Genomic DNA, 72,089 nt, shown 5'->3' with positions numbered 1-72,089 from the left:
CTGCTTTTCTGCAAAAGCTTTGAAATCCATGAATTTTTCCAACACTTCACTCTTCTCTTTCAGAAAGTATATCCATGTCATCGTGCTGAAATCATCTATGAATGTAACATAGTATAAACTGCCTTTGATAGATGGGTTTTGTGCAGGACCCCATACATCACTGTGTACTATCTCAAGTGGCCTGTTACTCATATTTCCTTCTCTAGGAAACCTCAACCTTGCCTGCTTCCCAAACTGACAGGCTTCACAAACATGCATATGTCCATCATATTTGAACCTAGGCAATCCATTGACAATGCCTCTTGTTTGCATGTTCTTTAATCTCTGTATATTGACATGTCCAATCCTCTTGTGCCACATATCAATGTCCTGTACCACATTCCTGCTCTTTGAGAACATGGCTGATTTTAGCTCAGGAATTCCAGCATCCAGCTTAAACAATCTTCCTTCTTTCTTGCCTTTAGCAATCACTCTACATCCATGTTTGAAATCTTCAACGAAGCATCCATGCTCATTGAAGCGAACCTGTAATCCCTGTTCCACCATTTGACCAACTGAGGCCAAGCTTTTAGTGATCGAAGGCACATACAGCACATCTGACATAGACTTTGTCTGACCATTATGCATGACCAATGGTACACTTCCAACATGTGTAATGACATGCTGGGTATCATCACTTATTTCCACATAGCCTTTTACATCCATTGGCTTCATATGCTCAAACCATTCTCCATGACATGTCATATGGTTTGATGCTCCTGAGTCCATATACCATGTATCATCATTCTCAGCATTTGTTGTCATAGAACCCACAACATGCTTCATGGCAAACAAATGATTTGCAGTTCCATCATTGTTGCTTGATGCATAGTTACCACCATGTTGTGCATAGTTTCCACCATAATGACCACCACGTTGTGCTCTTCCCCCTCTCAAATCATTCTGTTTGCGAAAACAATCTCTCGCCATATGACCATATTTGCCACAATAATGGCATTCCACATCTTGCATTGAATTTTGTTGGCCTTGCCAACGTCCTCGACCACGGGGGGTACCTCTGCCTCGCTGAGGTGCATATCCACGACCACCGCGAGCACCATAAGACGGCTGAAAATTCTGTTGTGGAGGTCTATCTTGCCATCCACGACCATTACCACCACGTCCACGTGATGCAAATCTCCCCCTGCCTCTAAAGCCTCTCCTGCGAATAGAAAGCCTGATTTCTGCCATCATCATGGCTAGTAGATGCATCCAGAAATGAATCACTGAGCTTGATTTCCTCAACCAACAAGAGTGAAACCAACTCATCGAAGTCGGGTAGACCTGTACTCCTCACTGAGATAGATGTATCAAAAGATTTGTATTCCTTGCCAAGACCATGCAAGGTAATATCCACCAAATCATCATCAGGCATGGGGGCATTTATTGTGGCCAATGCATCTGCAAACTTCTTGATTTCTTGCACATAATCATGTATGCTCCTTTTATTCCTTTTCACATTGTGTATCTGCTGTCGCAATTGAGACTTGCAAAGCACTCGTATCTGTATCAAACATCTTGACCAAAGTATCCCATGCATCTTTGGGATTCTCAGCATCCTGAATGTGTATGAGCATAGCATAAAAAATGCATATAGACAAATAATGCAGCACTTTGAACGCTCTCTCTGACCATTGCTTATGAGCAATAAGCTGCTGCTGTGTAGGTTGTCGAGGTAGCTCAGGCTCTGGCTCAGCACCTGTAATGAGATTCCAAAATCCTTTCCCTTTCAAGAAACTCTTTATCCTGTACTTCCATGCCTGGAAGTTCTTCCTATCCAGCTTTTCACCAACAATCTGAACTGGATTGTCCGACATGTTGCTCAATGCGTACATCTTCCGCACACTTCAAATCTGTAAATGAGCCTTCCTCAGCTCAACCACACTCCAATGAATGTGCCAGATACTCCAAGGTAGCCAACAAACTCCAAATTTGATGTAGAAAATCAACCTGTAATAACTGACTCACGCAGTGCGGAATACCCTGAATTGACACGCCTTCCAAGGCTCCAAATCACAATGTAATGGTGCAATCAAGTATGGGAAACTTTCATTGACACCTAATCAACCTCAATGTTGAGTATCAACACCATCTGGCATGTGTACATATCAATTTTTGAAAACCCCTTTTTCTGTTTTTGGAAAAACTAGAAAAACCAGTAATGATTTGGCTCTAATTTCTTCAATATTTCACCAAATTGAGCAACCAGGCATTCATTGGCTTAGCAATAGTGTCCATCAACTCCATGTAAGAGGAATTTGTCCAATTGTAAAACACCAAAGATTAATTGCTCAATTAAAAATGCTCTGTTTCTCTGCAACCAGTGGACAGCCTGTTTTAATCAGCTCATTCCCAGCTCAATTAAGCATCATTGACCAAACAAATCACATAGCCCTCTTCTCTCCAAAGTGTAAAGCATCCAATTGCTAAAGAAATTGTGGAAGATATCAAGCACCAAGTGAGAAATCAATCTCCTCGTAGTAAAAAAACCAGAAAACTGCCCTGTTTTCTCTGTATGGGCTGTGCCGCCTGCAAATCAGGGGTTTGGGAGTGGTTGTAAGGTTAATTGATGATGGATAATAGTCCCCAAGACACCTAGGCATATGTGTGACCCATCAATGCTTGGATTTTTGCAAAAAACTCACTCCAAATGCTTCAAATTTGGGCTTCTTTTCCACTGTTTTGTGAGAGCTCAAAAACCAGAGATTTCCATACATTTAAATGCTTCCAAAAATGCTCCAAAATTTGTTCAAGGCTTGTAAATGGGTTGCCAATACATCGCTCATTGTCAAATACATATGTCTTTTGCCAGAATCACTTGTATTTCCACCATACATCAATGTTCCCCAAGCTTTAATGGAAAGCTTCAAAAACCAGAATTTTTCTTTGCTTTGATTTGCTCTATTTTGCTTTGCTTTTGCCTGTATCACCTGCAATCCGCTCAAGGATGTTTAGAAGACCTTACCCGGTAGGCCAAGCTCTCAGATCTGATAGTATTTGGTGTGCTCCAAGCTTCACAGCTCCAATGGCCAGCTTCATAGCTTCTTTTCACAGCTTCTTCTTCTCCCTCTTCACTCACTCACTCATAAACCCTAATAAACAGCACAAGGCTCTGATACCATGTTGAAAGAACGGTAGAGAGGAGGAGACACACACACAGGAGCAAACCCTAATGTATATTGCAAACCCTAACCATAGAGGGAAGCCATGTCCCCTCTCACACAAAGCATAATGCACTAATCCATAATCCACACAACACACAATGAGTTGTGTCCACACTCTACTAACCCTAGCTAATGTCCACACACTATGACCAGCTGGACACGCGGTCATTTATGTCTCACACATGTTCCTACCTAATCTGCCAGCACATAGCATAGCTGGCTCACACTGACATCGAGCTTGAATCTCAACAATGTATGGATGTGAATGTGGATATGGATGTGGATGTATGGATGTGAATGTGGATGTGGATGTGGATGTATGGATGTGGATATGGATGTGAATATATGATATGTGATGTGAAGGAATCTGAAGTGAAGAGCTGGAAAATGATGTGATTGGATGAGTACACATATAAATGGAATGTGGAATAAGTAATGTGGATTAATGAAGGATAATGTGGAAAAATGAGAGTTAATATAGAAATTGTATTTGTAAACTGTTTGTAAATGGCTGTTTTATGTCAAGAATGTTGGGGAAGCATTTTGACCGTCTTGTGATTAAGGTCGTGGAGACCTAACTGATAAAGTTGCAACTGTTGATGGAGAGTCAATGGAGGACGTCTCGCATAGCAAGGTCGATCGAGGTCTTGACCAACCTCGGTTCGATTAAAATGGTGAGCTTCCGGTACGGTGGATGAGGGACCAAGGAAGCGGCCTATGAGTGAAGTGCTAGGTCACCTGCGAAGGATCCTAGAGGGTGCTGACCATATGGTGCTCGGGCTCTGGGTCGCCTAGGATACCCACGCGTGCGTCGAGGAAGATATTGGAACAAGGAGTAAGAGTTGTTTTCTGAAACCGAGCATGGATCTGGTTGATTGACCTTGCTGGTCTTCAATGGATGAGTCCATGGCTCTTTTTATGGCTCTGTTGGTTGATCTTGCTGATCTTCAACGAGAGTCCATCTTGATTTTTATAAGTGATTATATTGCCGAGTATTATGGGCTAGGAACTATTGAAAAGGCCCCTGAGTGGACAGGTGGTGAGCGTTCTAGTTGCCAATGATGCCATAGATACTCTGATGAAGGAATGATGGGAAATTATGAATCAACCGGATAAATTGGAAGATTGTGATCAGTGGTACTATGGTTTCATCAAAGGATTGTTTTAAAGTTAGCTGATGCTAAGAAAAAGGCAATTTCATATTGGGTGTGTAAGTGGTGTGGCTAGTTTTATGTTTGCATGAACTTCCGACTAGGGAGCCTTGGAACTCTTTTCCTTGGTACCCGGGACAAAACCTAACCAAATTCCAAATTGGATCCCATCACTACCATGGTTGGGTGGTTGGCTAATCCATGGGATTGGATGGGGTTAGGCTGGACTGATGGATCCATAAATCGAGACTCAACTTTTGTTATTACGATAGATAAAGTAAATCCCGGACAGTAATTGTTCTATGGATAGGAATCAACGGCTGTGCCTCTTGAATGGGGAAAAAAGCGTTGATCCCAATGATCCAAGTGCAAGTTTCTTCCTTGATCCGACCAAATATCTTATAGATGCAATTGGATCAGTTTGATCAGAAATGATCTTGACTACGTTAGAGTAAAAAGTTATCCTGGTGGAATCGCCCGTGCTTCCGGGTTCGGTTTTGGAACAACCGACGGATTAGTCTCTTATCTGGATATCCGTGGGTGAGGCCCCGAGTGTGGGACCCCTGTCCCGCGCGAGAAGTGCTACTTTCACTGCTAGTACCCCGAATCCGTTGCTCGGTGGGAACAGGGATCTCACAGAACTCTTGTAAAAGGAGTTGAAGTACCTCATTGATGAAGTGTGTTCCATTGTCGTTGACGAGCTTGAGGGGGCAGCCAAAGTGAGTGATGATTGATTCATAACAAATTTTATCAGGGTTGAGTGTATTTGGTTGCTAGACTAATGGGTCCAATAAAATCTATGCCCCATCTCTCAAATGGTTGTAAAGACACTATAGGGTGCAGGGGCATGTGGTCTTTGAAATGGGGAATTAGTGTACGTTGGCACTCATCACACCACTTGATGTATTTTACGGTGTCAGCCATTAGAGTGGGCCACCATAACCCAACCATGAGGACCTTTTGAGAAATGATATCTACTACAAAGTGCCCCCCAGCATAGGAAGAGTGAGCCTATTCAAGGAGGAGGACATACTCATCTTCCCGGACACAGCGTTGTAGGATTCTATTTTTCCTCTATTGATAAAGTTGACCTGTAAGAGTTAGTAGGGTGATTCTTATTTGATTAGGCGATAGGTGCAGTCCTTGTTGAGGATGGGATCTACAAGTAAGCCATTAGCTAAGAAATGTGCCACCTCCTCGCCCCATTCAGAAATCACGCATAGTTGGATATCTTAATTCACCCAAGTCTTTCATGTCAAACTGCCCACTCAATGCCTTCTTCACACATGCATCACATCTGTAGCTCCTGTGACAATCAAGTCATCCACATAGATGACAAGTAGGACAATCCCATGATCTATTTTCTTCACATAGAGTGAAGAATTTGCTATAGAAACCTGAAATCCAAGGGAGATAAGATATCTGCTCATCTTATCACTCGAAGCACGAGGTGCTTGCTTCAAACCATATAAAGCTTTCTTCAATCTGCATACATGAGTGGGATATCTTGGGTGTACATATCCTTTTGGCTGTGCCATATACACTTCTTCTTGTAGATCACCATTTAGAAATGCATTTTTCACATCCATTTGATGCATTTCCCACTGCAGCCATAGTTATGACTACTCTCACTGTTCCCATCTTTACAACTGGACTAAATGTTTCATCATAGTCCAAGCCTTGGATTTGTGCATAACCCTTAGCTACCAATCTCGCTTTATGGCGTTCAATGGAACCATCTGACTTGCATTTCACTTTGTAAACCCATTTGCAACCAATAACATTTTTGTCTTGTGGTAATGTAACCAAATCCCATGTTTCATTATGAACCAATGCGTTCATCTCAACATCCATTGCCTTCTCGCATACATGCTTCCCAATAGCTTATTTATAGCATCTAGGTTCCACATGCTTCACCAAAGAGGTCATATATGCATAATGCATAGCAAAATCTCGATATGTCAACCTGTCACAACTGGATACCTGACCCTTTGGGATCTCCGCAATGTATGCGGATCACTCTGAACCCCTCTAGCATGTGGTGGCACATATCTATCGTGCCTATCACCAAGTGTGCATAAAACTGGGATGCCAAGTTCCTCATCCAAACTCTTTGAACTTGACGACTCATAACCTATAATTCCAATTCCTTCAACTTTCTTTTTCCCTTTATCCACAGCACTACTCCCAGTGCTCACACTCTCATGCCTCAAGCGTCCTGACCATGGACGTACAATGCTACTCTCAGACTCTGCTGGCCCAGACATAGAAATAGAACTTGCTTGTGGCAAGTTCACATGCACATCAGCATCAAGAGAATTAATGACACCCTCATCCTTTGCTTTGTACCAACTAGCAAGTTCATCAAACACCACATCTTGTGAGATAACCACTTGCCTAGTTTGTGGATTGTAACATTTATATGCCTTGCGATCCTGTGTATAACAATCAAACACACACTTCTCTGCCTTAGGATCCAACTTCCTCCTTCTCTCGTCAGGCACATGTACATAAGCTATGCAACTAAACACTTTGAGGTGTCCAATGTCTGGCCTAAAACCTGTAAGCCGCATCTCTGGCGTACTTCCATGTATGGCTGCTGTGGGTGTCTTATTAAGTATATACACTGCAGTGGCACATGCTTCTACCCAATAATAGTATGGCATGCTCTTTTCATTGAGCATCGCCTGGGCCACTTCACAAATGACTCTATTCTTCCTCTCAGCAACACCATTTTGTTGAGGTGTGTACCTGCAAGTTAATTGTCTTCTTATGCCATGCTTTCTCAAGAAATGCTCAAAAGCATGTGAGGTGTATTCACCACCTCCATCTGTCCTCAAACATTTTATCCAAGAGCCATATTGCTTCTCTGCAAAAGCTTTGAAATCCATAAACTTTCCCAACACTTCACTTTTCTCTCTGAGAAAGTAAATCCAAGTCATTTTACTGAAATCATCAATGAATGTCACATAATATAAGCTGCCTTTAATGGATGGGTTTTGTGGAGGACCCCATACATCGCTATGAACTATTTCAAGTGGCCTGCTACTCATGTTGCCTTCTCTAGGAAACGGCAACCTCACCTGCTTTCCAAACTGATAGGCATCACAAACATGCATATTCCCATCATACTTGAATCTAGGTAGCCCACTAACAATGCCTCTTGCCTGCATGTTCTTTAACCTTTGTATATTCACATGTCCAATCCTTTTATGCCACATGTCAATGTCCTATAGCACATTTCGACTTTTAGAGAACATGGCTGATTTTAGCTCGGGAATCCCAGCATCCAACTTAAATAACCTGCCTTCTTTCTTGCCTTTGGCAATGACTCTACATCCATTTTTGAAATCCTCAACGAAGCAACCATGCTCATTGAAACGAACCTGTAATCCTTGTTCCACCATTTGACCAACTGAGGCCAAACTTTTTGTAATAGAAGGCACATAGATTTTGTTTCACCATTATGCATAACCAATGGTACACTTCCAACATGTGTGATAGCATGTTGAGTATCATCTCCTGTCTCCACATAGCCTTTCACATCTCCATAGGCTTCATATGCTCAAACCATTCACCATAGGCTTCATATGCTCAAACCATTCACCATGACAAGTCATATGGTTTGATGCTCTAGAGTCCATATACCACGTGTCATCATTTTCACCATTCCACATCATAGATCCTACAACATGTTTCATGGCAAACAAGTGATTTGCGCTGCCATCATTACTGCTGCTTGATGGCAAACAAGTGATTTGCGCTGCCATCTGTCAGGCTAAAATTTGAAAGGTGTTTTTGGTCAGTGTACATATGGTGCGTGTGGTGTGTGAATAAAATTTGCCCTGAATGCCCTGGCAAGTGTACACGCCGAGTGGTTTGGCAGAAAGTTGGTTTATGCACGTGTTTTTTTCGGAGCAGATGCTGGTGATCTGGGAGTTTTATTGCAACATATGGTGTGCGGGTGGTTACTAAAAAGAGGGCACCGACGACTGGAAATGGATGTGTTTGGAAATAATGATGTTGATGAAGACGGCGGGCAACTCTCGCATTTATTTGGAAATTATGGGCGCCGTATCTTCTGGAAAAAGTATAAGGAGAAAGAGAAGTCATTGAGGGTATGGACATTATTAAGCTTTTAAAAAAAATATATATATATATATATATATATAATCCACATGGCCACTTTATAAATAACCACATGGAAGAAGGGTTGGCCGCCAGCTTGAAGGTCTAGAGGATGTCGAAGGCGTGAAGGAAGGAGGTGGCCGTTTCGAAGAAGAGAGCGAAGGATCCAGTAACGGCTAACACTAGCGGAGGCGCTGTAGAGAGACGCCAGGAAGAGCCAGTGTGGGTTTGGTCGCCTTTGCTCAGGGCTGCAGCTACGGAAGGTGTGAAGAGCCGGGGGCCTCGTAGGTGTTGGTGTGGGAGGCGCTGCAGATAACGAGACAGAGGAAGACCTTTGCTGGAACGTTGTAGGTGCAGGCAGCGTGGGCTGCTTAGAGAGTCGGGGCTCTTGGGCGTGTGCTGCAAGTGAAGCAGGGCCTTGCTAGTGTGAGGCGACGTCACAGAGGTGAGACAAAGGTAGGGTAGCCACAGCAGCAGGTTAAGAGAAGGCACAGTTGTGTGAAGAAAAGGGAGCCGCCTGGGAGCTGCTGGCGTCAAGATGCAAGACAAGTGTGGGCCACCTTGTGACGATTGGTGGGGGACCAGTAGAGCGCAGACAAGGGATGCGCAGAGGAGTGGCAAAAGAAAATGATGAAGGCGTTGAGCTGGCCGTGTGAGAGCCAGTGAAAGCACTGGCGGGTCTGAAAGGAGACGACGCCAAGGGTACGAGGGGACAGGCACAGAGAGTGTGAGAGGCCTTGTTGGGTAACTGTGCAAAAGCCAGAGGCAAAGAGAGAGAGAGCCTGGTGATTGGCGCAGCAAAGAGCAGCAGAGAAGGCAGCTGCAGGTAACCGCGTGAGAAGGGAGCCGTGGTGGCAAGACTGAGAATAGTGTACGTGTGATGTGGCTTTGGCTGGTGGCTTTGGCTAGATGCAATGAGGAAGTGATGCTGCGTTGAGTAGTGGTTCGTGGTGCAAGGGATTGTGCAAGGCTCTGGTGGTTGGTGAAGCTGCTGGTCACGACATACAGAGAGTGGGAGCTGCTGAGAAGAAAGTTAGCTGGTGTGGGCGCTTTCTAGTGAGAGTAGCTGGTCTTGTGTGGGCGATGATTGCAGGCAGTGCGTGGATGCTGACCAGAGAGAGAGCCTTGGTTTTTTGAGCGTGTTGATGCAGAGGAGGTGCTGATGTGTGGGCTGGAGACAGTGGGACTCGCCTATGACATTGGCAGGTAGCAGCTGGGGACAGAGAGTAGCTGAGCTACAGAGAAAGTGAAGAAGGGTTGCTGGTGTGGGCGCCCTCTGGAGATTACAGAGATCGGGAGACAGAGGCTCGGTTGTCAGACGCAAGGGTGTATTCCCTTGGCAGTAAATCCTGGCCAGAGTCCTGGTCTTTGGTGTATTTGCTGAGTTTGTACATGGTTGGTGTTGTATATGTTTTTTGTTGAATAATCATCTTTTATTTGGGGTTTGAGCTGTCCTTATGGTGTGGGTGGGTGGTGAATGGTGAGAGAGTGTTCCAGCCGGTGGTGGCTGGTGGTCCCCCGTTCGGGTGAGTGTTTCCAAGTTTGCGAGGTGGAAGGGCTATAGAGGCAGGTTCTTTCTTCTTTTTTTCACCTCACATCCTTCTGGTGCCCCCATTGAGGAGTTGCTCAGGCATTGTTTGACTGAGGATAGCTCAGGGATTTCTCTTATGAGGGTGTATGCCCCAGAGTGAGAGATTGAAGGAAGGTGTTTTTGGGTTTTTTTGGGGTTTGGAAGTGAAGTTTTGGGATCAAGATGATGTCTTATCCAGAGTTTTATGGTGGTCCGAATGAGGATGTGGCAGATTTCTTGGAAATAATGGAGGTTGCATGTATAAGCAACCATATTAATGAGTCGATACAGGTGTTGCGGCTTCTGAGCATCTGTTCGAAAGGGGATGCAAGGACCTGGTACAGGGCTTATGAGGAGTCATTGAAGGATGCTGTTCCACGCATTGAGATGACTGAGGATGGATTAAAGACAGTACTTAGCAACAGGTTTGAGAAGGTAGAAGACCCCGACAAGGTTTGGCATGAGGTGCAAGCTCTGACACAAGGTGAGTTTGAATCAATAGATGATTATATGAAGAAATTTTCTTTGCTATGGGAGACTCTATGCAGGGCTTTAGGGAAGACCAGGTGCCGCCTGATATGATGAAGAAAAACAAGTTTGTAGCCGGGCTTAAGAGGAGTATTCGCTCTGGAAAGTGGAATTGAAGATACCCAGGTCTTATGAGGATGCGGTAGAAATTGCTAAGTCAAAAGATTGGAAACTGCAGCGGATGAATCAGCTGGGGATGATTCCAGTTGTAGCACAGCCGGAGATTCGTAGAGTGGAGGCTACACCCATGAGTGCAGTGATCGAGAGGATGAAGCCCACTGAAGCCCAAGCTATGCAGATGGTGCCTCTCAAGCTAGTCAGGGAGTACCTATGGTTCCTGCAGGTTCTGATGAGGGATTGCGACAGGATATGAAACAGATGGTTGATCTTATGAAAAATTTGAGCTTAAATTTAATGGGAAGTACAGGTGGTGGACGTGGTAGAGGCAGAGGTAATAATCCTGAGGGGGGAGATGGACAAGTAGGGTATGGACGTGGTCACGGTAGGGGCCGTCATTTCATCCCTACATGCTGGAACTGTGGTGAGCTTGGTCATCTGAGTACAGATCGTGATAAGCCTCAGCGAATGGGTGGTGATATGTACCCACTACCTTCACAGTTACCTGACAGGTCAAATGATTATGGTATTGATATTAGGGATCAAGCAGGTCCTAGTGGATTGACAGCTGAAGAGAAAGGTAAAACTAAGGTGATAGATGTGGTCACCCTTGAGAAGACGAAGGAAGCAGAAGCAGATGTGATGCCTTTGGGGAAACGGATGCCACAGGAAAGAGAAAGCAAGGATGCTGCAGGACCCAGCAAGAAGAAAGGTAAAGTGAAGGAAGGAGAAGATGTGAAGGTCAAGCAGAAGCGGAAGCCTTGTAGGAAGTTTCAGGTAACTGATTTTCCACTAGGGGGTGGGTAGGATAGCTACAATTTGCAAGAAGACATGGCTGAAAGGAAGGCTAACATTACTTTTGGGCAATTGATAGAGTTAGCTCCCAATTTGAAGCGTCAGTGGAAAAGACTTGTGAACCCGAGAGAGAAGGAGCTTGCCAAAGGGATAGTGACTGTTTTATCTGTTCAGGAGTTACCTGATATATGTCCTGTGGTGAATGTGTGGTACAAAGGGAAGAATCTGGGAGAGGCATACATAGATGGTGGAGCACAGATTTGTGTGATCACATTAGCAGCTGTGGAGAGGCTTGGTCTTGATTTCACTGAAGCGTCTGGATTTCGTATTCGGCTGGCCAATCACCAGAAGGTCAAATGCTTAGGTATGATCAAGGAATTAGAATTGGAAGCTTTTGATGTAAAGGTGCTTGTGGATTGTCATGTTATGCCTGCAGGAATGGGTGCATTCCCCATCATTTTGGGAAGACCATGGCTGAGAGCAGTGAAGGCTGTTCAGGATTGGAGGAAAGGGGTCATTACTCTGTAGTATGACAGAAGAGGGGATAAAAAGAAGTTTAATATGGATAACCAGAAGCCTGTTCGTGATGATGAAGATGAAAGTGAAGCTGATTCGAGTGATGATGATACGACTAGTAGCACCACTACTAGTGAGGGAACAGAGGATACTTCATCCACCAAGTGAGGAGGATGCAGAGATGGATGCTATGGTTATTGATGGGGAAGTGCTTGGTGATGAGGTTGTTGAACAGGAAGAAACCATACAGGAAGAATGTGAGGAGGTACAAATGAATCCTGAGCAAAGGTATGCATGTGATGTGAAAGAGCTTGCTTTTAAGTCTTTGGATAATGAACCTATGTGGGATGAGTGGGAAATAGATAGTCTACAGGATGATGAGCCTGAGTTGGAGCTGGATGACCAGATGTGTATTAATGTTAAAAAAGCCATGACCAGAATTGAGGCTATGAAGGAAGAGAAACACCAGAAGGCTTTGAATGATGCTGCTGCTATAGATGAGACTATGGATGCTGTAATAGATGAATTTCTTGGTGGCCTTGATGAAGATGAGGATACAGGAACTGAGGTGGATGCTTTGGCAGTGGTGCCTTTCGAAGGGGAGTTTGTTTTGCCTGTGGTAGCTGGCTTTGATGGTGAGGTTTCTTATGCTGATGGACAGGAAAGTGTTATGGTACAGCAGGTTTTTCTTGATGAAGCTTTCATCAATTTTTACCCTCAGCAGGAGTTGCTGCACTGGTTCTCCGATATTGGTGCTAACCATATCAGTGATTTTGGAGTTGAGATGAGGCAGGATGGTGTGTATGTCACGAGCTTTGTCTTGAGAAGTTCTGATGATATGTTGTGGGATGTGGGATGGAAAATTATGCCTATGGAAGATGACAGAATTTCTTGGATCACCTGGAATAGAGATGTGTTGGTTACACTGTATGATGCTCAAAGGATTGACGGAGGGAAACGTGGTCATATGCTTTCTGCTGATCATAAATGATTCAGCAGGCTAGGGGTTGGGCAAAGTATGTCAGGCTAAAATTTGAAAGGTGTTTTTGGTACATATGGTGCGTGTGGTGTGTGAATAAAATTTGCCCTGAATGCCCTGGCAAGTGTACAGGCCGAGTGGTTTGGCAGAAAGTTGGTTTATGCACGTGTTTTTTTCAGAGCAGATGCTGGTGATCTGGGAGTTTTATTGCAACATATGGTGTGCGGGTGGTTACTAAAAAGAGGGCACCGATTGGAAATGGATGTGTTTGGAAATAATGATGCTGATGAAGACGGCGGACAACTCTCGCATTTATTTGGAAATTATGGACGCCATATCTTCTGGAAAAAGTATAAGGAGAAGGAGAAGTCATTGAGGGTATGGCCATTATTAAGCTTTTAAAAAAATATATATATATGTATATATATAATCCACATGGCCACTTTATAAATAACCACATGGAAGAAGGGTTGGCCGCCAGCTCGAAGGTCTAGAGGATGTCGAAGGCGTGAAGGAAGGAGGTGGCCGTTTCGAAGAAGAGAGCGAAGGATCCAGTAACGGCTAACACTAGCGGAGGCGCTGTAGAGAGACGCCAGGAAGAGCCAGTGTGGGTATACACATATGTATATATACATATGTGTATATATATATATATATACATACATATGTATATATATGTATATATACATATGTGTATATATATATATATATATATATGTATATGTATATATACATATGTGTTTATATATATATGTATATATATACACATATGTATATATATACACATATGTATATATACATATGTGTATATATATATATATATACATACATATGTATATATATGTATATATACATATGTCTATATATATATATATATATATATATATATATATATATATATATATGTATATGTATATATACATATGTATGTATATATACATATGTATATATATGTATATATACATATGTGTTTAAAATGGTGTTGCTGAGAGGAAGAATAGAGTCATTTGTGAAGTGGCCAGGGCAATGCTCAATGAAAAGAGCATGCCAGATTATTATTGGGCAGAAGCATGTGCCACTGCAGTGTATATACTTAATAAGACACCCACAGTAGCCATACATGGAAGTATGCCAGAGATGCGGCTTATAGGTTTTAGGCCAGACATTGGACACCTCAAAGTGTTTGGTTGCATAGCTTATGTACATGTGCCTCACGAGAGCTTAGACAGCCAGTTTATGCAGGTTCGGCACAAACCACATCTTGACAGTGTGTGACGCACACTTGCAGATAACGAGACAGAGGAAGACCTTTGCTGGAACGCTGTAGGCGCAGGCAGCGTGGGCTGCTTAGAGAGTCGGGGATCTTGAGCATGTGCTGCCAGTGAAGCAGGGCCTTGCTAGTGTGAGGCAACGTCACAGAGGTGAGACAAAGGTAGGGTAGCCACAGCAGCAGGTTAAGAGAAGGCACAGTTGTGTGAAGAAAAGGGAGCCGCCTGGGAGCTGCTGGCGTCAAGATGCAAGACAAGTGTGGGCCACCTTGTGACGATTGGTGGGGGACCAGTAGAGCGCAGACAAGGGATGCGCAGAGGAGTGGCAAAAGAAAATGATGAAGGCGTTGAGCTGGCCGTGTGAGAGCCAGTGAAAGCACTGGCGGGTCTGAAAGGAGACGACGCCAAGGGTACGAGGGGACAGGCACAGAGAGTGTGAGAGGCCTTGTTGGGTAACTGTGCAAAAGCCAGAGGCAAAGAGAGAGAGAGCCTGGTGATTGGCGCAGCAAAGAGCAGCAGAGAAGGCAGCTGCAGGTAACCGCGTGAGAAGGGAGCCGTGGTGGCAAGACTGAGAATAGTGTACGTGTGATGTGGCTTTGGCTGGTGGCTTTGGCTAGATGCAATGAGGAAGTGATGCTGCGTTGAGTAGTGGTTCGTGGTGCAAGGGATTGTGCAAGGCTCTGGTGGTTGGTGAAGCTGCTGGTCACGACATACAGAGAGTGGGAGCTGCTGAGAAGAAAGTTAGCTGGTGTGGGCGCTTTCTAGTGAGAGTAGCTGGTCTTGTGTGGGCGATGATTGCAGGCAGTGCGTGGATGCTGACCAGAGAGAGAGCCTTGGTTTTTTGAGCGTGTTGGATGCAGAGGAGGTGCTGATGTGTGGGCTAGAGACAGTGGGACTCGCCTACGACATTGGCAGGTAGCAGCTGGGGACAGAGAGTAGCCGAGCTAGAGAGAAAGTGAAGAAGGGTTGCTGGTGTGGGCGCCCTCTGGAGATTACAGAGATCGGGAGACAGAGGCTCGGTTGTCAGATGCAAGGGTGTATTCCCTTGGCAGTAAATCCTGGCCAGAGTCCTGGTCTTTGGTGTATTTGCTGAGTTTGTACATGGTTGGTGCTGTATATGTTTTTTGTTGAATAATCATCTTTTATTTGGGGTTTGAGCTGTCCTTATGGTGTGGGTGGGTGGTGAATGGTGAGAGAGTGTTCCAGCCGGTGGCTGGTGGTCCCCCGTTTGGGTGAGTGTTTCCAAGTTTGCAAGGTGGAAGGGCTATAGAGGCAGGTTCTTTCTTCTTTCTTTCACCTCACACCATCATTACTGCTTGATGCATAATTTCCACCATGTTGTGCATAGTGCCCACCATGTTGTGCTCTACCCCCTCTCAAATCATTTTGTTTGCGGAAACAATCACGTGCCATATGACCAAATTTCCCACAGTAATGGCATTCCACATTTTGCATAGATGTTTGTTGGCCTTGCAACGTCCTCTACCACGAGGATTACCTTTGTCTCTTTGAGGTGTATATCCACGACCACCTCTAGCACCATATGTAGGCTGAAAATTCTGTTGTGGTGACCTGTCCTGCCATCCATGACCATTACCATGGCCACGTGATGCAAATCTCCCCCTGCCTCTAAATCCTCTTTGTGAATAGAAAGCCTGATTTCTGCCATTATCATCATGGTGGCTAGTAGATGCATCATGAAAAGAATCACTGAGTTTGATTTCCTCAACAATCAAGAGTGAAACCAACTCATCAAAATCTGGTAAACCTGTACTCCGAACCGAGATGGATGTATCCAAATGACTTATATTCCTCCTTGCCAAGACCATGCAAGGTAATGTCTACCAAATCATCATCAGGCATGGGGGCATTGATTGTTGCCAATGCATTTGCATACTTCTTTATCTCTTGTACATAATCATGGATGCTCCTTCTATTCCGTTTCACATTATGGATCTATTGTCTCGCAACTAAGACTTGCAAGCACTAGTGTCTGTAGTGTCAAACAGCTTTACCAATGTTGGGATTCTCAGCATCATGTATATGTATGAGTATAGCATCCGAGATACATATAGACTGATAATGCAAAACTTTGTATGCTCTTTCTGACCATTGCTTATGAGCTATAACGTGCTGCGTGCTGCTGTGTAGGTTGTCGGGGTAGTTTCGGCTCTAGCTCCACACCTGTAATAAGATTCCAAAAACCTTTTCCCTTCAGAAAACTTTTGATCCTGTACTTCCATGCCTGGAAGTTCTTCCTATCCAATTTTTCACCCACAATTTGTATTGGATTATCCAACATATTTGCTCAATGCAAATGTACCTTCCACACATGTCCAAATCTATAAACGAGCCTTCCTCAGCTCAACCAGACTCTAATAAGTGTTCCAGGTACTCCAAAGTACTCAACAAACTTCAATTTTGATGTAGAAAATCAAACTGATAGCATCCGCCGAAATGAACTGGCTTACACAGTCCAAGGTACCCTGTTTTGGCGTGCTTTCCAAGGCTTCAAATTGCAGTGTAGTGGTTCAATCAAGTGTGGATAACTTTCATTGACACCTAAACAAGCTCAATGTTGCATATCAACACCAACTGAGGTGCTTACATACCAATTTTGTCAAACCCCCTTCTCTGTTTTGAGAAAAACCAAAAAAACCCAGTAAAACCAGTAGTAGAATTGCTCTAATTTCTTTAATGCTTGTCCAAATTGAGAGACCAGGCATTCATTAGCTTAGCAATGATGTCCATTAACTCCATGTAAAAGGAATTAAGCCAATTATTTAAGATGAGAGAGTAATTAGTCGATTAATCACACTCTATTTCACTAATGACAGTAGACAGCCTGTTTAATCAGCTCATTTCCAGCTCCATAGATCATAATTACTCCAACCAATCATATAGCAACCTCCTTGAGTTTTTGTATTACCCAACTACTATGCCAATTTTGGATTTAATCAACCACACAAGTGGAATTTGGCCTCCACTTATCAAAAGTCAATGAAAAATACTCTGTTTCTGTTGTAGATCTGCGCCGCTTGCTCTTGAGGGAATTTGGGCTAATTGTATTGATAATTGATAGCATATATGATTGCCTAACACACCAAGGCATGTGTGTAACCCATCAATTGATTGAATTTTTCCCAAAACTTGGTTTAATTTCATCCACCAAGTGATTCTTTTTTTCTGTTTTGTGAGAGCTTCAAAACCAGTAATTTTCAATCACTCAAATGCATCATATTTGCTCCAAATTCAGTGTAGGGCTTGCACATGAGTTGCCAATACATTCAGCCTTGTCACATACATGTTTCTTTGCCAGATTTGCATCTATTTTTACCATACATCACCGCTTCCAAGCTCCAATGGAAAGCTTACAAAAAACCAAAATTTTCTTTTGCTTTGGGCAACCCTAATTTGCTTTGTTTGTGCTTGAATCACCTGCAATCTGCTCAAGGGTGTTTAGTAGTCCTTACCCAGTAGGCCAAGCTCTGAGATCTGATAGAAATTGGTGTGCTCCAAGATTCACAGCATCAATGGGCAAGCTTCACAGCTTCTTCTCCCTCTTCTCTCACTCACTCAACCCTAATAGAGAGAACCAGGCTCTTATAACATGATGAAAAACAAGTAGAGGGAGAGGGGACACACACAGGAGAAAACCCTAATGTATATTGCAAACCCTAACCATAGAGGGAAGCCATCTCCCTTCTCACACAATGCATAAAGCCATAATCCATAATACACAACTCACACTATGTGTTGTGTCCACACACTACTAACACTAGCTAATGTCCACACACTATGACCAGCTGGACGCGGTCATTTATGTCTCACACATGTTCCTAGCTAACATGCCAGCACATAGCACAGCTGGCACATGCTGACATCGAGCTTGAATCTCAACACTGCTGTGACTTGGAGCAGCAAGAAGCAGCCACCTACGGTTGCTCTATCCAGTACACAGAGGCCAAGTACAGAGGTGCTGCTATGGCAGCATGTGAGGTAGCTTGGTTGAGAAAGCTACTTGTTGCAGATTTGGGTCTATCAGTGGATAGACAAGTTGTCATTTTTGGTGACAACATTAGTAGTATACAATTGGCTAGGAACCCAATTTTTCATGCTCGCACAAAGAATATAGAGGTCCACTACCATTTTGTCAGAGAGAAGGTTTTGGCAGGAGACGTTGACCTTGTTTATGTTAGCACACAAGATCAGGTTGCTGACATCTTCACCAAAGCATTGGGTACACAGAAGCTCCGCAGATTCAGGGCTTTGCTAAGATGGAGTTGAGCTCGAGGGTGAGTGTTGAGATATCGAGCTCATCTAGTGAGGCGGTGGACACTAATGACTTGGTGAGATCATGGGTGATATGCAGCCAGTGGGATGACAGGCTATGTGACAGCCATTCTAGAGACTGGCATAGTTATAGCACCAACTCATTTAGTTGGGTTCACACTATAGAGAACCCTAGTATGTATTTGGTTGAGTATCTTTTCATATTGTGTGTACTCTTATCTTTGTATATGGTGTGTTGAGTGTCGTGTGAAGAAGAAGAAGATTTTCAGCCTCTCTTTTAGGGTTTTGTGAGTGTGTGTGTACTTGCAAGAGCTCAAGCTCTCTTCTCCCCTGCATCTTTTCAAGGACCAAGTGAACGATGTAAGGAAATCTTGCCCATTCAAAGCTTTGAAAGTACTCATCCCAATGCTTCGATGATAAGAAGCATTGTAAGCATATTCGACCAAATGCAAATGGCTTAACCACTTCTTGGGTTCCCTGTTGTTGTAGCATGACCGAAGGATATCTTCTATTACTTGGTTCACTCTTTCAGTCTCGCCATCTATTTTCGGGTGATAGGCTGTGTTGGGATCCAAGAAAGTTCCTACTACTTCGAAGAATGTAGTCCAGAATTTCGATGTGAATTTGGGATCTCTGTCACTTACTATCCTCCTGGGGGGTAAGCCATGCAATCTGAAGATCTCTTTAAGGAAAACTTAGGCAACATCCACTGCAGTGTATGTTTCTTTCACTAGAATCAGATGGACAACTACCACAAAAATGGACAACTTTGGTTAGCCTGTCAACTGCCACAAAAATGGACAGCTGCAGTGTATGTTTCTTTCACTAGAATCAGATGGACAACTTTGGTTAGCCTGTCAACTACCACAAAAATGGAGTTGTAACCTGATTGCATTGAAGGTAATCCAATGACAAAGTCCATACTGATACATTCCCACTTCATATGTGGAATGTCTAGAGGCTACAGTTTCCCTGGCATCTTGACTCTCTCTGCCTTGACTCTCTGACACATTAAGCATTTTCGCACATGATCAAGTACATCCTTTTTGAGTCGTGGCCAGAAGAAGCTTTTCTTCATAGACATATAGGTTTTTATAAACCCTGGGATGTCCAGCTACTATCAGGCTATCATGGGCTTCTCTCAAAATTTTTCCCTTTATTCCCTCATCATTGGGGATACATAGCCGATTATTATAATACATTGGGGATACATAGCTGATTATTATAATACATGCATCCTTCATCCAATTTGTACCCAAGAACTTGACTCATTTCCTGAGGAGTCTTGCTTTCCTGCATTAAAAGGGTAGCAATAGGGGCAAAGAATTTGTCCTGTGCATGATTTTCTCCTTTGCTTCATTGATCAATGGATTTGACACCATTGTAATTGCAAGTAAGGAGGCTTTTCTGCTGAGTGCATCTACCACCACATTTTCTTTCCCCGGCCGATACTTGCTTTCAAAATCAAATTCCTGCAGGGTCTGCATCCATCTTTTTTAACGCATGTTGAGATCCCTATGGGTGAAGATCCACTTCAGACTTTGATGATCTGTCATCAATGTGAACCTTTGTCCCAAGAGATAGTCTCCATAACTTCAAAGCATAAACTACTGAGAGTAACTCCAAGTCATGGATGGCATAATTTCTCTCATGTTTTTTGAGTTTTCTGGATTCATAGGTCACTGCATGACTTTCCTGCATAATAGCACCGCCTAAGGCAAACCCTTTGGCATCAGTAAAACTACCTCAAAGGGTTTGGTAAAATCTGGCAACTTAAGGACAGGGTTGGTTATTAAGGCTGTCTTCAGTTTATCAAAGGCACTCTAACACATTGCAGTCCACTGAAAAAGTGTACGATGCTATCTGAGCATACCTAGGTATAAAGATCCTATACTATCCATGTTGAGATTCAAGCTCGATGTCAGTGTGAGCCAGCTATGCTATGTGCTGGTCATAGTGTGTGGACATTAGCTAGGGTTAGATGTGTGTGGACACAACTCATAGTGTTGTGTGTATTATGGATTATGGCATTATGCTTTGTGTGAGAGTGGAGATGGCTTCCCTCTATGGTTAGGGTTTGTAATATACATTAGGGTTTGCTTTTGTGTGTGTGTCTCCTCCCCCTCTACCGTTCTTTCAACATGGTATCAGAGCCTTGTGCTGTTTATTAGGGTTTATGAGTGAGTGAGAGAAGAGGGAGAAGAAGCTGTGAAGAGAAGCTGTGAAGCTTGCCATTGGAGCTGTGAAGCTTGGAGCACACCAACTACTATCAGATCTGAGAGCTTGGCCTACCGGGTAAGGTCTTCTAAACATCCTTGAGCGGATTGCAGGTGATACAGGCAAAAACAAAGCAAGTTAGAGCAAATCAAAGCAAAGAAAAATTTGGTTTTTTGAAAGCTTTCCATTAAAGCTTGGCAACACTGATGTATGGTGGAAATACATGTAAATCTGGCAAAAGACACATGTATCTGACAATGAGAGATGTATTGGAAACTCCTATGCAAGCCCTAAACTCATTTTGGAGCAATTTGGATGCATATGAATGTATGGAAATTTTTGGTTTTTGAGCTCTCACAAAACAGAGAAAAGGAGGTGAAGATTTGATGCATTTGGAGCGTGTTTTTGGCTAAAATCCAACCATTGATTGGTTGCACACATACCTAGGTGTCTTGGGCACTTGTAGACATCATCAATTAATAGTATAACAACTCCCAAATCCCTCAAATGCAGGCGGCGCAGACTGCACAGAGAAAACAGAGAAAATTTTGACTATTTTGCAAAGTGGAGGATCAAATTTCACCTTGGTGCTTGATATATTCCACAATTGATTTAGCAATTGGTTGCTACACAAATAGAGAAGAGGGATATGTGATTGGTTTGATCAATTATCATCAATTGAGCTGGGAATGAGCTGATTAAACAGGCTGTCCACTGGTTGCAGAGAAACAGAGCAATTTTAATTGAGCAATTAATCTTTGGTCTTAAACAATTGGATAAATTCCTCTTACATGGAGTTGATGGACACTATTGCTAAACTAATGAATGCCTGGTTGCTCAATTTGGACAAATATTGAAGAAATAAGAGCCATTTTACTACTGGTTTTTTTGGTTTTTTTGGTTTTTCCCAAAACAAAGAAAGGGGTTTTCAAAAATTGATATGTACACATGTCAGATGGTGTTGATACTCTACATTGAGGTTGTTTAGGTGTCAATGCAAGTTGTCCATACTTGATTGCACCACTACATTGTGATTTGGAGCCATGGAAGCGTATCAAAGCAGGGTGTCTCGGACTGTGTGAGTCAGTTCATCTTGGATGCATACAGGTTGATTTTTGACATCAAATTTGAAGATTTGTGGTTACTTTGGAGTATCTGGAACACTCATTGGAGTGTGGTTGAGCTGAGGAAGGCTTGGTTACAGATTTGGACGAGTGCAGAAGGTGCACATTAAGCAAACATGTCGGATAATCCAGTATAGATTGTTGGTGAAAAGCTGGATAGGAAGAACTTCCAGGCATGGAAGTACAGGATAAAAAGTTTCTTGAAAGGAAAAGGGTTTTGGAATCTCATTACAGGTGCTGAGCCAGAGCCTGAGCTACCTCGACAACCTACACAGCAGCAGGTTATTGCTCATAAGCAATGGTCAGAGAGAGCATTCAAAGTGCTACATTATCTGTCTATATGTATTTCTGATGCTATGCTCATACACATACAGGATGCTGAGAATCCCAAAGATGCATGGGATACTTTGGTAAAGATGTTTGATACAGATACGAGTGCTCGCAAGTCTCAATTGCGACAGCAGATACATAATGTGAAAAGGAATAAAAGGAGCATACATGATTATGTGCAAGAAATCAAGAAGTTTGCAGATGCATTGGCCACAATAAATGCCCCCATGCCTGATGATGATTTGGTGGATATTACCTTGCGTGGTCTTGGCAAGGAATACAAATCTTTTGATACATCTATCTCAGTGAGGAGTACAGGTTTACCAGACTTTGATGAGTTGGTTTCCCTCTTGCTTGTTGAGGAAATCAAACTCAATGATTCATTTCTGGATGCATCTACTAGCCATGATGATAATGGCAGAAATCAGGCTTTCTATTCTCAGAGAGGTTTTAGAGGCAAGGGGAGATTCACATCACGTGGACGTGGTGGTAATGGTCGTGGATGGCAGGACAGGTCATCACAGCAGAATTTTCAGCCTTCATATGGTGCTAGAGGTGGTCGTGGATATACACCTCAGAGAGGCAGAGGTAACCCCCGTGGTAGAGGATGTTGGCAAGGCCAACAAAATTCTATGCAAGATGTGGAATGCCATTACTGTGGCAAATTTGGTCATATGGCGAGAGATTGTTTCCGCAAACAGAATGATTTGAGAGGGGGTAGAGCACAACGTGGTGGTCATTATGGTGGAAATTATGCACAACATGGTGGAAACTATGCATCAAGCAGTAATGATGGCACTGCAAATCATTTGTTTGCCATGAAACATATTGTGGGATCGATGATGACAAATGCTAAGAATGATGATACTTGGTATATGGACTCTGGAGCATCAAACCATATGACATGTCATTGTGAATGGTTTGAGCATATGAAGCCTATGGATGTGAAAGGCTATGTGGAGACAGGTGATGATACCCAGCATGTCATTACACATGTTGGAAGTGTACCATTGGTTATGCACAATGGTCAGACAAAGTCTATGTCAGATGTATTGTACATGCCTTCTATCACAAAGAGCTTGTCAGTTGGTCAAATGGTGGAACAGGGATTACAGGTTCGTTTCAATGAGCATGGTTGCTTCATTGAGGATTTTAAACATGGATGTAGAGTCATTGCTAAAGGCAAGAAAGAAGGTAGATTGTTTAAGCTGGATGCTGGAATTCCTGAGCTAAAATCAGCCATGTTCTCTAAAAGCAGGAATGTGGTACAGGACATTGATATGTGGCATAAGAGGATTGGACATGTCAATATACAAAGATTGAAGAACATGCAAACAAGAGGCATTGTTAGTGGATTGCCTAGATTCAAATATGATGGAAATATGCATGTTTGTGAAGCCTGTCAGTTTAGAAAGCAGGCAAGGTTGAGGTTTCTTAGAGAAGGAAATATGAGTAGCAGGCCACTTGAGATAGTACATAGTGATGTATGGGGTCCTGCACAAAACCCATCTATCAAAGGTAGTTTATACTATGTGACATTCATAGATGATTTCAGCAGGATGACATGGATATACTTTCTGAGAGAGAAGAGTGAAGTGTTGGAAAAGTTCATGGATTTCAAAGCTTTTGCAGAAAAGCAATATGGCTGTTGGATTAAATGTTTGAGGACAGATGGAGGTGGTGAATACACCTCAAGGCTTTTGAGCATTTCTTGAGGAAGCATGGAATAAGAAGACAATTGACTTGCAGGTATACACCTCAGCAGAATGGTGTGGCTGAGAGAAAGAATAGAGTCATATGTGAAGTGGCTAGGGTGATGCTCAATGAAAAGAGCATGCCAGATTACTATTGGGGCAGAAGCATGTACTATTGCAGTGTATATACTGAACAAAACACCTACAGCAGCCATTCATAGAAGCACGCCAGAGATGCGGCTTACAGGTTATAGGCCATACATTGGACACCTCAAAGTTTTTGGATGCATAGCTTATGTACATGTGCCTGATGAAAGAAGAAGGAAGTTGGATCCTAAGGCAGAGAAATGTGTATTTGTTGGATATGCACGGGATCGAAAGGCATACAAATGTTACAATCCACAAACTAGACAAGTGGTCATCTCACGAGATATGGTGTTTGATGAGCTTGCTAGTTGGTATAAAGCAAAAGATGAGGGTGTCATTGAGTCACTTGAGGCTGATGTGCCTGTGAACTTGCCACAAGCAAGTTCTAGTTCTACTTCTATGTCTGGGCCAGCAGAGCAGAGCAGAGGCTGAGAGTAGCAATGTACGTCCATGGTCAGGACGTTTGAGGCATGAGAGTGTGAGCACTGGGAGTAGTGCTATGGATAAAGTAAAGAAGAAGGTCGAAGGAATTGGAATCACAGGTTATGAGTCATCTAGTTCAGAGAGTTTGGATGAGGAGCTTGGCATACCTGTTTTATGCACAACTGGTGCTAGGCAGGATAGATATGTGCCACCACATGCTAGTGTTACAGGTGTACAGAGTGACCCGCATGCATTGCGGAGATCCCAGAGAGTCAGATATCCAGTTGATAGATTGACATATCAAGATTTTGCTATGCACTATGCATATATGACATCTATGGTGAAGCATGTGGAACCTACATGCTATACAGGGGCTATTGGAGAGCATGTATGGGAGAAAGCAATGGATGTAGAGATGGACGCATTGGTCCATAATGGCACATGGGACTTGGTTGCATTACCAAAGGACAAGAATGTTATTGGATGTAAATGGGTTTACAAAGTGAAGTGCAAATCTGATGGTTCTATTGAGAGACATAAAGCAAGATTGGTAGCAAAGGGTTATGCACAAACCCAAGGTTTGGACTATGATGAAACCTTTAGTCCAGTGGCTAAGATGGGCACAGTGAGAGCAGTCATTGCTATGGCTGCAGCTAATGGCTGGGAAATGCATCAGATGGATGTCAAGAATGCATTTTTGAATGGTGATTTACAAGAGGAAGTGTATACACCCAGAAGGGTATGTACACCCTAGATATCCCACTCATGTATGCAAATTGAAAAAGGCATTATATGGTTTGAAGCAAGCACCTCGTGCTTGGAGTGATAAGATGAGCAGATATCTTATCTCACTTGGTTTTCAGATTTCTACAGCAGATTCTTCACTCTATGTGAAGAAGACACAGCATGGGATTGTTTTACTCGTCATCTATGTGGATGACTTGATTATCATAGGTGATCATGGTGCAGATGTGATGCATGTCAAGAAAGCTTTGAGTGGGCAATTTGACATGAAAGACCTTGGTGAGTTTAGATACTTTCTTGGAATAGAAGTGGTCAAAGATCATGCAGGTACATGGTTAGTACAGCGCCAATATGCATTGGATATGTTGGCAAAGTATGGCATGACAGGGTGTAAGCCTATGAGTACACCTTTGGAGCAAAATGTGAAGTTATGGGCTGATTATGGTGAGGAGCTTGATGATCCATCTATGTACAGAAAGATGGTTGGTAGTCTCATTTACATGACTATCACACGCCCGGATTTGAGTTATGCTGTGGGGCTAGTAAGCCAGTTTATGCAGAGCCCCAGAAAACCACATTTGGATGTAGTAAGATGCATCATGAGATATGTGAAGACCACTGCACATTATGGTCTACTTTATGAGAGTGGTAAAAGCTTAGACATACATGGCTACACAGATGCTGATTGGGCAGGTAGCGCATATGACAGGAGGTCTTCTAGTGGATATGCTTTTACACTTGGAAGTGCCGTGGTGAGTTGGAGTATCAAGAAGCAACCTACAGTTGCTTTATCTAGTACAGAGGCTGAATACAGGGGTGCAGCCATTGCTACTTAGGCAGTATGGTTAAAGGGTCTCTTGGTAGATTTATGTGAGCCTATTGATGGCAAAGTTGTCATTCATTGTGACAACATGAGCAGTATACAGTTGGCCAAGAATCCAGTGTTTCATGCGAGGACCAAACACATAGAGGTCCATTATCATTTTGTCAGAGAGAAGGTGCTGGATGGTACAGTTGATCTTCAGTATGTGAAGACTGATGAGCAGGTGGCAGACATCTTTATGAAGCCACTTAGCAGGGAGAAATTTGAGTACTTTCGTACTATGTTGGGAGTACATGGGATGAGCTTGAGGGGGAGTGTTGAGAGTCTTGATATCCCAAGCTCATCTACATCTTCATCGTGTTGAAAGAATGGTAGAGGGGGAGGAGACACACACACAGGAGCAAACCCTAATGTATATTGCAAACCCTAACCATAGAGGGAAGCCATCTCCACTGTCACACAAAGCATAATGCCATAAACCATAATCCACACAACACACAATGAGTTGTGTCCACACTCATCTAACCCTAGCTAATGTCCACACACTATGACCAGCTGGACACGCGGTCATTTATGTCTCACACATGGTCCTACCTAATCTGCCAGCACATAGCATAGCTGGCTCACATTGACATCGAGCTTGAATCTCAACAGCCCCTCTCAAGCTCATGATGTACTTCCGATGAAGATGTAGATGAGCTTGGGATATCAAGACTCTCAACACTTCCCCTCAAGCTCATCCCATGTACTCCCAACATAGTCCGGAAGTACTCAAACTTCTCTCTGCTAAGTGGCTTTGTGAAGATATCAGCCACTTGCTCATCAGTCTTCACATACTGAAGATCAACTGTACCATCTAGCACCTTCTCTCTGAGAAAGTGATAATGGACCTCTATGTGTTTGGTCCTCACATGAAATACTGGATTCTTGGCCAACTGTATACTGCTCATGTTGTCACAATGAATGACAACTTTGCCATCAATAGGCTCACATAAATCTGCCAAGAGACCCTTTAACCATACTGCCTCACAAGTAGCAATGGCTGCACCCCTGTACTCAGCCTCTGTACTGGATAAAGCAAATGTAGGTTGCTTTTTGCTACTCCAACTCACCACGGCACTTCCAAGTGTAAAAGCATATCCACTAGTAGACCTCCTGTCATATGCTGCCCAATCAGCATCTGTGTAGCCATGTATGTCCAAGCGTTTACCACTCTCATAAAATAAACCAAAATGTGCTGTGGTCTTCACATATCTCATGATGCATCTCACTGCATCCAAATGTGGTTTTCTGGGGCTCTGCATAAACTGGCTTACTAGCCCCACAGCATAACTCAAATCCGGGCGTGTGATAGTCATATATATGAGACTACCAACCATCTTCCTGTACATAGAAGGATCATCCAATTCCTCGCCATAATCAGCCCGCAACTTCACATTTTGCTCCAATGGTGTACTCATAGGCTTACACCCTGTCGTCATGCCATACTTTGCCAACATATCCAATGCAAGTTCTTGGCTCTTGGGAGCAGTAGAGTAATAGTGCATAAAACACTATAAAGCTTCAACAAAGGGGGAGGCTTCTATTTAAAGGAAAAAGTGAGCTTCTAACCAAGCAAGCTGATTCTAGAATTTTCTAGATTAGTTTGGTCAATTTTTGACCATTTTTAGGTCAGTTTAGCTTACTTTTTGGAACTAGACTTGAACTAGGAGAGAGGAGAGATGAAATATCTCAATTTTTGATCATTTTAAACTCCACCACACATGTGAAGTAGGCGCCTCCTTCATGAGGGGGGAATTCCCATTGTGAGGTGTCAAAAATCCATTTTTTTAGTAAATCCTTTGGTCCTTAGTCCACTCTTCACCTTATGTGAGTATTTACTCATTCTTGCGGGGGGGATTTTCTTTATTTCTTCCATTTATCTTCTCCACACATTTGGATGAATCTGATTGGCCCCTCAAAACCTTAATTTAAAAATTTTCAAAAATTTGGATCCCTAGGATAAGGCCTCTTGAACAGATATACTTGATTTCTAATGCACCTTCTTTCTGAACTTCTGTTTCGGGGGAACTTATTTTAATAAGAAGAGATATTTTTCCATCCAAAAATATTCAAAATCTGAATAATCTCTCTCTAGAATATTTTCTCTCTCTAAGCCAAAATAGGTAGAAGCAAGATCTTTTATATTTCTGCAGAGGGGATTGATTACAGGGGAAGATACTGGACATCCTGAGAGATGGGGAGGAATCTTACATTCTACCCCACTTAAAACACGCGAGATGTCCTCATCTTGCAAAACTAGAGGAGAATTCTTTTCCTTAAGATCCAATTGATTCTAGGTTCCTTATAGTCTAGAGAACCCAACAGAATCCTGGGATAAAGATCCCTTATATAAAACTCATCATTAGATAACAATTCACTCAGATCATAACATTCAAATCCTTATCACAATAATGGTCCATTAGACCGAGATTTCTATCTGAAGAGTCCGCCATGGAAATTTTTAATTTTACAGATTTTTAATTTGACACCCCCTTAACTTAATCCGCTAGGTTAAGTGTTAACAGCAGTAATCTGCCAGCACAATCCGCTAATCTCATAGTGATTTGCTGAAGTCATTAACGTCATTCCAGCTCTACGAACATTATCACAGGGACTCGTCCCATTCATCCTTATTGTGGTTTTGCTTAGTTATTACAACCATTTGAATTCATCATTTAGATAGTATTAATGCTTACAATTTCAAGTCTTTGATTTACTCGTATATATTGCCAATTAAGTGGTACAGTTATACCCTCCGTGTATACGGGTAGTCATGGTCCTTGGAACTATAAGGTAAATACCATCATGTCTAGGTCTCAAGCAAGTCATGGATTCCATACAATTGCGGTACTTCCATCTGAAGACCCAATTACCAATTTACGAATTTCAGTTTTAATATCAATTTGTATGAATTTTATCACACAATTACAACCCTTTACTGCTTCTTCATAAATTTTTGACATTCTTGGCTTCTCGGTTGATCCTCATTAGCTAATTTGCTCTGATACCAGCTGTAGGATCCCTGATCCCACTGCACATTGAAATTGGGGTGCTAGCAGTGGAAGTAGCACTTCTTGCATGGGGCAGGGTCCCACACTCGGGGCCTTGCCCACGGATATCCAGACAAGAGACTAATCCAATGATTCTTCCAAAACCGAACTCGAAAAAACTTCCCTTGCCCGGAAAGCACGGGCGATTCCTCCAGGATAACTTTTCTCTAACGTAGTCAAAAGCCTAAAACACCATATTCGTGAGTTTGGGAATCTCCCAAGTCCCATTTTTGTAATACTAAAAAGGTGGGACCCGATTAACATGTCTATAAGTTTCTCAAAACCCTATCATGTGACCTATCATTGGAAAGCGCTTGAAAAGAGGGATCTATTAAGCTTTAAAGCGCACAATTTGGAGTAATGGTGTTCAAGTTATGGCAAATCCAAAGTTTTGACCACGTGTCCCAAACTTATGGGAAATTCCCATATTCCCCAATATGGTGTTCTGAACTAAGTGAACCGATCTGACCGACCCATAAGTCCCATAATCAGATCATCAAGGAAAAGATTGTACTTGGATCAGAGACCAACGCTTTTTTCCTCATTGAGAGGCACAGCCATTAATTCTTTTCCATAGAACAATTTTTATCTAGGATTTACCTCATCTAACGTACTATACAGAAATTGAGTCTCGATTTACGGATCCATCAGTCCAGCCTAACCCCATCAGTCCAGCCGAACCCCATCCAGTCCCATGGGTTAACCAACCACCCAACCACTGTAGTGATGGGATCCAATTAGGAATTTCGGTTAGATTTTATCCCAGGTACTAGGGAAAAGAGTTGCCAAGTCCCCTAGCAGGATATTCATGCAAACATAAAGCTAGTCACACCACTTACACACCCAATATGAACTTGCCTTTTGCACAGATTTAACAATCTTTAAAACAATCATTTAATGAAACCATAGTGTTACTGATCATAATCCTCTAATTATCCAGATGGAGTCTCTGTTGAAGATCAGCAAGATCAACCCAACAGATCCATATAAAAGAGCCATGAACTCATCCGTTGAGGACCAGCAAGGTCAATCAACCAGATCCATGCCCGAATTCAGAAAATAACTCTTACTCTCTGTTCCAATATCTTCCCTGATGTACTTGTGGGTATCTTCGGTGACCCAAAGCCCGAGAACCGTATGGTCAGCATCCTCTAGGATCGTTCTCAGGTCACCTAGCGCTTCACTTGTAGACCGCTTCCTTGGTCCCTCATCCACTATACCGGAAGCTCACCATTTAAATCAAACAGAGGCTGGTCAAGACCTCGGCCTTGCTATGCGAGATGTCCTCCGTTGACTCTCCATCAGCAGTTGCAACTTTAACAAATAGGTCTCTCTACGACCTCATTCACAAGACGGTCAAAATGCTTCCCCAGCATTCTTGACATAAAACAGTCATTTAAAAAGAGATTTCACATACAATTATTGTTCCATACATCCATCCACATCAATCCACATGTCAATTCACATCATCCATACATCCATCCACATCAATCCACATTAACTACACATCAATCCATATCATTCACATCATTCCACATCATTCATATATCCATCCACATCATTCATACATCCATCCACATCAATTCACATCATTCACTCATCATACACACACCAATCCACATCAATTTATATCATCCGCTCATCAATCCACATCATTCACATCAACCCACATCATTCATACATCCATCCACATCAATCCGCATTATCCACACAATTTCATAAGTATTCCCATTCTCATCTAATCAACTTTTTCTACCTCAACACTTAATTCCTCGGATCTCATCCACTTGCATCTACCCATACATCTCATCCACTTGTATCTACCCATACATCTCATCACTTTAACATCTATCCAATTTACATCGCATCTTATCACATCCATTTCACATCATATCACATTCATTCACATCCTATATCATTCATTCACATCCTGATTCACAGGTTATCACATTCATTTACATCCCTTATCATTCATTCACATCCTGATTCACATGCTAACACATTCATTCACATCCCATATCATTCATTCATATCTATCCAATTTACTTCCATCTCATCGCCTCTATCCTTGTTCATATCCATCACATTCACATCCACATATATTCTTCCACATACATCCACATCCATACTTATCACATACACATCCATATCTATCCTTCCACATACATCCACATCCACATCCATCTTTTCACTTACATACATCCATATCCATTATTTCTCATACATCCACTTCCATTCTTTCTCGTACATCCACATCCATTCTTTCTTATACATCCACTTCCATTCTTAACATACATCCACTTCTATTCTTCACATACATCCACATCCATCCATCCATTCATTCCCATCTATCTGATTCACATTACTTCTCATTACATCTATTCACCTCACATTCTCATCACTCCTATTCTCATCGCATCCATCCATCCATCCATTCATTCCCATCTATCTGATTCGCATCCCATATCATCACATCTATTTACCTCTCATTCTCGTCACATCTATTCATCCATTCATTCTCATCTATTTGATTCACATCAGATCTCATCACATCTATTTACCTCTCATTCTCATCACTTCTATTCTCATCCTCATAACTATCCATCCATTCATTCCCATCTATCTGATTCGCATCACATCTCATCACATCTATTTACGCATAATTTCAATTTTAAGATTAACACTTTCGAAATAAAAAAAATTCTTTTATACATCTTTCGATGCATAAATTCAATTTTAATGAGAAAAACTCTTCTGAATAAAAAATTAATTTCTTTATGCATCTTTCTATGCATAAAATGAAAATTGATGAGAATAACTCTTTTGGAATAAAAATAAATTCTTTATGCATCTATTTATGCATAAAATCAAAATTGATGAGAATAACTTTTTTGAATTTAAAAAAATTTCTTTATGCATCTTTCTATGCATAAAATCAAAATTGATGAGAATAACTCTTTTGAAATAAAACAAAAATTCTTTATGCATCTTTCTATGCATAAAATGAAAATTGATGAGAATAACTCTTTTGGAATAAAAATAAATTCTTTATGCATCTATTTATGCATAAAATCAAAATTGATGAGAATAACTTTTTTGAATTTAAAAAAATTTCTTTATGCATCTTTCTATGCATAAAATCAAAATTGATGAGAATAACTCTTTTGAAATAAAACAAAAATTCTTTATGCATCTTTCTATGCATAAAATGAAAATTGATGAGAATAACTCTTTTGAATTAAAAATAAATTTCTTTATGCATCTTTTTTTTACATAAAATCAAAATTGATGAGAATAACTCTTTTGAAATAAAAATAAAGTTCTTTATGCATCTTCCTATGCATAAAATGAAAATTGATGAAAATAACTCTTTTGAAATAAAAATAAATCTCTTTATGCATCTTCCTATGCATAAAATGAAAATTGATGAAAATAACTCTTTTGAAATAAATATAAATCTCTTTATGCATCTTCCTATGCATAAAATAAAAATTGATGAAAATAAATCTTTTGAAAAGAAAAAATATTTATGCATCTTCCTATGCATAAAATGAAAATTGATGAAAATAACTCTTTTGAAATAAAAATAAATTTCTTTATGCATCTTTCTATGCATAAAATCAAAATTGATAAGAATAACTCTTTTAAAATAAAAATATATTTCTTTATGCATCTTTCTGTGCATAAAATAAAAATTAATGAAAGTAACTCTTTTGAAATAAAAATAAATTTCTTTATGCATCTTCCTATGCATAAAATGAAAATTACACTTTTAGAATACACAATTGGTGGAGATTACTCTTTTTGGATAATAAAAGATAAAACTTATTTCACCAGTTTTTAGAAAATTTTGCCATAACCTCCTATGGCTGATATTTTTTTCAATTTTTCCTAACTTAAAATTACTTAAAAATTATCCCCAATTGGTTTTAAGCACTTTAAACTAATCAAATTTCACTTTTAAAAGAGAAACAATATGAAAAGTTTAATTCCAACAGTTAGATTACTTAACTAGGATAAAGAAGGGTTGAATTTAAGAAGAAGAGAGGGGGAAAGCCTTTCCAATAAGGGATTGCATCTATTTATCATTTTAAGATAACAAACAATTTAGAAAACCATTGAAAGAATAAGAAAAAGTAAGATTTCTTACTTACATGAAATTTTTGGAGCTTTCTTTTGGCTTGATGGTTTGAGGGATCTACTCTTGTTTGGAACAAGAGTGGCCACCAGTTCTTTAGAAGAGGGAATGGTCAAAAACTAGTGAATTATTAAGAAATTCACAGTTCTTGGCTCTTGGGAGGAGTAGAGTAACAGTGCATAAAACACTATTAAGCTTCAACAAAGGGGGAGGCTTCTATTTAAAGGAAAAAGCAAGCTTCTAACCAGGCAAACTGATTCTAGAATTTTCCAAATCAGTTTGGTCAATTTTTGACCATTTTTAGGTCAGTTTAGCTTACTTTTTGGAACTAGACTTGAATTAGGAGAGAGGAGAGACGAAATATCTCAATTTTTGATAATTTTAAACTCCACCACACATGTGAAGTAGGCGCCTCCTTCATGAGGGGGGAATTCCCATTGTGAGGTGTCAAAAATCCATTTTTTTAGTAAATCCTTTGGTCCTTAGTCCACTCTTCACCTTATGTGAGTATTTACTCATTCTTGCGGGGGGGATTTTCTTTATTTCTTCCATTTATCTTCTCCACACATTTGGATGAATCTGATTGGCCCCTCAAAATCTTAATTTAAATTTTTTTAAAAATTTGGACCCCTAGGATAAGGCCTCTTGAACAGATTATACTTGATTTCTAATGCACCTTCTGAAAATCTTTTTGAATTTCTATTTTGGGGAACTTATTTTAATAAGAAGAGATACTTTTCCATCCAAAAATATTCAAAATCTCTCTAGAATATTTTCTCTCTCTAGGCCAAAACAGGTAGAAACAAGATCTTTTATATTTCTGAAGAGGGGATTGATTACACGAGAAGATACTGGACATCCTGAGAGACTAAGGAGGAATCTTACAGGAGTCACGTCCAAATAGGAACGACTGTGAGTGTAAATCCTAGTAAGAAGGCATATCGTAAAACAAGAAAGCACTTAACATAGACAAGGAATCAAATAGACCTGCATAGTACAAAAAATGGAGAATTTCATAGAAAAAACACTTGTATCACTAGATCAGAGGCTTAGCTCAAAGTACAATGTCGTATCGCCCTCTCAGTTGTCTTCTCTCTCTCTCTTCTCTATCTTGTGTCTATCTTATCTCTGGATAGTTCCCCTTTCTTCTTTACATCTGCCCAAGTACTACCCGTTTGGCAAGATTCAATTCAAGGTTGTTACAAGAAAGAAGATTCATGTCCCGAGAGTTTGTTGACCAATAGATATAATGGGTGGCGAGGCTAGGTGCCGGCCCTAATGGGTAGATGACCCCCCTCCAACACTTGACAATCACAGTGAACGCTGTGCTAGCAATAGCCCACTTCTTTCCTTCTTGTTGCCCTCAAAACTACTTCACTTATTTGAAAATCAAAACCAAAATTTCATCTCTACAATTTGGGTTTAAACTTTAAGGTCTACTCCATCCCCCTTCATTTGGTCCTTCCTTCATGGGTGAGGCCTTCAAAGAAAAAATTTATGGGCTTGTGCTAGGCATACCTAGGCTTGTAAGCCCTCTTCTTTGCTGCTCACTCCTACATGTCCAACTCCCATGCTTTCCTCTACTTGTCGAAGCTGTACATCAATGGGCTTGGCCTATGGTACTATTTCCTAGCCCTTTCCATCATATCAATGGCCATCCCTACTGCAAAGGCATGTGGCTTTGTTTGCTCTAGGATTATGGCAACATTCTCAAACATGATATGTTTAGGCTCTCTTAGTCTTTTCCTCCCTCCTTGGCTCCACTTCCATGCGTATGGTGGTCTTCTTGTTGGTTCTGATTTGGCATGTGCCCTTTCTTCTGCCAAATGACTCCATTGGCGAGGGGATTGGCAGTCCTCTGCCCTATGCATGGGTTGTTGCCTCCTCACCCGGATCCTCGTGTGATAATATTTTGTCACTTCCCCGCATTGCTCAAGATCCTAATGAGGGGATTTTTTCTTGGCGCTGACTGTGCTGCCTGGGAACTGCTTTGCTCTTGTTTTTTTGCCTGTGACACATTTAACTAGTTCATAAATTTGATAATATCATCCCATTTAGTGTAGATAGTTGCACAGTTCTTGCCTTCTTGGCAGCCTGAATCAAGCTTTTCATGTGCGCTAGGGTTTCCTCCTTTCACATAGCTATGTTCTTTTGTGTCCTTTCTTCTTGGAGCCTTTGCTATTTTGCAGAGCTTCTTTTTTCTTACTCTCCCTTTTTGCCCAGCCTTGGAAATCCTCAACCATTTTATATTTGCCCTACACTTTAGCAGCATGGGACTTCCTCCTAGTCTCCACCTGCTCTTTTCTTTTCTTGAGTTTAGCTCTAGATGCCTTTAGCTCTTCCACGTGCGTTTTCCTTATGACATCTAGTTGATCCTATCTTTTCTTTAGATCGGCATGTGCTATTTTCAAAGCGATGTTCAACTCATTGACCATCATTTTGCCTCCTTTTTTTCTTCTGTTCTTTGCAGGGGTTGTGGATTCAATCTCCTTTTTTAGGACTTTTATTGTCAACCCATCTTGCCTTTGCTGCTACTTGTATTGAGACCGTCCAGATCTTTGATCTATGCTTTGAGAGCAGCCTCATTTCTTGCGCTCTCTTCCAACTTCTTTATGGTGGCCCACGCATGATCTTGCAGCTCATCATAGGGGACTATATCCATTGATTATCCTTTGTACAAAACTAGCTCCATCCCTATCCCCTCAGGCTACTCTTGCACCTTCTTTCCCATCACCTTTGAACTAAGTAAACCTTTTCTTCCATGTCTCTAGTTCCAGTCTAAGCTGATCATTTTGAGTTTGCAACTTCTTTTCCTTGCTGGTGTGTGCTCTGCTGGGTCCTGCCTCCATGTCTCCTTGGTTATGGGCAATAGTCTCTAGGGCTCTTCTTGTAAGGTTGTCTCCTCTCAACTTTCCTATTTTTGGATTTATGGATCCTCCATCCAGATTTTCATTTTGCTTCTAGAAGGGAACTATCTACCTGCAGGTAGGTGTGGGGGGTTGCATTGCTACTATCATTTTCTTTAGATATTCACCCCACACCTCGTTTAGGTCCTCCCCATGGTGTGTGGCTTTCCCATTGTTCCATCTTATCCGCTTCCAGCTCGTAGACTTTCGAAAACTCCTCGGCATCGAGCACTACTAGTAGGACTTCTACCTTGACTAGTTCCACTTTGTCTCTATCTGTCATGGCCTCTACACCTCTATTATGATTTTGATGTGCTCTTCTTTGATCAAGAGGATCTGGCCCTCAGCCTTGGCTTTACTTTCCTTGGCCCTGTCCATCTCTTCCTTTAGCTACCTGTTGGCCTCCTTGTTCCTGAGCAGATCCCCTTTTATAATTATCATTTCTCTTTTTATCTCTTTGTCCTCTTTCTAGAGCCTCAGATGTCTCTGCATTTCTTTCATCTTGCCTACTTCTCTCCACTTCTATTTAACTCCTCCTGCAAGCTCCTCATGGGGGCCTAGATGATTCCATCATGTTCCCTCCTGCAAGTTCCTCATGGGGGCCTAGATGATTCCATCATGTTCCCTCCTGCAAGCTCCTCATGGGGGCCTAGATGATTCCATCATGTTCCCTCACCATTGCCTATACAGTTTGGTGATCTCTTTTAGTCCATCTGCCATGCACCTTTGTAAGTAATTGAGGCATCCCTACACCTAATTTTTGTCGAAGGACTTCAGACAATTTGTAGGACGGGAGGCAGGGAGCTTAGCTTGTGCTTCCACTTCCAAGGGTTGTGCTTGTCCCAGTTGTAGGAAGGCATTCTATGTCTACAGCCTCCTACTATGCCTATTCACGATGTGGGCGCTCCAAAGCTGTTATTTTCTATTGCTCCTCCAGCTTCTAGTGTAAGTAGTGACTTGCCGATATTGATGAAGTCCTCCTTTAACTTCTTGTTGCTTTTTTCTTCTACCGTCTTCCCATTCTTGTCCTTCCTCTTTTTCTCAAACTCAAAGATTCTCTTCTTTTCGCCGAAAATTGGTTCTCCAGAGCTCCCTTTCTGCTGGGATCTTGCCTCTGTCTCCTCTCTATGCCCTGCATCTTCTTTGTTTGCTTGCCTTCTCCTTTTAACTCTCCTCCTCCTTTATAGATCCTAGTATCCTAGTTGTGCTTTAAAAAGTGTTGTTAGGTAGGGGCCGATCTTTGTCTTAGTGTTTGGGCAGGTGACCTTTAGGTTATTGTAAAGCACCTCCACCGAATACACCTTCTATAAGTATATGTCACTCCGGAAAGAGATAGAAAGACAAAGCACAATAGACAATGCAATAGATACACAATGGAGAGAATTTAAAATTCTAATTATACCAAAGAGGTACAAGTAACGGTGTTGTCCACTCGTGCTGAAAGATCCCTCCCCCCTCCGCGCAACGAATACAGGGGTGCTAGCAACGGAAGTAGCATTTCTTGCGCAGGGCAGAGCCTCTCACTCGAGGCCTCACTCCACAGATATCCCAACAAGAGACTAATCCCTCGGTTCTTCCAAAACCAAACTCGAAAAAACTTCCCTCGCCCAGTAGACACAGGCGGTAGACATAGGCAATTCCTCCATGATAATTTTATTATAATGTAGTCAAGGTCATCATTAACCAAACTGATCCAACTGAACCCGTAAGTCTCATGGTCAGATCAAGGAAAAGACTTGCACTTGGATCATAGAGTCCAACGCTTTTTTCCTCATCAAGAGGCATAGCCATTGATTCTTTTACATAGAACAAGGGTTATCCAGGATTTATTTTAACTATCGTAACTTAACAGAATTGAGTCTCATTTTAGGGATCCATCAGTCCAGCATAACCCCATCCAATCCCATGGGTTAGCCAACCACTGGAGTGATAGGATCCATTTAGAAATTTGGTTATGTTTTGCCCTGGGTACCAGGGAAAAGAGTTGCAAGGCCCCCTAGCCAGAGCTTCAAGCAAACTTCAAGATAGTCACACCACTTACACACCCAATGTGAAATTGCCTGTTTCATAGATTCAGCTGTCTTTAAAACAATCTTTTAATGAAATTGCCTGTTTTATAGATTCAACTATCTTTAAAATAATATTTTAATGAAACCATAGTATCACTGATCATAATTCTCCAAAATATCTAGCTTGAATTCTGATTTCCTCCTTCTTCGGTGTACCTATGGCATCATTGGCAACCAAAATGCTCACCACCTGTTCACTCAAGGGCCTTTTCAATAGTTCCTAGCTCATAGTACCCGGAAATATATTCACTTAAGAAAATCCAGATAGACTCTCTGTTGTTGAAGATCAGCAAGATCAACCAACAGATCCATATAAAAGAGCCATGGACTCATCCGTTGAGGACTAGCAAAGACAATCAACCATATCCATGCCCGATTTCAGAAAACAAATTTAACTCCTTATTCTATTTTCTTCCTCGACGCACGTGTGGGTATCTTCGACGACCCAGAGCCCGAGCATCGTATGGTTAGCACCCTCTAGGCTCCGTCACAGGTCACCTAGTGCTTCACTCATAGGCCGCTTTCGTGGTCCCTCATCCACCATACCAGAAGCTCACCATTTAAATAGAACCAAGGCTGGTCAAGACCTCGACCGACCGTGCTACGTGAGACGTCCTCCGTTGACTCTGTGTCATATGTTCCAATCATTCCTTCTTTGGTGTACCTATGGCATCATTGGCAACCAAAATGCTCACCACCTGTTCACTCAAGGGCCTTTTCAATAGTTCCTAGCTCATAGTACCCGGAAATATATTCACTTAAGAAAATTAAGATAGACTCTCTGTTGAAGATCAGCAAGATCAACCAACAGATCCATATAAAAGAGCCATGGACTCATCCGTTGGACTAGCAAGGACAATCAACCATATCCATGTCCGATTTCAGAAAACAACTTTAACTCCTTGTTCTATTTTCTTTCTTGATGCACGTGTGGGTATCTTCGACGACCCGCACGACCAGTGCCTCAAGTCCCTAAACTCCATAGTCCTTGACACTCTCTCTCTCTATGTGTCCAAGGCTACTATAAGTGCCTGCGACCTTGACTAAAGTGCTCACACATACATCTACCACGTGGCCTACATCATCGGTGGCTCAGAGGTGGTTTTACTTTATTGGGGCAGGTTACATTGGGTTGTGGGGTCTCTCTCTCTCTCTCTCTCTCTCTCTCTCTCTCTCTCTCTCTCTCTCTCTCTCTCTTAGAAAAGATGATCCGACTCCTACTTCCCTTGGAGCCTCCATGAAGTTTGCCGATGTCGTTCCTTCTTCACTGGGTTTGCTGTAGCAGTCTCTCGCCATGTGTCCTGGCTTTCCACATTTGTGGCAAGTGAAGGTCCTCCCTCCTACTCTGCCTCTTCCTCGTCCTCGTCCTCGAGAGAATCCTCCTCGGGTGAAGAATGCTTTTTCCTCTCCTGCTGTTGAGTCGAGCCCTTTCCTCTCTTTGCCTCTGCTCTCTTGCTCTAGTAGAGCTGCTTCTATCTCGTGTATCTTCAGTTCAGGTACATTCTTTAGTGTTGCTACAATGTTTTCATAATCTCCTTTGTCCACACTCTTCAAAAGTACAGCTAATGTTTCATCATCTTCTACCTTTTTGCCAATAGCTGTGCTTAATGCTTTTATATTTGTTCAAGTGTGTGATTAAAGGTTCACTTTCCTTCATGTCCAATTTGTAGAATTGCATTAACAGATTTATCTTGGAATTTTTTGCTTGTGTACCAAATAATTTATTGAGTTCATCCCATGCATCTTTTGCCCACTGTATCCCTGTGATATGATGAATGATTTCATCATTTAAACTGAGTGCAATAAGTCCCAATGCTTTTTCATTCCTACTCTTCCACTCATTTTCACCTCTCTCTGGGCATTCATCTCTCCCTTCAACTAATCCCCACAGATTTTTCCTCATCAGCAAATACATGGTTTTTGTCTGCCATGTATAAAACTGTTCCCCATTAAATTTGGCTATTTTCTGTGCTGAATTCATGGTGATGTGAAGGGGGTCTTACCTCTTGATCCAAATTCAAGATTCAAGGGCAGTGTCTACCCTTTTACAACTCAATCTGGTGTTTAATAGATGATTACAACAATTTTATCAGCATAAAATCACCAGAAATTACATTAAATTAAGGGTAACCAATTTGTATGGGATGGTTGGAGTATCAAACCAACTCCGATTTGAAATCTGAAGTTATAGGGATCTGTATCAGATACCTAATGGTTAATTTGAACCCTCAATTGCACCAAAATATAGTGATTAGCATTGATTAATCATTGATTAGTAAATTAATGCTCTGGTTTGTGTGCAGAAAACAGAGTATGCGGGGAGTCCAGATCTGGTGCCTTCCACTTCAAATGAGCTCAAATGCTTTCAAAGGCATCAATAGCAATGAGTCTAGTAGAGGATTAAGCCAAGAAACACAAGATTTGACCAAATAATGAAAGCTTATTCTCTGTTTCACCAAAGTCACCTGCAGATTTGATGAAGAGCTTTGATCTCAATGTAGACGTGATGAAATTGAATTCTGTCTTCACCAGCTTGTAGAGCATGCTTGATTACGCCTTGGGCTAGGAGGAATTGAAGCAATTTGACTTGATGAAGTAGCAATGGTAAAATCTGCAGAGAAAAAAGGCACCGACAAAAAACGCGAAATCTCCTGAATCCTTCGGCGGTTTGCTGCGCCGTTTCAATGGGCTTGAAGGTAGATGTGTTGGCTAGCTTGTGTTAGAAGGGCAAGACCTAATGTTGACTGTGCATGGAGAATGGAGTCCTCCACTGGCTGGGGGTGAAGGGGGAAGTGAAAAACTTACTAAAAATTTGATTTTTTGCCAATCACCTACTAATCCTAATTAATTAACTAATGGGCTCATAAACCTGGTTGATTCTAGGCATGGCTCTGATACCATGTTGAAATTTGAGCATAATGATGAGCTATGGTGGATCAAACACTAGAATCAACATAATTAATAAAGTGATTAAGAAATGATTAAGATGTAATTAGTGAAAAATAGATTAATGTAGGCATGGATACTCAAAAACCAGCAAATTCTCATTAGGGACATGCCTCAATTTATAGAGTTTACATCAAGCATCTAATCCCATTGATTTCTCCATGATTCACTCCCAGAATATCTCCACCTTTTGCCTGATTCTCTCCACCTCTTCTCTTTTCCCTGAATATCTCCCAGAATATCTCCACACTCCTAAATTCCCTCATGCTACCCATTATTCTCTCCCAGTAGATTCTTCTCACCTTTTCACAGGTTCTTTCACAATTACATCTCCTCTTTTACAGCCTCTATCCAAGAGCTTGTTCCCACACACACCCTATTCACTTGTATATTTCAACATCATTCATTCACATCTACCTAGATCCACATCACATCACATTCATCCACCTTACATCTCATCCATCCATTCACATTACATCGCATTCATTTATATTCATTCAGATCCACATCTCATCACATCACATCCATCCACATCACATCTTATCCATTCACGTCCCATCACATCCATTTACATCTCATCATATCATATTCACATCACATCACATCCATTCAGATATCATCACATCACATTCACATCCATTCACATCTCATCGCGTCCATTCAGATATCATCACATCACATTCAGATATCATCACATCACATTCACATCCATTCACATCTCATATTAATTCCAAATGCACATTAGAAGTTCATTTTGAACTTCTGTTTTAGGGGAATCCATTTTAGACACTAGGAGGTTTTTTATATACAAAGATATCTCAATTTTGGATTATCTCTCTCTCGACGTTTTCTCTCTCTAGGCCAAAACAGGGTAAAATAGATCTTTCTCCTATTTTAGAGAGGGGAATAATTTTAAGAATAGAAGGGGAGGCTCTTATACCTTTACTCCTCAAAATTTAGAGGGAGGAATCTTACACGTGCGCTCTCAAGTAGAGCTTAGATGGCGATCTAGATAGACTTTGGATGGAGAGGATGTACAAAGTTTAGAATGGGGTGGATACTCACAAGCATTGGATGCCTTAGCTCATGGCAACCATGTCCATATATAGTACTATACGCGGTGTGGTAGACATGTATACAATGAGGGCGGTTACAGTGCATAAACACGGTCATCATCACGCCCGTGTATCAAGAACGTAGTCCAACCACCGGCCCACTAATGATGGACTTGACATCGAAGGGAATATTCTAAGGAATATTCCTTATACCGGTCCTGCTAACTCTTATACCCCTGACCATCTCCTAACTATCATGAATGGTCACAATAATGACTCCATTGGCTTTTAAGTCGGGGTTCCCACTAAAGACATATGCACCATGGCTACTCCTCATAATGGGGGCCTAACAAATGTGCATTATACATCAAAGTGATACATGCTAAGAGGCGCGCATAGACTTTCTTGGACATACAATATGGCTTGTGGGTGGTGAGATTGATCATCTCCAGCACGAAGAACATATGCTTCTACCTATCCTTATCTTGAGTTCTTGTAATTTTAAATTATTTGGCCTTACCTTCCAATGGGCCAAACTCCTTGATCAGGTCTTCTTTGTTGGCTAGAATGATCTCTCCTTCTCCTTCTGCTGGTAGTTTGAAGACCTCTACCACATATATGGAATTGAACACTCTTTTCTCCCCTAATGGAAGCATGATAGTATTGGACTTCTACAGCTACTCCAACTGCTCCATGGCCTTGTAATTTTGTTATAGGATCCTCCCAGGAGGGTAGCTCAGTGAACTCCTTTAGGCCCATCCTCTCCAGCCATTTGGAATGCATGTCCACCTCCTTGTATACAGTGGAGGATAGAGGCTTGAATTCTAGAAGCATGGTTTCTGTTTTGGGAATGCAGAGGGGGGCGGCTAAGTGTGAGAAGGCGAGAAAAGTAGAGTCTAGCAGAGAGTGAATCAAGAGTGCATAGAGAATTTTTGAAATGTGATCTGGAAACTAGGCTTTCAATGAAGAAGCATTCAGTTGTTGTCTGCACCTTCCCCAAGGGTGGCCATAACTACTTCATATTCTCATGATTGCCCCAGGTCCTCCTTGCTATCTAGCCATCAATGCTATGTGCACTATTTACAAGGTTATTAATGGCCGGGGCTTTCAATGGAGAAGCATTCAGCCGTTGTTTACACCTTTCTCGAGAGTGGCCATAACGGCTTCATATTCTAATGATTGGCCCAGATCCTCCTTGCTATCTGATCATCAATTATATGCACAATATTTACAACTTTATTAATGGTTGGGCCAAGAATATGTGATGTTGACGTGACAAATTCTTTTTCACACCCATGCACCTCTTTTTGTGGAAGTAACCTTGACTTTTCCACCTACGCCATGCTGTTGCCACACCTAGCTCCTCGGTATCTATCCATACCATTACCATATTTACACATGGCAAGTCTAATTTTGCGCTATTTTCTTTACCATTTTTAATTTCTTTGGAATCTTGACTTACTTCCTCTTGGATGGATTCCGATTATGAATCATTTCTGGATTAGGATTGTGATTCCCTTCTAGACACTTTTTCCCTTCATTTGAAATCTTTCCATAATAAGGCTTCAGTTTGTACCCATTTACCAACCTCCTGAGTTTTTCACCATCCAGACTTGCTAGCTCAAACGTTCTTGTCCCTAGCTTTTTGACAATCCTGTATGGGCCCATCCATCTCATTTTCAATTTACCCGGGTGTGGTTCCATTCTTGATGTGAATTGCACAACTACGTCTCCTCCCTCGAAGATCTTGAACTTTGTGTTCCTATCCACTAATAGAAACTTTCTTCTCCTTTGCACAATTTCCAGTGTCCCAAGCACTATGCAGTCTCTTTTCATCCAGCTTCAAGAATTAATCGATCTTGTGTAACTCTGATTCTTTCGGAGAGATCCTTTCGTCCACTACTATCCTGAGACTTTGTGTCAAGAAATCCATGGGCACTACTACTTCTATTCCATACACCATGCTGAATGGTGTAAGTCTTGTTATATTCTTATAAGCCATCTTGAATGCCCATAATGCCAAGTGCAACTTTGTGTCCCAGTTGTTCCTGTTCTCATTTACTATCTTGATCAGGATTCCCTTGAGGATCTTATTGGTGGACTTTTCTTCCCCATTGGCTTGTGGGGGTAGTGTAGATTGTCGACTTCTTGTGTATTATCATGTGCTTCTCTGTCAATTTCCTGATCACTTTGTTGATGAAGTGGGTCCCTTGGTCATTAACTATCTCCATAGGGAATCCAAATCTTGTCATTATGGTTTCATAAAGAGACTTTTTTGCGAATGATGCCTTGTAGTCTCTAAGGGCCTTGGCCTCTACCCATTTTTTGCAATAATTAGTGGCCACCAAGATGTACTTGTTTCCTACCCTTTGAGCAGCTAGTTTGAATGGGCCGATGAAGTCCAAACCCCACTTCTGGAATGGCTCGAGTGGCAGGACTGGGTTATGGGGCATTCTATCTACATCACTTGGTTTCCCCAATGTCTCTCACATGTCGCACTCTTTTATGAACTTGTTTGTATCTTTTAAAGAAATTGACCACCATAGACTTGCCTATAACACCTTCCGTCCTATGACCTCTCTGAAAAAATGTCCACTGCTTATACCTTAATGCGCTTCTACTGGCAGCACAGCCTTTTGATCGTTCTTGGGAACACATCTCCTCAGAATCTGGTCGATGCCCATCTTGTAGAGCTGCCTAGCCACCACCATGAATGACACTCTCTAGAGAGTCAGCTTCTTTCTCTGATCTCTGAACATGTACTCCATAAAGAACAAGTCAGATAGGAATTGCAGCATTTCATCATACCATACTTGGGTCTAAATCCATCCAAAGAAGAGTATGTTTCATACTAGAGTTGGGTCTAAATCCATCCAAAAAAGAGTATGTTTCATACCTCACTACTACTTCTGCATCCATCAAGGAAGAATCAGTGAATGACAATGGGAATGGGTTAGATATAGTGGAAACATTCAGCTTGCAGTAGTCTATACAGACCCTCATCTTTCCATTTTTTTTTGGAATAATGACTATCGGGTGACAACCTATCCAAAGGATAGATGAACCCTACCTTAAGTAATTTGTCAATCTCTTCCTTCACCTATTTGGCATAGTTTGGGTTCATTCTATATCTGCTCTGCCTAATTGGTGTTGCATCTTCCTTTAGGTTAACTTTATGTTTATAGAAAGTGGGATCAATCCCCTTCATGTCAGAATAGTTCTAGGCAAATCAACCCTTGTAGGAATTAAGCAATTCCAAGAGTCTCTCTCTGAATTCCTAATTCAGCTTGGCAATAATTTTGACTGTCTGGGACCGCTGATCATCCCCTAGATTCACCTCTTTGAGCTCATCTTCTTGAACTCTAATATTCCTTTTCCCCTGAGCTCGGCTTCTTCTTGCTTTAGGGCCACCATGCCTTTTTCCTATTCCGCCTGCAATTCTTCCATGTTATCTTGAGTGTCCCCTTCCTCTTCATGAGTGCTTTCTTCATGCAATATCACTTCAGGATGAGCTACCAGAACTTCTAGATCATACCTTTTCACAATCCTTTCTATGTCCACTTCAAACAGTGATAGTAGTAGATCCGGATTCTCCTTCAAGATCTGCTCTTCTTCATTATCTTCTACCCCTTCTAGAGGTATTTTAGGTCCTCTGCACTCATTTGTCAGCTTGCCACATTAGCCTTTCTTTTCCTACAACTGAAATGCAGACTTTATTTTGGCCTCTCCTGATCGTGATCTTGTTTGTCTCCCAGTTATGCTTTATCCTTCTGCTCCTGAGCCACGACCTTCTTAGGAGCATGGGATATGGACATGCTTTTTTAGTCATGTTGAGAACAATAAACACAGTAGTGAAGCTACATCCTCCTACTTCTATTTGTTCTCTGATGGTTATCCTGATAGGTCAGACCCATGTGAATCTGGAACGGAGCAGGATGCATGTCAGTAATCCCTAACTTTTTAGCCAGGCTATTTAATATTATATTTACCCCTGACCCTTCATCTAGAATGACTCTTGTCATTGTCACATCTCTGATCCTCATGGTTACTTCTAGAATAGATGTATCACAGTCCTGTACTGTCTCCACATTTATTATGCATTGAGATATAGGGTGTTTCAGATCCTGCAATGGCATCTGTACCATATTTGCATTTGGCATTATAGCTTGAAGCAACTTTTGCCTATAATTGGGAGCCAGATTCAGCATTTGATCTAACGTGATGTTCAATTTCATCTTGCTCAGATCCTCCCACAAGTCATATTCCTTGCTACTTTTCTCCTCATCAAATTGGTTTGCCTTGACTTCTTTCCAGCCTTCTTTCTTTCTCTTTTTCTTCTCTTTCCTATCCCTATATTCCTCTTGTCAGTATTCCTATATGGATTCTTTCCATATTTCTTTCCTTTTCTTCTCTCAGGACGCTCCTTCTGCTCTAGGTTGTACTTGGCCCTTCAGTATCGGCTTCTTTTCTACACTAATCTCCTCTTTTTTCTTGATCAAGTTTTTCTTGTCTAGATTTTCCACAGGATACTCTCCAAGGGGAAGGCTTTCTTACATCATTCTCACCATGGTGATCTATTCACGGACCTTTTGTTGCACTGCCACCACTGTCCTTGTTTCTTCTCTGATTCCTGCTCAGCATTTCTGCCTATCTGCATTTTGACAAGTCCTTGAGATCTTGTCACACAGCCATAGCTTTTGATGACTCCTCTTGTTCTTTCCTTGCCTTATGGTCCACTTTTACCATATTAATAGCCACATCATTTCCTGCCGGGTTTTTCCCCCTTTGTGTCCTTGCCTCCTACATTTCCTATTGATGGCACTGAAATATGGGGCAATCGTTAATGTATGTGCCCTAGACCATTGCAGTAGAAGCATGCTCTCCTTGGACCAAATCTTTCACCTCCCCCAAATCTTCCACCTCCTCTTCCATATGGTCTGTGAATTTGAGGTCATGTGGCAACCGGGTTGGATGACTATCTAGGGCTTTCTGCTGCCATTCCATCACCCTTGGATTCTTGTTTCAAGTGTTATAGTAACACATCTCTACGTCCCTTCTACCGATAGTGCATACTTGTTGTGTGCCTCTTAATTGGCACTCCTCTTTTGTGTGCCCTTGTTTGTCGGACCTTGTGCACCAAACCAAACATATGGTCTGATTCCGGATCCTATGTGTCCTCTGGTAATCTTGGCTAGGGTGGCCCTTAGTTCTTCATGAACTTTCTCTACCTGCTTCTTGCCTTTCTTTTTTTGGGGCTTTCTCTCTTTGGCTTACAACTCCTGACTAGATTCTGACTATAAGGTATCTTCTTAGGAATCTAATGCTGAGGTTTCTTTCTCTTTATTCTTCCTCTTGTCCTTCTTCTTCTTCTTGGAGTCTTTGTTTTTCTTGAGGACTCCCTCACCTCTGGCTACTCTTGCCACCACTTATTTGAAGGTCAGGGCTTCTAGGTCGTATGAGGCTACTGCCATTTGGAGCTTTTTCCTCAGTCCTCTCACAAACCACTTACTCAGTGTGGCTGTAAGATCCCTGCCCCCTCCGCGCAATTGAATTTGGGGGCTAGCAGTGGAAGTAGCACTTCTTGCATGGGGCAGGGTCCCTCACTCGTGGCCTTGCCCATGGATATCCAGACAAGAGACTAATCCCTTGGTTCTTCCAAAACCAAACCCGGAAAAACTTCTCCCGCCTGGAAGCACGGGCGATTCCTCCCTTATATATTTTTACTCTAATGTAGTCAAGGTCATCATTGACCAAACTGATCCGACTGAACCTGTAAGTCACTTAGTCAGATCAAGGAAGAAACTTGCACCTGGATCATAGAGACCAACACTTTTTTCCTCATTGAGAGGCACAACCATTGATTCTTTTCCATAGAACAACTTCTATCCGGGATTTACTTCATCTATCGTACCATAACAGAATTGAGTCTCAATTTAGGGATCCATTAGTCCAGTCTAACCCCATCCAGTCCCGTGGGTTACCCAACCACTATAGTGCTGGGATCCATTTAGGAATTTAGTTAGGTTTTGTCCCAGGTACCAGGGAAAAGAGTTCCCAGGCCCCCTAGCCGGATATTCATGCAAACTTAAAGCTAGTCACACCCAACCACCCAACCACTATAGTGCTGGGATCCATTTAGGAATTTAGTTAGGTTTTTTCCCAGGTACCAGGGGAAAGAGTTCCCAGGCCCCCTAGCCGGATATTCATGTAAACTTAAAGCTAGTCACACCACTTACACACCCAATATGAAATTGCCTTTTTCACATATTGAACTGTCTTTAAAACAATCTTTTAAATGAAAGCATAGTGTCACTGATCATATTCCTCCAAAATATCCGGTTGAATCCTAATTTTCAATCATTCCTTCATTGGTGTACCTATGGCATCATTGGCAACCAGAATACTCACCACCTGTCCACTCAGGGGCCTTTCCAATAGTTCCTAGCTCATAGTACCTGGAAATATATTTACTTATAAAAATCTAGATGGAATCTCCATTGAAGATCAGCAAGATCAACCAACAGATCCATATAAAAGAGTCATGGACTCATCCATTGAGGACCAGCAAGGACAATCAACCAGATCCATGCCCAAATTCAGAAAACAACTCTTACTCCTTGTTCCAATATCTTCCCCGATGCACGTGTGGGTATCTTTGGCGACCTTAATTCGGCATTTCTTATGATTTTTAGACGAGCATGGATGAACTTTCTTCTTTCATTGTATCCATGAAAAGTTCAAAACTATCAAATGCTTATCATAGCACCGCATATGAAGGCACTTAATACATATGAGATCTTCATTTTTTGAGAATTACACATCTAGTGCCTTAGGATTGACACATCTAAAGATTATCAGGATTAACACGTCTGAGATGAGTTCAAGATCTTGGATGATCATCGTAGGGTAAAGCATCCAATGGATGGCATTCACACGTCAACTATTCAAACCTTAATGGAGTTATAATCTTAATAATTTATAATATGCAAATTAATGAGATATATCCTGAAAATTTCTCTAAACAGAGTTTCGGTCTATCCTTCTAGTCATTCAGTCTCTCACTAGTTTCTTAACTTGATCACCCTATGTTTTTCCTCAAAAGGTTTTCTCCCCAATCTTATTTCTCAAATTTATTGTACAAATATCTTGCGTGTGCACCCCCAAGATACAAGCAAAATTTCATAGGATGATTATCTCAACATGTGAGGATATTCAAATCACTTCTATTGTGAGATCCCTGTCCCCACCGCGCAAAAATTTCAGGGGTGCTAGCAGCGGAAGTAGCACTTCTTACTGGGGCAGGGTCCCACACTCGGGGCCTCGCCCATGGATATCTGGACAAGAGACTAATCAATCGGTTTTTCCAAAACCGAACCCAGAAAAACTTCCTTTGCCCGGAAAGCACGGGCGATTCCACCAGGATAACTTTTCCCTAACGTAGTCAAAAGCCTTAACTAACTGAGCTCATCTGACCGAACCCGTAAGTCCCATAGTCAGATCAGGGAAAAAGACTGTACTTGGATCATAGAGACCAACGCTTTTTTTCTCATTTGAGAGACATAGTCGTTGATTCTTTTCCATAGAACAATTTTTGTCCGAGATTTACTTCATGTATCGAACTATACAGAAATTGAGTCTCGATTTACGGATCCATCAGTCCAGCCTAACCCCATCCAGTCCCATGGGTTAGCCAACCGCCCAACCACTGTAGTGATGGGATCCAATTAGGAATTTGGTTAGGTTTTGTCCCAGGTATTAGGGAAAAGAGTTCCCAAGCCCCCTAGCCGGATGTTCATGCAAACATAAAACTAGTCACACCACTTACACACCCAATATGAAATTGCCTTTTTTCTCAGCATTAGTAACAATCCTTTAATAAAACCATTGTATCACTGATCACAATCCTCCTAAATATCCGGTTGAATTTTAATTTCCAATCATTTCTTCATCGGAGTATCTATGGCATCATTGGTAACTAGAACGCTCACCACCTATCCACTTAGGGGCCTTTTCAATAGTTCCTAGCTCATAGTACCCGGCAATATAATCACTTATAAAAATCAAGATGGAATCTCCGTTGAAGATCAGCAAGATCAACCAACAGATCCATATAAAAGAGCCATGGACTCATCCGTTGAGGACCAGCAAGGTCAATCAACCAGATCCATGCCCGATTTTAGAAAACAACTCTTACTCCTTGATTCAATATCTTCCATGACACACGTGTGGGTATCTTCGGCGACCTAGAGCCCGAGCACCGTATGGTCAGCACCCTCTAGGATCCTTCACAGGTCACCTAGCGCTTCACTCATAGGCCGCTTCCTTGGTCCCTCATCCACCGTACTACCAGAAGCTCACCATTTAAATCGAACCGAGGCTGGTCAAGACCTCGGCCGACCATGCTATGTGAGACGTCCACCGTTGACTCTCTGTCAGCTGTTGCAACTTTATCAGTTAGGTCTCCGCGACCTTAATCACAAGACGGTCAAAATGCTTCCCAGCATTCTTGACATAAACAGGTCACAAATACAGTTTCTATAATGAACTCTTGTCTTTCCACATTATCCCTCATCATCAGTCTCATCAGTCCACATTACTTATTCCACATTCCATTCAGATGTGTACTCATTCTCATCCAATCACATCATTTGCCATCTCATCACATCAGATTCATTCACATCACATATCATTTATTCACATCCCAATTCACATGTCATCACATCTCATCCATTCACTCATATCGACCTCTCATCATTTCACATACACATTCGCATTCATTATTCCACATACACATCTACATTCGTAAATCCACATCCATACATCCAATTTCACATCCGTATTCATACATATACACCCATATCCACATCCATACATCCACATCCACATTCATACATCCATATCCACATCCACATCCATACATTCATTTCAACATCTACATCCACATCCATACATCCATTTCCACATCCACATTCATACATCCATATCCACATCCAAATTCATACATCCACATCCACATTCATACATCCACATCTACATCCACATCCATACATCCATATGCACCTTCCACATTCATACATCCATATCCACATTCCACATTCATACATCCACATCCACATTCACATCCATACATCCATATCCACATTCATACATCTATATCCACATTCCACATTCATACATACACATCCATATCCACATCCATACATCCACATCCATATCCACATTCATACATCCACATCCACATCCACATCCATATATCCATATCCACATTCCACATTTATACATCCATATCCACATTCCACATTCATACATCCATATCCACATTCCACATTCATACATCCACATCCACATCCACACATCCATTTCCACTTCCACATTCATACATCCACATCCACATCCTCATTCATACATCCATATCCACATTCTACATTCACATTCACATTCACAAACATCCTCATCCATTCATCCATTTACATTTATCTGATTCATATCACTTCCATCCATCCATTTACATCCATCTCATTCATATCACTTCCATCCATCCATTTACATCTATCTGATTCCTATCACATCCATCCATCCATTTACATCCATCTCATTCATATCACTTCCATCTATCCATTTACATTTATCTGATTCATATCACTTCCATCCATCCATTTACATCTATCTGATTCATATCACTTCCATCCATTTACATCTATCTGATTCCTATCACATCTCAGCACATCTATTTATTGAATGTAAGAGAATTCTATTTTTTTTAATATAAAGATTCTTTACGCATCTAATTAGGCATAAAGACAACTTTAGTAGGAATAACACTTTTATAAAAATCCTTTTATGCATCTATTTAGGCATAAGTTTAATTTTAAGGAAAATAACACTTTCGAATTAAAAATAAACCTTTTATACATTTTACTATGCATAAATTCCATTTAATGAGAATAACACTTTCAAAATAAAAATAAATCTTTTATGCATCTAGCTATGCATAAATTTAATTTCAATGAAAATAATACTTTTGAAATAAAAATAAATCTTTTATGCATCTTTCTATGCATAAAATCAATATTGATAAGAATAACTCTTTTGAATTAAAAATAAAATTCTTTATGCATCTTTCTATGCATAAAATCAAAATTGATGAAATTAACTCTTTTGAATTAGAAATAAATTTTTTTATGCATCTTTCTATGCATAAAATCAAAATTGATGAAAATAACTCTTTAAAAATAAAAATAAAATTCTTTATGCATCTATTTATGCATAAAATCAAAATTGATGAAAATAACTCTTTTGAATTAAAAATAAAATTCTTTATAAATCTATTTATGCATAAAATCAAAATTGATGTGAGGATAACACTTTTGGATTAAAATAAATTCTTTATGCATCTTTCCATGCGTAAATCCAATTTAGTAGGAATTAAACTTTTAGAATAAAAGAATTTCTCTTATGCATCTAATTTATGCATAAAATCCATTTATGATAAAAATCACACTTTTAATATAAAAAAATATCTTTTATGTGTATGTTTTTGCATACAAATTATTTATGATGAAAATCACTCTTTTAATATAAAATATTTTCTTTTATGCATCTATTTATGCATATAAATCATTTACGAAAATCACACCTTTAATATAAAAACATATCTTTTATGCATACAAATCATTTATGATGAAAATCACTCTTTTAATATAAAAGAATTTCTTTTATGCATAAAAATCATTTATGATGAAAATCACACTTTTATAATCAAAATAACAGTTTCAATATGCTTCCTTCTATGCATAGAATTTAATTCTAAGGAAGGTAACACTTTTTTTAATAAAATATTTTTAGTATGCATTTTTCTATACTTAGGATAAAAAATAACACTTTAAGAATACATATACGATGGGAATTACTCTTTTTGAATAAAAAAAGTAAAACTTATTTTACACAATTTCAAAAAATTTCACCATAACCTCCTTTGTATGGCTGACCATTTTTTAATTTTTTATTCTCTAAAATTAATTAGAAGTTCACCAAGAGTATTTAAATCATTCTAATGTAAACATTTTCTATTTATCAAAGCGAAACATTATGAAAAACTTGATTTTATCCCATTAATCATTCATCTAGGATAAAGAATGGTTGGATTTACTAAAGAAGAGAGGGGAATGTCTTTTTTCAATGAGGCATAATATCATATTCAATTTAGAGAAGATAAAAATCATTTAAAAAAAACCATAAAAATTAAGCATACATGGGAATTTATGTATTTCCTTACTTCCATTCATCAATTAACTTCAATAGCATTAAAAAGCCATTCCAATTAAGCTTCTCAAGCTTCAGAATACATATACGATGGGAATTACTCTTTTTGAATTAAAAAAAGTAAAACTTATTTTACACAATTTCAAAACATTTCACCATAACCTCCTTTGTATGGCTGACCATTTTTATTTTTTTATTCTCTAAAATTAATTGGAAGTTCACTAAGAGTATTTAAATCATTCTAATGTAAACATTTTCTATTTATCAAAGCGAAACATTATAAAAAACTTGATTTTATCCCATTAATCATTCATCTAGGATAAAGAATGGTTGGATTTACTAAAGAAGAGAGGGGAGTGTCTTTTTTTCAATGAGGCATAACATCATATTCAATTTAGAGAAGACAAAAATCATTAAAAAAAACCATAAAAATTAAGCATACATGGGAATTTATGTATTTCCTTACTTCCATTCATCAATTAGCTTCAATAGCATTAAAAAGCCATTCCAATTAAGCTTCTCAAGCTTAAGAGGGGTTGAGAAGAGAGAAACATTGAGAAATTATGGAAAAAGATCAAAATTCACACTTTACCTTACAAATTGCTTGATTCTTTGATCACGGTAGAGGCCCCCAACCAATCAACTGGTTTGGTATGCTGATGGAGCCACCAATGGAGATTGAAGAAGGAGGAAAGCTTCTTCAATTTGGAGAGAATTTTAGAGAATAGTAAAAATTATCATTATTTCAGCATAATTCTGGCATAGTATAATTCTCCTATTTTTTTACAAATGGCTCAGGTTCTATCTATAGGAGAGGGAGGATCTAACCAAGACCAACTGATTTCTAGAATTTTCCAGATTCAGTTTGGTTGAATTTGGACCAAATTTGGTTACTTTTTGATTCAGTTTGGTTCCTTTTTTATTCCGTTTGATCCAAGAGAGAGAGGAGAGATAAAAATATCACATTATTTTTTAGTTTGAAACTCATTCAAGCATGTGAAGTAGGCGCCTCCTTGAAGGCACTCCCCTTCCTTACACATGTGTCAAAATGGAATCATTATACCCAAAATATCTCATTTTTTTAGTAATACTCATAGTTTTTTACTAATAAACCTTGTACATAGTCAACTCCTCATCTTATGTAAGCATTTACTCATTTTTGGGGGGGATTTTCTTTATTTCTTCCATTTTTCTTATCCACACATTTGGTTGAATCTTATTGGCCCATAGGAACCTTAATTTAAAATTTTGAAAAAAATCTTGACCCTCAGGATAAGGCCTCTTGAACAGATTATACTTGATTTCTAATGCACCTTATGAAAATCTTTTTGAACTTCTGTTTCGGGGGAACTTATTTTAATAATAAGAGATATTTTTTCATCTAAAAATATTTAAAAATTGAATTACCACTCTCTAGAAGATTTTCTCCCAAAACTGGTAGAAACAAGATCTTTTATATTTTTGAAGAGAGATTTGACTACAAGGGAAGATACTGGACATCCTGAGAGGCTGGGGAGGAATCTTACATCTATGGCCAGTAGAGATGTCCTCATATGATAAACAATCACTTGTTTTAATCCCTTGACAGTTAACTTTTGAAAAACAAATCCTAGGAACTAAGATCGGCTCTGATACCATTTGTAAGGTTCCTCCCTTCCAAAATAGGGGAAACACTTAAGATAGTCTACTAAGTCTTAGTTGGGGGAAAATTTCTTACTCGTCTTCGACACCTTGACCATGCAAAGATTCAAGGATATAATTTGTAGGTAAGACCTGGTCCTATCCCGCGGGGAGGAGCGTGGTCTCTTAAAAGTCAAATTACCCATAGGGTAATTGATCATAATTTGGGCAACTACTGGTCTTGATTCCTAGAGACAATGCTTTTTTCCTCATCCATGCAAGGCACAGCTATGCTGGCCTAGTCTCCTAAAATAGAGTTACTCGAGAACCTATTTATCTATAGGGCTTTCACTTAATCTGTTAGAAATCTACCTGACTAATCAAATCCACCCGTCCGTAGAGATGGTACCGTCGGGGCATTCCTTCCTCCCACTTTCCACGCTGCTCATGCGTCAATTTGTTTTCTAATTAATCCTACCACATTGTTTGACATAAATAAACATGTTCCTTAATTTTCACAAGGTTCGTTAAAACAACCTTTTTCCACAATACAATATTGCCAAAGACAAGATTTATAAAAAAGGTTTATACATGAATCAATTCCAGACAAGCCAAACTGGCTCTCTTATTCTTTTCCTTTATACTACGGATGATCTAGAATTCGGCCTTCTAGCCTCTACATGCTAGGCAAAACCCTACGCAGGACCATACACCTCATCGTCCGGCCTCAAGCCGGCTTGTTGCCCTCTCAAACTGTGTCTCTCGATCCTCCCGTCCCTCAGAGAGGGATGTCTACACACTAGGGTGGGCTAATTCACCGCACTAGCCTGGGGCCCTCAAAACTCAGAACTAGGCAGCATCACAATCACTCACCTCAATTGGTGAACCTCATTTTCCCAATGGTATGAGGGATACCATGGGGCGGACTCCGGGCCTTACTAACGTCTCTGACGTCCGGCTACACAAGCACAAAAATGGGGTAGTGTCAAGGCAAGGAGAAGTTATACCTGTACCTTAATTTAATCAAGATAACAATACATTTACTTAACTAAACCATAGGACTAGAATCCATGTTACCTTTTTAAGAAAAGAATCCTTTTCACAAAGATTTTAGCATTTCAACTTGAGATTGTGATAAGACATTCTTTATTAAGGCATATGCTGTTGTTTAAAAGAATACAAACTTCAACTAGTAAATCAATCAAATAGATCACTATTAACACTTAATAGAGGAGCCGGGGCCATACCTCAACCCCTAAGAATGATATATAATTGAAAAATAATATATATATATACACCTTATAGAAATTTATCGTTTATCATTGTCTTTGCTCGTTATAATAAGAGTTTCAGAACTTGATATATGAGGATAAAGAGTCTTCTAATACCTTATCTTACAATTGAAATCATCCAATCATCCTCAAGCTTTATCTTCTCCTACTCGTACTCTGACTTTTCTCTCTTTCGAAGGTCTATGGCAAAGTAGCCTTCTCTTGTAGGGCTACGGCGTACTATTCTTTCTTTAAAAGAAAAGCTATGGAGTAGTAGTCTCTTCCTCATAAAGGTCATATCAATCTAGCTTTCTTTTCCAAGAGATTAGATAAGAATGAAGGGATATATGCATCTCAAGGTCTAGAATCACCTTGTGGCTACTAGCTGCATTCTTACAGTTTTTCTGTGTAGAGACCTTGACAGAATTAGTGAATTGTTTTATCCATAACTCTTTGATAAAAACTTAGAATATGGTTGTATAACCAGTCAAAAGAACCGTAAGGTATTTGGACTACAAGCCTACATGGGTAGAATAGGCAAAAATGTCTGTATATAGCCGCAAACGCACCATCTTTAGAAACACATTACTTTTCTAATTTTTTAGTATGCATGGACTCTAAATATGTAAAAGTACTCTAAATATGACCTCCTATCACCTAAATTTGAATTTATATTTTTGGAGATATTTATCTCTTAATATAACTATTCTTGTCTTCTTATTTCTTTTAGGATTTTTTTTCTTTTTTGGAGCTAATATTTTTATTCTAACACTTTCCTAATGTTTCTAGCTTCATTGTCTCACTCTTCTCTAAGTGCACTCTCTTTCCTTCTTGAAATCTATATTAAAAGAGACACATACATGGCTTGGGAGGGACCTTACATTTAGTTACAAGAAAGAAGATTCATGTATCAAGAAGTTTGTTGCCTAACGGATATACTCGGCGGCGAGGTTGTTACAAGAAAGAAGATTCATGTATCGAGAGTTTGTTGCATGGCTTGGGAGGGACCATACATTTAGTTACAAGAAAGAAGATTCATGTATCGAGAGTTTGTTGCCTAACGGATATACTCGGCGACGAGGTTGTTACAAGAAAGAAGATTCATGTATCGAGAGTTTGTTGCCTAACGGATATACTCGGCGGCGAGGCTGGCAACCAAGGCTAGGCACCGGTCGATAGTTGGATGACCTTGAATAGTGTGAGATGTGCATATGTTTTGTTGGGATGAACACTACTACAAATATGTATGTGTACATGTGTTTGGGTTCACACATCTCTCTCTCTCTCTCTCTCTCTCTCTCTCATGCACACACACACACACACACTTATCTTTCTCTCTCACACACTCACACTCACATAAAACACACACGTATGCTCTCGTACGTGCACCCTCTCTCTCTCACACACACACACTCTCTCTCTCATGTTACTATAGGTATACAACCTTATGCTCAAACAATACATGTACACATGTGTGTGTGTGTGTGTATGTGTGTTTTTATGTGTTTACACACACTTAGACATGTATTTGTGTATACATTAGGGGAAATTTAGACTCTCAAATGGGCCTCTTAAGGCCCCTCTCTCTCTTCCACGAATCAAGGAGGAAAAGTGCCAAAGTTAATGTTATAATATTGGCACTCTCTCTCTTCTTTGGATCTTCCTTAACAATTTTTTATAAAGATCCATGTATTATTTTATTAAAATATCCATTTTGAAGTGTAAATCTTCTCAAAATCCCATGTAATAACTCCATCTTTTGCATTTACTTATTGAAATGAAATTTGTGAGCTTTGCACTCATCATTTTTTTTATTCAATGAGTCCCCTTTCCCTTAATCTGTTGAGATGTCAATCTCAACCTGCCTGAGCTGACACTCACGAGGCGCCTACATGATCGTTCGACATTTATAAATGCCATGGACCCGCCTGAGCTGACACTCACGAGGCGCCTGCATGATCGTTCGACATTTATAAATGCCATGGGCGTTCCCAAATTTGACGACCGTTCCTTTGCAGGTTTTGAAGTACCACATCCATTCTAGAACTTCCCCGGCCATTCCAACCTACCCAATACTTGCCATGCCTATTCAAAGTTTGCCACGGTCGTTCCAAATTTTATTCAAAGCACTCGACCATTAATTTCTGATTGCTTGAGTGAATTCCCATTCCTTTTTATTTTCTGAAGCCCATGGCTATTTGCTACCTTGCCACGGCCCTTCGCTTCCACCGTTCAACTGCCACGGCCATTCCTTGCAAGTGCCACAGTTTTTCCCTAGATTTTCCATGGTCGTACCCTTCTACCAAACCTATAAATAAGGGCCCACCCCCTCATTTTCTCACTTTCAGCTCTTCCCCTAATCAAACTATTGCCAATTTTTCTCTTGAGCTTTCACATGCACCCACTAGCTAGCATCATGCTTGCCTGACTCTTCTAACTCCTCCGGAGAGGTTCTCTGTCACACCTCTATCTAGAGAAAGTGACCCATAGGAGGTGGATGCTTTGAGGAGTATGACCCAGCTTTCTCATATGGGTGAAGCTCTCATGAAATAGATTAACGGGTACATGGTGCATTCCCTGATGGAAAACAATCACAAAGTTGGAGCATAAGCTCCTTTATTACACTAGGCCATGTTACAGAGCTATAGCCTTAGACCTTATTGTGGTGTAGAAGCTAGAGTAGCTTGGCATGGGTAGACTGCCAAATTTAGAGCCATGGGGGCCCAACCTCTACAACGCCCTATACTTCACAGAAACCTATAACATCAATCAGCATACTACCGAATTCTTGGATAACGAGGACCAAAGGCACCAGGTGTACAGCTCAGAGATGCTTTGTCACTCCGTAGAAAAGCACCCTAGAGGTGTAAGATATTGTGGTAAGATAAGAATGACACATGTGATATTGTATAGTGTGTGAATGTTGTGACCAAAAGAGTATAAAAGGGAGTGCCACATGGATGATGATGTGTAAAGTGGGATAAGACTAGTCATGGAGTTTTTAGTGTGGTATAACCCACCTTAATCTTATTCTTAATCTTGTATCTATCACCATGATAAATCCCATATTAGGATTTTTAACATACATCATCATGTAGTAGATGCTGGAGCTTCATCAACATATCTTTTTGATGGGCAATGTTATGCCTACGTTGTGTCTACTCCGTGCCAATGGAGTGTGGACATTCTTGTGACCACATGGTTTTATGTTTTTATTTTATATGATCATGGGTGGATGGCATTGTACTTGATGGGTTCCCAGCCTTGGTATGTTTCCATGAAATGGTTGCAATGTACTTGCACTAGCTATATGTTGTGTGCATGACACATGCATGATCCTATGGGATCCCTATGGTTGTGGGTTCGGGTCATCGGATTGGGAATCTGACCCATTAGGTGTGCCAAGTGTTAGCCCATGTGCGTGCACTGCATGAGAACCATCCTTAGGGCGGGCGCAGCATAACTCTTCACCTACCCTTACGGCCACCCTCCACCCACCTTAGGTCTTGACCCACCTGATGTTTTGTGTATGAGGATTGGCAATCATGGATTTAGCAGTTTTAATGGAAACTTAGCTTTTTTTCCTCTATGTGTGTGTGTGTGTGTGTGTGTGTGTGTGTTAGAGAAAGAGGCACTAACAACCATTAATATCCGATTGAGTAGAGGCCTTTAAATAGGAATGGGTACATGTGTTTAGCTCAAGGTGTTACCACCTAATGGTGGACTGATCATCCATTGATGAGTAGATGTCTTTAAATAGGCATGGGTACATGTGTTTAGCTCAAGATATTTCCACCTAATGGTGGGTTAATCATCCCTAATCTTCATCCCATGGTTCTAGGCACCTCTCCTATAATTTGGTCTCTCTCTCTCTACATATATATATATATATATATATATATATGTATGTATGTATATGTATATGTATATATATATATATATATATATATGGTGATTGGATTCCTTTTAATCGTACTTGATCTAGGTGCCTTGTTCTAGGTATATTCTAGGGCTTCTCACTTCTTACATTGCTCACTTGCAATATCTAGATTGACTCTAAAGGCTATAGACTTTACATCATTAGTCTTACATGGCTCCCTAATGGATGACTAATGCTTGATATTGCTAACGCCTTGGCATGCCATTTGGCTTTACTTGATTTTATTTCCTTCTCATTCATTGTTCATATAACATAGAAACTCACATTTCAACCAATTGTAATGTATCCATCCATCCTTCCTACATGTTGCACGTGTTGTTGTAGTATGTAGCTTGACATGCCATTTGGGTTTACGTGCTACACCTTGGTATGCCATTTGGGTTGGGTTTACTTGCGTTATAGCATTGCCTTCTTATTTATTATCCCTTTCTTTCCTATATCCTTCTCCATTAATCTTTTTTGTTATCTATTATACTTCTTTTTATTGGTGCTATTCTTTCTATTCTCATCTTCATCATCAATATGGACCCTTATGTCACAAAATAAATGACATATAAATAGTCACATTAAAATGATACAAACTAAATTTGGCTGTAAAATTTAAATATATAACATATAAATTTATAGTAACTATCCAAGTTTAATTAACTATATAGTATAATACATAATAGTTGAGATAGTTAAAAAATTTATGTAGATTTCATATTGATATAATAATTAAATAATAAAATGTATTAACTAAAATATAAGTATATAGATATATAATGAAAAAAACATATTATTATGAAGATAAACATGAAGATATAGATGTTAACCTCTAGAAATAATAAAATAATATGATTGAAAGGGAATCAATTGTAGATTAATAGTCTCTTTTTCTCCTTCAATGTTGTAACCAAAATTTTGCATGTGTGTTAGTAGCAACCCCTTCCTCCACGAGCACAAATGTACTCAAGTACTTAAGTCCACTCTACCAGTGTCTCTTCAAGAAAATCTAATTAAAAAGAATAACTTATTCACTATACTAAGTCGTACATTGTTTAGGGTGCTAATGAGCATCTGAGTGTATAGGTTATTTTATCTATGTGTGCTTATATACACAGTGTGTGTTGGAGATGTCATTAAGCTAAAGAGTGAATAGGGTATTAAGGAGCATCAAGTGTATAGGTTTTTTTTTGTGTGTGTGCATATGGACATGTGTGTCGAGATGTCAATAAGTTTATATTATTTCCTCTTTGTGTGCATGTGCATGTGCATATGTGTGTGTGTGTGTGTTAGAGAAGCCATTAAGTGTATAGGTTATTTTTCTCTTTGTGTGCATGTGCATGTGCATATGTGTGTGTGTGTGTGTGTGTTAGAGAAGCCATTAAGTGTATAGATAAAAATGAGATTCCATTAAGTGTATAGGTTATTTTTCTCCGTGTGCACTTGTGTGTTGGAGATGCCATTAAGCTAAAGAGTGAATGTGTAAGTGTTTGTCAAGAACTTAAAGAGCAAATTCTAAAATTTTCCTCAAATTGTGATTTTTGTGAAAGCATAATATAAAAATATTGAAGGTGTTAATAATTTCAGAGGATTTTTTTGGGGGGGATATACACTTACACAACATATGTGTTTGTGTAATTTTTACCTTTCTCTTGAAATTTTATGCTTTTTCTAGATCTTCCTAGTACATGTTCTTTTTGAGGTGACATTGACATCATTTGGTGATGAGGATGGCATCATGTTGATGACATCATGTTTTGTGCTACTCTGCTAATATGTTATTTGAGCATTGTCTAGATCTTCCTCGTACATGTTCTTTATGACATCTACATTATTTGGCAATGAGAATTATATTATACTTTTGAGAAATTGTGTGACTTTGCTAATATGTTACTTGATCATCATGTTTAAGTGTATACCATGGCGTGGGCATAGCTCCTTAGAAATAACTATCTTTATCAAAGTGTGTTGAATGTGGTAAGGGGAAAAGGCTTCCATGAAAGGGTGGGGCTCTAATGAAGATTGAACAATGTAAGTAAGGCTTCCATGAAAGGGTGGGGCTCGAATGAAGATTGAACAATGTAAGTAGTAAACGTGTATTGCATAACCATATGCTTTGCACATCATAGTACTTTTGCAAAATTGGCAACAAAGCATTGGCGCTTAGAGGGTCACGAGGAGGCTCAAGAAGTGCGTTCTAGCACACTGGTAGCACCCCTTACCTTTAGAAGAAGAAGAAGAAGAAGAAGAGGTAGTGGATTCTAATCAACCGGATTAGCACTTGTAACTTTGATACCCATTCTCGCAATTTTAGCACCCATCGCGCTCTTGTGCATACCACTCAAACAAGGCTCTAATGGTTTGTCCGGTGATCATAACGGCGTCTTCTGGGATGTATCGAAAAATATATGTTAGAGGCCGGTTGATCGCGGCCCGCGGCCTTAAACATTTGGGCTCGAGGACCTTGGCCTCTGAGTCTCCGCTTTTCCATCTGTTTAAAACGCCTTTCTAGGCTTTGAGAAGCTTTAGCGAGAGAGAGAGAGAGAGAGAGAAGGAGCCCAAGAGAACGCTTTTGCAATTTGTAAGAAGTAGATTATGTGGTGTTTAACAAGAGATTTGTCGAACTAGTGAGCAATAGCTGATTAAAATGGACGCCAGAGAACGATAGTCATTCAATTAGTAGTGATTAAGGGACACACGGCTCCTCTAAAATTATCTTGCAATTACGTTGCTAAATATGGTGCCACCCCTTGCTGTTCCTAATCACTCCGCTGGCTTTCAATTTGATGAGGAGTACTCATGCAGGCAAGGAGATGATCATTTTTGGATCAATGGTGTTGCAATGTACCCAAAACCAGAGCTGTTCAAGTACTGGTCGGAAGGGAAGATGGAGGTGGAAGATGGTGAAAAGAAGGACAATGCTAAATTATGTGAAGAAAGGGAGGTCAAGACCGAGCAAGAAGAAAAAGAGGTAAGCTTCATAATTAAGCTCACTAATTATCTCAGTAACTCTCCTTCCTTACAGTCCAAACGTTCCGATCATTCATATGTTTATCATCAAACCTTGCAGCCGCCCGCCATGGCTGTCACTCCTATCTCTGTGCTCGATCCACGAGATACGTCTCCACCGCTGGGTCCACGAGGTACTCCACCGCTGGATCTTGATGATCAAAACCTGATCAGCAGCTGCCACCAATTTGGGTGGAATTTTGGATCATCTCCAACGGTCACTCATGCCGGATTTATGTTGGTCGGGGACCAATACATGGCTGACCAGCTCGGCTTTCCGCATGATCACTTCATGGAAGCCATCAATTATATGGACTCCAACTGCACTGCTTTTTCTAGGTATGCTTCACCTTCTCCTCCTCCTTCACGTCTCGAGCTTGATTCGTGGGAGGATGAGATGACTTGTGTGGATGAAGGGCCCGTATCCTTTCTCTATGAACAGCCCAGATCTTCGACTCCCAACACCAGCTTCAGCGGCCCGGAAGATCATTATTCAAGCGATGAGAAGGATTATGAAATGTCTTCGGCTGAGACGGAGGCGGAAAAGCAAAAAAAGCAAGTGCACCCGCCCATAGTGGCGTTCCGTCGGTGCGTCAAAGACTATCTCGACAAACAGTTGCAGGAAGAGCTCGTTATGTGCGGCTGCCAAAATGAAAACGACAATGATCAGGAAGGTTTCTGCAATCCAGAGGATCACCGCCATCATCATGATTACCATTTGCAAAGAGATCCAATGTGGGCGTGGGTGCAAGAGCGCGAGAGTAGAAACGACGGCCTCCAGCTCTTGCAGCACCTGTTCGCATGTGCGGAAGCTGTCGCCTGCAGAGACACCCACCAGGCCCGATCCCTTCTACGGCACGTGCGAGAGCTGGCCTCCCCCTACGGTGACTCCCTCCAGCGCGTGACCAGCTGCTTCGTAGAGGGCCTGGCCACACGCCTCAAGCACATGGCCGTCACTCCGGCAATGGCGGCGTCCGTCTTCGGGCAGCTGCCCAAACAACAGCTAGCGCCGGATGAAATACAGCGCCAGGAGGCCTTCCACTTCATGTCTGAGGTTTGTCCTTACGTCCCCTTCGGCTATTTCATCGCCAATTCAATAATCCTTGAGGCCTTTGAAGGAGAAGAGGTGGTACACGTCATAGAGCTGGGAATGGTGGAGGGGCTGCAGTGGCCAGCTCTCATACACGGTCTGGCAGCCCGTCCAGGAGGTCCGCCCAAGCTACTCCGAATCACTGGGGTGGGCGTCTGCAAGGGTCGCATGGAGGAGATAGGGGAGACTCTCCGCGGCGAAGCTGCGAGGGCGGCGCTGAATTTCGAGTTCCAAGCCGTGGAGCAGTCGCTAGAGAGTCTTGTAATAAACGCGCTTGGGCTGAGAAGCGGTGAAGTAGTAGCGGTGAACAGCGTCTTGCAGCTGCATCGCGTGGTGAAAGAGAGCAGGGGCTCTCTCAACACGGTCTTGCAAGCCATACACAAGCTGTCCCCGAAGGTGCTGACGCTCGTGGAGCAGGACACAAACCACAATGGGCCCTTTTTCCTGGGGCGCTTCATGGAGGCGCTGCACTACTACTCTGCCATTTTCGACTCCCTGCAGGTGGTGCTACCACGCTACAGCACGCGCCGCGTCAAGATCGAGCAGTTCCATCTCGCGCTGGAGATCCGCAACATCGTGGCCTGCGAAGGCTCCACACGTGTGGAGCGGCATGAGCGCGTGGACCAGTGGCGCCGGCGGATGAGCCGGGCCGGTTTCCAGCCGGTGCCACTCCACCTTGCGGCGCAGGCGCACCTCTGGCTGGCCAGCTTCTACGCTGCCGACACCAACAATTACACTCTCTCCGACGAGAAGGGCTGTCTGGTTCTAGGATGGAAAGAAAAGCCGATCATCGCCGCCTCAGCGTGGCGATGTTAGGCGCCCCCTCCATCCCCCGCCACACCAACACCACTGAATGTAACGTCACATATATATCCGCCCCCTCCACCATCTCCCACCACCACTGCATGACACGTTCCACCTCCGCCACATTGCCGCCCCTCCACGTCACATCGCCGCTCAAGTATCGCCACCTCATATGTCACTTTCCCAATAACTACCCCCAAAAACCACCAATAACCACCCCCCTACCACACCATCGCCACCTTGCAAGCCTCTCTTGGGGGAGTTTGCACATCATACAAGCGCAACAAGCCCATTACTGTTGCCCTTCTTGTATGGGTGCCTGCAGATTCCTTCCCCTTGCGTGGCCGCATGCGCTGGGATCTCTGTGATGTGTGTGTGAGCGGGAAGCAGCAGCACTGGCTCATGCAGCTTGGCACAATATGTTCCTTTCCTCTTTCCTGTGCTCTCGTAGGCACAAATAACCTTCTCCCCCCTCTTTTTGCTATATGTCTTATGCAGCTTGGCACAATCTACCCAGCTACAGTCTCATGCAGCTTGGCACAGTATGTGGTACTATACTAGAATCATATTATAATCTTCCATGGGTTTCATGCAGTTTGACACTCTACTTCAACATGAGCTAGCTCCTCTTAAATAATCTAGTTGCCAAGGGTTTCGTGCAGCTTGGCACTCTATACTCTAATCTCATGGCTCAATATAAGCTAGTTTCCCTAAATAACCTAGATGCCTAATAGAGCATCTCGCATAGCTTTACTCTTCTAGTATTTGATTAACATCATATCACTAACTTGAGCTAGCCATATCCCCACCTCCTTTAAATTTAAAAAAAAAACCCCACCCACAACCCTTGAAAAAACCAACAAAATGCTTTTCAACCTACCCCTCCCCTCCCTCAAAAATACCCCACCCACACACCGACCCCACCCTTCGAAAACACCAACAAAATGCTTTTCTATTATCTCTCTCATATTTAACCTAATCCCATGTCACCAAAGAAAAAAGGCATTAGATATGGTTAATGTGCACTTATTCCTCTCGTAGCCATGGTTCAATTTCTCTCAACTCAAGCGGTATGCTACCTATACGATCACATCAAGCTATGAACAAAGCTCATTGGAGCCCAATGGGCCCTATATCAAAGGTCCATTGCTCAAATGATGAGCATAGAATAAAAGTGAGAATATGCATCTCAAAATAAATGTGTCTTACAAGTATGTCCTTTCTTTATGTAGAAAATATTCCTAAATCCTAAGGTGTTGGAGGCATGTTGTTAATACAAGGAACTACTTTTAGGTGTAGATCCTCTTGGCTTAGTACCATGGTCATGGCAAGGAAAAGATTTGTTCCTAGGATTACAACTTTGTATCCCAAAAATTATCTTCCTCTATGTAAAAATGAAATATAATAAAATTTGGGGCTACTTTGCATCCCTAAATGAAGCATGTATTGGAAAAAAAAGGATCGTCTTGGAACACGTTTTTATTTTCACAAATGGTGTGCACATATGAAACCCTTCATGTGAACATTTTTTCCATTTAAAAAGTTTGTTGACTATTTCCATGTGCCAATTTGAAGGTTTCGTACATTGTGGTGTAGCATAGTGACAAATAAGCATATAATATGCTTTTTGAGGCCAAAAAAGACAACATTTTGCATTGACTAATCAATAGCATATTAGGTTATCATGGAAGTAGTATAAAGAATCATGTAATGTATTATGAGATTGGTTCGAGGTCCCACATATATACTGATGACGTAAAAGCACAATTGTATTGTTTTCTAAAACAAGAGGACTTTTTAAAAATGTTGTTTTTTATTCTATGTTAATCACTATGTAACTAGGAGGTGGAGCACTTAGTACACCATGTGCCATTTGACATTCTCCATAATAAGAAAATTCTTTTGTGGGTTTATATATTTGCACAACATTGGCATAAACATGCTTATAAGAGAACAAATCACTCATTGCAATAATCGAAAAGAAAGTAAACAATTTCTACTTTGTAAGATGATGCAAACTATACAAGTTTCACACGTTAATGGTATTTCATTTGTATAAACCCCATGAAAATCTCAATGGATCATAATATCTTGGGTTGCAAGTCCTATGTCACAACATGTCAAAATATTACATATTAATAACTTGAGTTGTAATCTCCTATGTCACAACATGTCAAAATATAACTACACCATAATTATATTCTATAATGAGTATTTAATTTGAAATTACATGCAAAGATCTCAAGATTATTCCCACTTCATAACATAACAACCAATATGTCACCATTCCAAACAAAAAAATCCAACCCCTTGGATTCTGCAACTATCACTTTCTTCTTAATTGACTTAAAAAAGGGATAGTGAATGTCTATAGAACTTGCTTTTTTGATACAATCTACAAGGATAAAAAATAACCTCTCTCTCTCTCTCTCTCTCTCTCTCTCTCTCACTCACTCTCTCGCTCTCTCTCTCTCTCTCTCTCTCACACACACACACAATATATGCATACATGTGGAGAAAAACTTATGCACACACACACACAAGAACATGCACATACACATGCACACTCATAGAAGTGACATTGCTTCAGCAGCATAAGGATCAAGGTGATGTTAGCACACCCATTAATTAAACACATATAGTTGTGACCACACATGATAACCATTTTGCAAGGATGAAATTTATAGTTAACCACACTAAAATATGATGGGAACATAGAGAGGGTAGGAAAATTGAGTCGTTCGAATTTGTTTTAGGACCCAAAAATAAATAAATTGAGCAATAACCCTTGCTAGGAATAGGCCTCACAATAACCCTCGCTCTATTGCTATAAGCATCATAAATAGCGAGGCTTATTGCTACAAGGAGTATTGCAAGGCATATTACAAGGAAGAATGTAACACTAAGGTAGGGATTTACAAAGGTTATTGCAAGAAAACTTCTGAGGAATATTATGACACTTATAATGCCCTCTAAAATTAAAGCTATAGCTAGGCCAATAGTAGATGTAGTAAGAAAATTAGAATTTTATCATATAAATTATCCTCAATATTTTATATCATTTTCATGGTTCTATATAGGTGTTTGATCACTAATATCAAGGTCTTTTGCAAATTCAACTTGATTTTTAATGTTGACTTGATCCTTGTTTAGGTCATCACTATCCATAGTCACCTACTAATGGCCATTAAGGGAATTTCCTTGAGCTCCTCATTTTTTAATTCTTAAAATATGTGTTTATTGCTTGGAGAAACTTTTATGACAACAACCACTACAATAAATAGGACAGTATAAGTGTCTTTCTATTCACAAATAAATCAAAGGAGTTAGAGATTAACAAAATCACGTTTCACGGTTATAAACATGATTGGTACATGCGGCCCACTAGTCACATACTAATGCTAAAAATAACTACAAGAATAACCACGAATATAACTCTATGAAACAAAAAAGGGTACAAAAAAAAGTAGCGTAGAATGGGGGAAATTAGTCTCCCCCATTCTACCCCAATTTTTAAATCAATTTTAACTACAGATAATTAAGAACATATTCAAAAGATAAAGATCTCATAACATACAATGCATATGAATAAAGGCCTCTTGTGCATTCTCTATACATAGATGCATAAAGAAAATACATAGGCATAAAGGCCTCTTATGCACCTCTATGCATAGAGGCCTCTTTCTACATTGAGGTAACGAATAGCATAGAGGCCTCTTGTGCATTAATGCATAGATAATGCAAATAAATAAACTCTCAAAGCACTCGAGGATGAATCATGTTGTGAATTCTCTATGCATAGATGCATAAATACAATGCATAGGCATAGAGGCCTCTTATGCATTCTCTATGCATAAAGACAATGCATACGCATAGGGGCCTCTTATACATTCTCTATGTATAGAGGTCTCTACACATAGAGGTATGTTTATTCTTTGAGGCAATGCATAGCATAGAGGCATATTCATTCATTGAGGTAATGCATAACATATGCATTAAGGCAATGATGTGTAGACAACACATGCATAGAGAGCTATATCCATGCATAGATCCCTTTATGCATGCATAGAGAGCTCTATCCAGAAGGTAGATCCCTACGTGAATGCATAGAGTGTTCTATCCATAAGGTAGAGGATCCCTATACATGCATAGATCTCTCTATGCATGTAGAGAGCCCTAGGAATACATAGAGAAATTTATCCATAAGATAGAGGAGCCATCTATGCATACATACATCTCATAGAGAGCCCTATGCATACATACATCTCATAGAGAGCCCTATGCATGCATAGAGAGTACTCTATGCATTCATATGGACATAAGGGAGAGGAGCCCTCTATGCATGCATAGATCTCATAAATATCTATGCATGCATACGTCTCTTAGAGAGTACTCTATGCATTCATATGGACATAAGGGAGAGGAGCCCTCTATGCATGCATAGATCTCATAAATATCTATGCATGCATACGTCTCTTAGAGAGCCCAATGCATGTATAGAGAGCACTCTATGCATGCATAGAGAGATCTATCCATAAGGTAGAGTTTTGGATAGAGCTCTTTATTCATGCCTAGGTCCATAGAGAGCACTCTATGCATGCATAGAGAGATCTATCCATAAGGTAGAGTTTTGGATAGAGCTCTTTATTCATGCCTAGGTCTCTTAGAGCCATACGCATGATAGAGTTCATAGAGAGCTCTATGCCTACATAGGGCCACCAGAGCCATATGCATGCATAGAGAGCACTCTATACATGCGTTGAGCTCATAGAGAGCTCTCGTGCATGTGAAAAGAAGTACTCTTATAGCACCCCGAGAGTGTGGCATGAAAGAAAAGAGCATCGAGTTTATAGCTTATCATAGAGAATGGAGAGGGAGAATATAGATAATGCAAGGAAAATGAAAGACTTACACATCAAAGAAACATGAGTTATATGAATTATATATACATGTAGAGTATAAAGTAGAGAGATCATGCATAAATAATTGGGAAAACATGTGTGCATACCTTAACACTAAACATTGAACAAAAACAAACATAAAGCCATAAAACAAGAGCATTGGGTTTGGGGTTGAAGCTTACCTCAAAAGATCATTCGGTTTAAAGCTTACCTCAAAAGAGCTAGCTAAAGAGAGCATGCCTTAAAGGAGCTTACATTTACCTCTAGGGGTTCACCTAAAAATATTTAAGTGTAGCACGTGAATTCATCAGGAGGGGTATATTAATTCAAAAAGTTTATTGAATTACATTTACATGAGGGGTTTTTTCAACCAATTTTGAAAAAACACGTAAGTTTATGAAGAAAAAGGGGTCATTTTATTCATAAAAGTATGTAAGTATATCTCAACATTGCCTCCCCCTACCATTCCTAGGGAACATAATTGCTCAAAGTGCCACCCAAATCAATGGCATTGAGTACAAATGCTTAGGGTTTTCTAGAAACTAATCCATATTCTAGAATTTACGATATGCGAACCGGAAGTACAACAATACCACCCGAACCAGTGATAAAGTTGTACATAGGTGGTGCCTAAAGAGAAGAGGGAAAGACCCAGAAGTGATACATTGTCACCCGAAACAGTGGACAGAGTACTCACATGGGCAAATACAAAAAAAAAACCTGGAAGTGCACAATGCCACCCGAAATAGTGGCATAGTGCACATAGGTAGCAAACAAACAAACCTACAATCACCCCTCGTTTGCATCACTTAGCAAGTGAAGAAGGCTGCAGTAATCACAACAATGTCTGATTCAACATTGCAGTGACACTGCAATGAAAATGCAAATGAAGACAATTGTTTTTAAAGTTTAAATATGCTTTACACACAAATTGTTGTCCCATAGTGGTATCCGTAACAATAGCGGAGTGGGACAACATATGCAATACAAATAAGAACAATGCATTTTTGGAAATTTTGAAAACACATTTAAAAATTCTAATTAAAAAAAGCTAAAATTTAAATTTTTTGCTTTGAGAAAATCCTAATCAATTAGTGTAACCCTAACCAAAGACGGAAGCCATATCCACTCTCACACAATGCATAATAGAAGAGAACTACACACCACACACTAAATGTGCTATGTTCACACACCAAATAACCCTATCTAATGTCCACACACTATGGCCAGCTGGACGTGGCCATTTATATTGCCACACACATGCTGCTATCTACTATGCCAGTACATATCGTGCCTAGCTCTAGCTGTCATCGAGTTTGTAATCTCAAAAGCCCCTCTCAAGCTCATGATGTACAGCCATAGATGAAGAAGATGAGCTTGGGATATAAACACTCCCCCTTAAGCTCATCATATCCATCTCTCCTACTCTAAGCACGTCTCGAAAGTACTCAAACTTGTCCTTCTGAAGTGACTTAGTGAATATGTCAGCCACTTGCTCATCTATCTTCACATAAGATAAATCAATATGTCCATCCAACACTTTCTCCCTAATGAAATGATAATGGACTTCTATGTGTTTGGTCCTCGCATGATAGACATCGTTACTAGCCATCTGTATACTACTCATGTTGTCACAGTGTATGACAACTCCATCATCACAATGCTGACCCAAATCACCAACTAGCCTTTTTAGCCACATCACCTCACATACGGCCATAGCCGCACCTCTATATTATGCCTCTGTACTAGACAAGGTAACTGTGGGTTGCTTCTTGATACTCCAACTCAGTGCAGCACTCCCAATGCTAAACGCATACCCACTAGTAGATCTCCTGTCAAATGAACTTCCTGCCCAATCTGCATTTGTGTAAGCATACACATTCAACTCTTTCCCTGACTCATAAAATAGACCATAATGGGAAATGGTCTTCACGTATCTCTAATCCTCCTG

General features: G+C 40.7%; 1 pseudogene; it reads left to right on the top strand.

Moving 5' to 3' along the window:
* Window positions 1-62,798: 62,798 nt before the first annotated feature.
* LOC147639886 (GRAS family protein RAD1 pseudogene) lies at window positions 62,799-66,707 on the top strand (annotated as a pseudogene).
* The last annotated feature ends 5,382 nt before the right edge of the window (window positions 66,708-72,089 follow it).

The sequence above is a fragment of the Cibotium barometz genome, chromosome 3, assembly GCF_041138505.1.
Source record: "Cibotium barometz isolate CiBa-2024 chromosome 3, ASM4113850v1, whole genome shotgun sequence".
In the NCBI taxonomy this organism is placed as follows: Eukaryota; Viridiplantae; Streptophyta; class Polypodiopsida; order Cyatheales; family Cibotiaceae; genus Cibotium; species Cibotium barometz.
Note: the sequence above shows the minus strand (reverse complement) of the source record. Positions and strands in the feature narration are given on the sequence as shown.